This window comes from Amaranthus tricolor, chromosome 3 (assembly GCF_026212465.1).
Source record: "Amaranthus tricolor cultivar Red isolate AtriRed21 chromosome 3, ASM2621246v1, whole genome shotgun sequence".
Taxonomy (NCBI): domain Eukaryota; kingdom Viridiplantae; phylum Streptophyta; class Magnoliopsida; order Caryophyllales; family Amaranthaceae; genus Amaranthus; species Amaranthus tricolor.
Window position 1 is genome coordinate 34,215,636 of NC_080049.1, and position 71,335 is coordinate 34,286,970.

General features: G+C 33.7%; 3 protein-coding genes across 3 annotated transcripts; 1 reads left to right on the forward strand and 2 right to left on the reverse strand.

The window, feature by feature from the left end:
- Window positions 1–10,485: 10,485 nt before the first annotated feature.
- LOC130808819 (uncharacterized) lies at window positions 10,486–14,381 on the reverse strand. Its single transcript, XM_057674332.1, has 3 exons — window positions 13,841–14,381; window positions 11,728–12,131; window positions 10,486–11,406 (listed from the first exon to the last, which is right to left on the reverse strand). The coding sequence occupies exons 1-3, from the start codon at window positions 14,128–14,130 to the stop codon at window positions 10,688–10,690; spliced, it is 1,413 nt and encodes a 470-aa protein (XP_057530315.1). The 5' UTR covers window positions 14,131–14,381; the 3' UTR covers window positions 10,486–10,687.
- Window positions 14,382–21,242: 6,861 nt separating this feature from the next.
- On the reverse strand, window positions 21,243–22,235 carry LOC130808679 (protein MAINTENANCE OF MERISTEMS-like). The gene is made up of 3 exons (XM_057674134.1): window positions 22,020–22,235; window positions 21,523–21,942; window positions 21,243–21,444 (listed from the first exon to the last, which is right to left on the reverse strand). The coding sequence occupies exons 1-3, from the start codon at window positions 22,233–22,235 to the stop codon at window positions 21,283–21,285; spliced, it is 798 nt and encodes a 265-aa protein (XP_057530117.1). The 3' UTR covers window positions 21,243–21,282.
- Window positions 22,236–45,278: 23,043 nt separating this feature from the next.
- LOC130808798 (protein ACCELERATED CELL DEATH 6-like) lies at window positions 45,279–47,564 on the forward strand. Its single transcript, XM_057674303.1, has 3 exons — window positions 45,279–45,974; window positions 46,094–46,632; window positions 46,754–47,564. Exons 1-3 carry the CDS (start codon window positions 45,377–45,379, stop codon window positions 47,405–47,407), a joined length of 1,791 nt encoding a protein of 596 aa, XP_057530286.1. The 5' UTR covers window positions 45,279–45,376; the 3' UTR covers window positions 47,408–47,564.
- The last annotated feature ends 23,771 nt before the right edge of the window (window positions 47,565–71,335 follow it).

Below are 71,335 nucleotides of genomic sequence, written 5' to 3' on the forward strand. Positions count from 1 at the left end.
AATAATCGTCATGAGAATTAATTTTGATTTTACTTTTTTAAAAAATATGTATGTCATTCTCAACCTTAAAAATGTTTTTTTCTTCATAATTTTTCATTATTATCTAATATCACATTTTCAAGTGGTAATTAAAGTGAATGGATTTATTAAGGAAAAAAAATTAGAGTAGGACAAACATGATCATATAACTTGTCAAGTAATTTCCAGCTAAATTACTTTTTTTTGGATTACTAGATAGCCCGAGAGTATGGGGTTATATGAGATTCGATCCCATAAACTTGCCTGAAAAAAGGAGTTAGGATCCTCTCCATTACTTAAACGGTCCGTTTGGTACATGGTATTAGAGGGCGGTAATGGTAATAAAATTAAGTAATAAAAAATTTAGTTGTTTGGATGCCTTCAAATCTTCAATGGTAATGGATGGTAATAAAATAAGGTAATGAAATTACCAAAAATGGCCATTTTTATTACCATCAAACAACCTGGTATTAGGCTGTAATGGTAATGAAGTATTACTGTGGTAATAAAATAAAGTAATGTTGTTTCGAGCTGAAGAAAAAAAATAATGAAGAAAAAAAAGGTAATGTATGTAATTATCCAAAAAAATATTATTATTAAAAAAAGAATCATTAGATAGAATAATTTAGATACAATAATGCTTTTAGATACAAATATACAATAATGAAACTAAGAGTCATTACCATTTTTTATTATAACAACCAAATGCAATCAATGGAATATTATCTTCCATTACCATTCTTTAGTCATGCACACCAAACAAAAGCTTCATTACCAATTCTCATATCCATTACAACATTTCATTCCCATTACTTCATTACCATCAACCAAACGGGCTAAAAATGTAATGAAGAGTCCATTACTCAATCTAATGGTTAGAATTGCTTGATGGAGAAAAATAGGGAGAGTTTTGAAATTTTATATTTTATTCCAAAATAAGTGTCAAAATTTTAGCATGGACAATAAAAAAAAAGGTAATGTAAAGGATCCTAATATGAAAAAATAATACTAATTCCAATTAAAATAAGACTTAAATCTCTAGCTAATTTACATTATAATATCATATCAAGTATCAACAATTCAGGACTCTGATTATAAGTTTAAATTCACTCTAACCGTCTCTTAATTTAATAGTCGGTATAGTAAAGCATACAATGCCTCTACTATTATTCATATATTCAACTTAAACATACTTAATACTTTTGAGTCATTACATATAATTAATTATAGGATTAAGATATATTAAATTAAAAAAATATTTATTGGTCTAGTATTTTAATGTTTTTTTCTTTTATTCTTATGATAAAAATCTTTTATTTATATATATATATATATATATATATATATATATATATATATATATATATTTATAATGAGATTCATTTACAAATATATATATATAACTGTGATAATTTAGGACAGTAAGAGTGATACATAGATAACTCAATAATTAGTTGTCTTCAGTAGCAAGTTTAATTCAATTACGTCACAGCAAATCAAGGGTAGGGTTAGGGACCAATTAATCTGTGGGCTTAAACTTCGGCTTCCATGGTTTTCATTGGTAAATAATTGATTAATTTATTTTACTAAACTAAATTAGTTGAACATGTTTTTTTATTAATTAAGATCTTTACTCTTATTTATACTCTAATCCCTTTATTTTCCTTTCATTTTCTCTTGTGTTTTAGGCTCAATACATTTCATAAAATATTATTAACAAAATTATATAAAAAATTATAATATATTGTAATGAATTTAACAATATTTTATATGGATCACATAGATACATTTAATTGTAAATATTCAGTAAATATCTCGTGCAAAATTCTCTTATGGTATGTTTGGCAACTTAGAATTTATTTTTAAATATTGAATTGGGCCAAATATTATATTTGGTAAATTTTGAATTTGGAAATGTGAAGTGGGTCAATTCCATGAAATTGCAATAACAATGTAAAATGTGGTCAAGTATTAAAATTTGCAAATTCTAAGTATATAAGTGTCATTTAAAATTTTTTAATTTGAATATCAAAATTAAATTTCTCTATTTTCAAATGAATTCTATATTACCTAACATTTGAGAAAATTTTCTAAATGAAACATTAAAAGGAATCCGAAGGAGTAACTAAAAAATAGCAGTTGCGCCCTGCTAATATAGTGATGGAGACAAGTCGACAACTAAGTTGTATGTATGAAAACAAGAGTGAGAAAAAATTAATAAAATAAGGAAAAATATGATAAGAATTAATAAAAAGTGGTGGAAATACCATTTTTAAATAGAAACATTAAAATTTAGAGGATGACTAAACAAAAAATGTAGCAATTTAAAGACAGGGAAGTGTATCAGTAATTTACTTATTATTAAAATAGTTTTTAAAACCAGTTATATTTTAACTATTTTCTTTAAGTTTAAACTAGTTACTTAATTCCTTTATCCCACTAAATTTACTCTATTAGCATTTGTTGTGAAAGCAAGAAAATAGATAAATTGTAGTTTATGAAATAACTGAAGAAATATGTGGATGAGAGATATGTTAAGTTAAATATTATTATGCGTGTATAAAAATTAAAAAAGAGAGTGAAACATGATAAAAATAAAAATTAGGCAAAATTAATTTGATTACTAAAATAAAAGTTGAGAAAATTTCATTGGACAGAAGGAGTAAATATATCTAATATTGTAATTGTGTTTATACTTTCATAAATTACATATATTTTTGGATTACACAGTAGACCGTGAGAAAAAGGGCAGGATAATTATCGATTCCAAAATTTTTCTTAGAAAATAAGTAACAAAATTGTTTATATATATATATATATATATATATATATATATATATATATATATATAGATGTAGGATCAGATTTTAAAATTAGAAGGGTTTTTGTTTGATTTTGTTTTGTTACTATATATACAAAAAATAATATTATGTTATAAATTAAGAACATTTTAAAAATTATTTCATATTTACTTTTCTGTGTAACATAGTTACTTTTACAATTATGTGTTTTGGCTCAATCGTGATCATAGATTTTTTTATTTTAGTGAAATCAAGGATGTAGAATCCTTCTTACCATTCTCATTTTCAAACCATTCTCATTGGATCCCTCCTATATATTATGAGGTTTTAACCATAAGTTGATGGTATCAATCATATTCATAATGACATCGATCATGAGTTCAAATCTAATAAGATTACACATGAATATATTTTTTTTAATATATACTTTAAAAATTAAATTTAAATTTCTCTCTTAAAATGAAATAAACTTAAATTGAAAAAAAAAAAGGAATTGAGGAGGGAGTATATATGTATGGATTAAACAAGATTAAAGGAAGCATGTAAATTAAATAGTAGTCGCAGCCTCGCAGGTAGTGAGTCCGGTGTCAATGTCTAGAAAGTTCAAGTTGATGACTTTATTTAATTTTATTAAAGCAAGTAATCTGTTGCATGCCTTAATCCCAAAGGAAAAGGCTACCCATAAAGTCTATATGTATATTGATGTAATCCACAATTAATTTTGTCATTTCATTTTCCAGAAAATGTATGATTGCATTTGCATCGCATATATATTCGCATGCATGCATGGATTACGTTAATTAACTTCTGTCTCATATTTTTAATTTTTTATTTTATGTAAATTTTAATAATAATTATATTAAAATAACTCATTTAGAAGTTTAAATTAATGGTTAAGATTTCAAGATATATTATATATTTTGGATGCAACAAAGGTCTTTCTTATATCCGATGCTGAATATTCCATTTCAAATGAGGGCTAGTTGAGATTCTAATAAGTGTATTTAACTAACTCATTCAAAAGTTTATATTGATGGTTGAGATTCTAAGATATATTATATACTTTGGACGTATCAAAAATCTTTCTCATAACTAGCGCTGAATATTCCACTTTAAATGAAGGCTAGTTGAGATTCAAACATGTGATTTTTTGTTACGTTGGCTTCTAAAATTATGTTAAAAACCACTCAAATGAAAAGTTTAAATTAATTATTAAGGACCATAATATATATATATATATATATATATATATATATATATATATATATATATATATATATATATATATATATATATATATATATATATATATATATAATCGAGAACTGGTAGGAGTTTGACCACTTGACGTAGGATTTTGTTGGCCAAGATCTTTCGTCTTGCAAATGATATCATCATCTTCATCAAATCCTATATGTACGTGTAAAATAAGAGATAAATTCACCAATTAAAAAAAATACAAAAAATATAAAACTCCATTTGTAAAATTCATCATCTTATCCCAATAAAAATGTTACTATTATGGCCCGTGGGCTTTGGGTTTGTGGGTGAATGCTTTGACGTCATTGGCATATGACTATTTTATATAATACTTAAGCAATTTCACATGATTAATTAATTGATTAAATTAGTGGTTAAAAAATGTACGGCGGCTTTCGAAAATCCAAAAATAATAGATGGCTTAATCCACAAAACAAAGCTAATAAATCTGAATTAAGGTGATATGCAATGCACATATATTCCCTAGTGGATCAGACAAGATCATCCATTCTTCCAACGTTGAACAACTAAATATTTATCGTTTGATACTTAACCATTAGACTTTTTATGCATATAAGATTTTGTTTTAAAATTATCCCATTAAAATTCATTTAATTAATTTGCATGTTGATATTTTTAATATTTTTGTGCTATATATTTTAATCTTTAATTTCGAAGGTGGTTAAACTACCAATTTGACCCTATTAATCCATGATTAAAGAATAGATTAAGAAACCCAACAAAAATTCCCAGTTTAGTATTGGACGATCATACACTTAATTGAGCCTTTGCTACTTATAGACTGGAGTGGAGGTATAAGAAAACAATGGACGATCAATCGTCAACCAATCAACTATGGTAAAGCATGTTTACTAAGAAACTGTGTAATAGATGACGCCATCCACAGTAATCACACGCATGCATATATCACTATTGCTCGTTTGGTTGTAGGTACTAAATGATACTGTTAATGAAATAAAATAATACTCTCTATTTTCATATATTCCCCCTATTTACCTTTTGTGTAGATTCCAATGCAAACTTAAAAATCAAATAATTTTAGTTGTGAGTTTTTAAAAATTCTAAAATGTTGATATTGAGAAAGTATATGTCGAGACGATTCTATCAAAATCCAATATGAATATATCTTTTCACATAAATCGATGAGAATTCATAGTCAAAGTTTAACGATAAAATCCATAAATTCGATTTGAGAGGAACATATAAAAACAGTGGAAGCATAATTAATAGTGTAAATTTTTAAAAAATTTACCATATCATTCACGTTTAATGAAAAGTTGACTTAAAATTTTTTTTTTCATAATTTTTCATTAACAACTAATACTATATCTCCGAAACGGACAAATAACCCCTTAATAGATAGATGACTGTAGGGTTACCCTTGGCCGCAGCACACAACTTAAACGTGTCTGATAATTAATTAGGCCTCATATAGTATTTGTGCGGATAGCTGTTAACCGTAGTCTATGAAAAATAGTTTTAGACCCAATTCATCTACCAATCTAAATACTCTTTTTAAAATTCAAATTAATTCTTATTCAACTTAGATTAATCTGACCTAAAGAGGACTATATGAACTAAGAATGGATTTATTACCTTTCCCTCAACTTAAAATAAATAATTATCACACATTCAGACCTCATTTTTCAAATTTGGAGGTCAATTAGTTTTAGTTTATATAAGAAATGTATCCTTGAAGGAAAAACCAACAATAAAAAAATTAATTTCTGCAAATCCACAATAACATTATTTTTGTCCCAATAAATTTATCATACTTCGTTTGTAGTCTGTTTTATTAAATTTGTACAATTTCTGTTTTTAATCATGGCACTCTTTATTTAATTCTCATTCACACATTTAAATTATGTTTCATTTCTCCACATATTTTTCTCATTTTTTCATAAAATATCACTTTATTTATTTTCGTAATTTTTTCACAAGATAATTTTTAGGTGACAATAGGGTGTTAAAATTATTAAAAGAGAAAGAGTCATTTGCTCAAAGGATATGACTTGGTCACATTTGGGGGTGTTAGAATTAATTAGAAGAGTCAAGTCCCAACATAAAGAAAGAGTCCTAGATATATACTCCTATTTTAGATACGTAATATTATAATATTACTACATTATAAATTTATGCTATAAGAAAAAATTCAAGCATTAAGCTTGTGTCAATTTTATTAATTTACTGTTATTGTTTAAGCTAAATTATTTTAGACTTCGTTTTACATCTTTATGTGTTATTTTATTAAAAATTCAAGCTTTAAGCTTGTGACATTATAATTCTAAAATGAGACAGTCACGATCAATTTGTACACTTACAAGCTTACAGCTTTAATGTAAGATCACTAATAATCTTTAATTAACATATTAAAACCTTAAAGTGATGATAACTTATGATTTTAAAATAACTATTTTATAATTTTAAAGCGATCAATTATAAAATTAAAGTTCATACAAATTAGAGAATTCTATGATTGTATAAGCTCGACTCATAGTGAGACGGTGTCATATAAAACTTAATAATTTATAATATATTTTTGTGATAATCTTCTTCATATTTTTTGTTGGATATATTTCTTGATTTAATAGTAATTAATAATATAGTGACTTTTTTCTTAGGTATGCAATTTGGGATTGAAGTAAGCATTGTTATAAAGAGAGCAACAAATTAAAAGTACATAGGTGTTATAATAATATGGTATCACATGACTTTTATGGAATGGCATGTGAATTTAGAAATTGATCCTACAAAATATTAGACAAACACGCACAAAGCCTATAAAATTGTCAAAGCTAATAAAGTAGGACCAACAACAGTTTCAGTTATGTACCACAAATTCTCCTTAATTATTAGACTACATATATAAATTTCCTTGTGGCCTCCTCGTGATAGGTGAATGTGATAGGCAGTTGAGCATGAATAAACATTGTCAATTTCCTCTCCATTTCCACAAACTAAAATAAGGTGTATATTGAATTTGTAGGCATTCTTAGTGTACTTTTTTCTTAGTGCTGAAACTGGTGATATTTAGAGTTTAAAGGGTTTTATTTAAAAATTAACAATTTTTTTTATTAGTATTAATTATTTAAACTTTTTAAGAGAATTTAGTATGGAAATTAGGACCACTTAATATTTTGGATAATTATTTAACTTTTTAAGAGAGATTGACAGGTAAAATAAATTTAAATTATTTATGTTTCCAGAGAAAATTCAATATTAAATTTTATTATAAAAATACTAGATTTTTTTATTATATATAGACTATATATATCATTTTCTTTTTTTTTCCTTTAATATTTTTAGAAAGTTGGCAGATTCATAAAAGAATTGTTGTGAATTGTCATGTATGTTAATTAGTATAAGAAAATCAAACATGCCATAAATATGTTAAGCTAAATGTTACTCCTATTATCTTCGTATAAAAATACTTGTACCATTATAAATCATACTCCCTTTGTTTATTTTTGTTTGTCCACTTTATAAGAGAGAAATGTAAATTTGATTTTTGCAGTATATATTCAAGACAAAATATATTCGTATGAGATCTTGTTAAATTCATCTTGATGTAAAAGTTTTAATATATAATTTTTACAATTTTTTATTATGCAACCTATGAGATGTCGAGGCTCAGAATTTGCTTTAAAATACGTAAAAAAGTAAAATAGACAAACAAAAAGTAAGATAAAGAATACTACTCATTTTATTTTATATTATTTGTTACATTTAACTTCAGCTGATTATTATTGAATAAGAAAAAACATAGCAAATAAAATTTTATTAAAAATTTGTCTAGATGTTTTAATTCATACGATGTATTTTCAGGATTTATATTGGTATGGTCCGATGTAAAGACTCATTCGTTTTTGGGCCGAGCTACAACAAAAAATGAAATTCATGTAAAATCTAGCAACCCACAATTTATGAAAGTTGGGCATTCGGGTAGAAAATGTGTTGGCCTTGTGGAATGTTCATTACATGCTTGATTTGACATTGTTCTTTTGGACTAAATTTATTTTCATTCAAAAATATCATTTCAATTAAAAAAATATATATTTGTGTACAATTGAATCAAAATTCAATGAATAGAGATGAATTAAATTGAATAGGAAAATAGAAAAATGTGTAAAATAAACAGAATAAAACTAAAAAAAAAAGTTATAAAGAACATGTTTTGCACTAATCTCAAATTAAGGTTTTATCTTCTATTTCGGCATTTATCCAATATTAAGCTTGATTCTCTGCATTTTTAAATGAGGAAAACTAATCTCTCACTTTGTTTTTTTTATTCTTTTAGCTGTTTAAGTTAGCTTCGGCCGAAATCCGAACCTCTAAAAATAAAATTAAATGCTTCAAATTCTAAAACGAAATCCTTAAATTTGTTTAATTGTTTAGTTTAATATTAAATTAGCCACCAACAAAAGTGTATTCATCACTTTATTTTCTTCCAATCTTACGTGTTGAAACAAAATTCAATCCAATACGGAATACAAAAACTAGAAATCTTAATTTTAGAAGTTTCGAAAACATAGGTACAAATTTACTTTACGAAAAAAACTAAAAATGAGCAAAAAATGTAAGGAAAAAAAAATAACTAAAAAGAAAAGATAAGTAAATTAAAAAAAAAAAGGGCTTTCCGCTTTAGTATTTGTAATTGATTAACATTGTATGTTTTAGGGCTTGAGAAAAATCATTTGAGAAATGTAGGTTCGGAAACGTTAACATAAAATTTCGAAATAAGAAGATTCCGAATTCCAAATTTAATGGGAAGTTTCCTATTTAAGGTAACTATGTTTTTTTTTTCTATTCTGGAAGCTCATGCTAAGGGTAGAATCCACATGTTTAAACAAATTAGGTTTAAGATAATACTCATATAGTATGTATGACCCAACTCGAGGATTGTTCTGTGTGTTAACTATACAATATATGTTGATAAAACAAACACACTAGGGTCTAAAGTTTCAATCTTTATCCCTAAAATACACCCAAGACCAATGGCAAGGGTGTTCAATGCAAGTAAACAACACTTCAATAATAAGCAATGAGAAACAATAAGAAAGAAAGCAAAATCAAAGACACAAGATTTACGAGGTTCATCCTAATGTGGGCTACGTCCTCGGTGGTGTTTAGTTTGCTTGATTATGTGAAGAAACAATGGAGTTCTCAAGAACTCTTACAAAGAAGTATTAAACTTGAAGATAAAGAAGATGGGTTTGTGTTTGGCTAGGGTTTTAATCAACATTGAAGTGAGTGTATGAGACCCCTATTTATAGTAGTAGCCGTATACCAATGATTGCGCAAAGACCCACATTAAAACATTCCCGTAAAACTTATCGCGCAAGAAAACAGAGTACATTCTGAATCCTCGCTCAACCGGTTGAGCGAAATGGCTTTGGTCGAGTGGTTTGTATTCCAATCGAGCAGCAGATCGGAATGCTCACTGATCTGGTCGAGCCAACTGGCTCGGTCGAGCATGCCAGTGTGGGTCGAGCGGCTCATTAGAAAGTCTATAATGACTCCCACATTATCATACACACACATACACACATCACCAATCTCATCATACACCATTGGTGCACTCAAAATCACACCAAAACTCTAACATATATAAATATATATATATATATATATATATATATATATATATATATATATATATATATATATATATATATATATATATATATATATATATATATATATCAAAAAAATACAACGTAAAATTAAGTCAAACATTAAAACTGTAAGATCCTTCTTGAGATAATCAGCAGGCAGGAGCTGGAATTTTAAGTTCACGAGGTGAAAGATAAATTATGGACTCTAACGAATAACGATATATTTTTCCCTTCAACAATACTTGCTATTGATAATGTCAATGCTCAGCATAAAATGTCACTTTTATATACAACTAAAACATAACAAAAGAAGTATCTAAACGAATATTAGAAAAAAATTTCAATAATGTGGAAAAATAAAATAATATACGTACGCATCAATGTATGACATAAAATCAAATAAGAATTTCCTAAGTGCAAATTTCAATGCAAAACCACAATATTGTATTATCTTTGTCATCAAACTATTATAGTCCCTCCTATTCATTATAAGTGTCCTATTTACTTTATGCACTCTACTCAATGTAATTATTTAATTTTTAATATTTTTAATTGTAAATAATTAAAAATCATGAAAAGTTAATATGAATAATCATTACATTGAGACGAATTAAACAAGATCCCACTTGACTATGTTTTAACTTATAAATTAATAACACATTACATATTAAGAGTATGAGATGAATAGTATACAAAAAGTAAATAGGACACATATATTGAATAGGATGGAATATTATATTTTAAAAAAGTCTACAGTCGCGAAATATATGTCAGATTGATATGGTCGCTTTTTATAGGACTTTTGACTAACCACTTTAAAATGCTAAAATAAGCATCAACAGAGAAAACAAAAACACAACATCATATATCGAATATTTTATTGAACATGTAAAAAATTGTCACCAAATAGAAGAGTTTAAATAAGTATCTCTAATACATACGTAATAAATAATTTTAGAACTTTATTATAATTCAAACTTGGAATTTGAACGATCTTTCAAGCCCTTCCTTCATTCTTTTAAAAAAGGTTTGAGCTTCCGGATGACTTCTATGGTATTCCATCTTTTGTTTCATTAAATCTAAGAAAGTGTTGCCATCTACATTTTTGAGGTGGAATATATTGTTAAATTCAGGTAATGTTTTGAGATAAGACAAGTATTCTGGTCTTGTATACCTCACAACAAGGTGTAGAATGGTTTCACCTCTTTCATTAACTTGATATAATGTTTCAGGAACACATGATATAAACTCCTTGAGAAAATCAACACTCTCATCGGCATGTATGCCAAAAGTCCAATGTATGGGAAAATCTCGATCCGAGTCACATTTGGTGGCATACTCTGGGAAGTTGGTAAGCATGAATCGAACTATGCTAAGACGACCCATGTATGTTGCATATGAAAGAGGCCTCCATCCTCCAAACATGTATTCGTTGGTATACTCTTGGTTCATTGCTTCAGGATAGTGTGATAGTATCTCTTTAACAATGCATATATTGTCTACCATAATTGCCGCGTGTATTGGAAATACACCCTCGTCAGTACATGTGGTTACTAAATTTGGAAATTTATTGAGAAAATATTGAACCGCTTCAACATAACCTTTATTCACTGCGTAAATCAATGGCGTACACCAAACAGAAACTGACTCCGCCAAAGCAGGCATATTGTCCAGTACTATTTGCAACATTCCTAAACATTGAATAAAAATGTGCCATTATACATTTGAGAGCTTCATTAGATATATAAAATAAAGAACTAACGAGTAAGGCTCAAAAGTTAAGAAAAAATGGAAGTCAACGATTAGCCAGTAAAAAACATGAGTGGCAGTTTAGTACCCTATTACTTTTAAGGGCCCAAATTGTTATATACTTATATACTCTATCTGTTTGTTTTTAAATGTCTCATTTGTATTTGGGTTACTAAATTATTTGTAGCTAGACTAGAGACAGAATGAAGGATAATTGATCATTATTTAAAAGAAGTAATTAATAATAGACTTAAATTAATTACCTAAGTTTTTTGTATCCATAGCATCATGAAGGATTGTGGAATGTTGAAGGAAATTTCTTATCTCAGGGGAAATAGAAGTCCAAGGTGCTTGCTTCAACATATCCTCCACAAGGTTGGAGTAGCCTGCTCTTACGGCTAGCATTATGGGCATCATCTCATTCTTGTTCACTGCGTATACAAATTTTGGTTCAGGAAATTCCTTTACCAAATCAGAAGCCAATTCCTCATGTTTAAATTTGAGGGCCAAGTGCAAAGCTGTATCTTCATCATCATTTAAAATTATGTACGGGCATTTTTTTGATTCAAACACTAATGGCTTTTCTCTGATGAAGTCGATCAGCTTCTTAACAAAACACCTGTTGCCACGCATTGCCGTGACATGCAGAACTGTATTTCCATCCACACTGTTCGATGTAATAATGATGTTAGACATTTTGCAAATTAAACAGATTTACCGAGCTAACAAATTATATAACATACTTACTCCCTTCCACTATACTTACTATATTTGACTTTATATAAGTAATTTCATGTGTTATTTTAATCATTTATGTATTGAGCTATACACATCTAAAATTTTAAAATAATTAATAATTTGCAATTAGACGATTTAAACAAGATCCCACTTGACTATATTTTTTCTTTCACATTAGCTGGAATAAATAAAATAAGTTTGAACGATTAATAGTGTCAAAAACCGTTATGGAGTAAGTATTTCAGAATAGAAAAAGTATAATTTATATAGTTGTTCCAATTTACAAATCATGGTTATAATTTGCCTAGGATGCAAATTTATATTTTACTTATAACTCACATTGTTCTTTAAAGAAATTCTCATTTGTCATTTTAAAATGTTCAATTTATTGTTCTCATAGAGAATCGTTCTATTTTATATCACAAACTTTATACAAAAATCACATTTTTCATTCTCATTTTAATATTTTCATATATATCTTCCACAAACTGCATTTTAACATTTTAAAATTTCTTATGGTCATCACATGTTTCCCACTATACTTATAAAAACATTTTTTTATTAGTTACGGTTTTCATATTTTTTTCCACAAACTTTTCTTTTATTTTTTTTTTCTCATATTATGGTTCTCACTTTTCCTCTAATAAATTTAGTATTCAATAAAATAATATATCTATTATCTAAAAAACTCTATTTTTCTTAATTCTCTTAAACATATCTTTTGAGAACTTTTCTTCCAATAAATTCACTATTCGTTGCTCCTGTCAGTCACGACTCAGGACCAAACCAAACCACGACGGACGGCGTACCATGGACAACCCACATCGCGCCACCACCTACCCCAGTCGACATCTCACGCCAGTCGCCACCGGACGACTCACAATAGCCTGTGAACCAATTGTCAGACGAGTAGACGACCCACAATACAATACCACTGCTGCTGCCACCAGCCAACACCTGCTGCCGTTAAGACCACCGACGGCCACTGTGACCAACCTAACCCACCTTCAATTCACTTTCAGATATCATTTTGAATTTTTCTAAAAATTCTGTACTTCTATCAATGCCGTGGGGACTTTGAACTTTGGATCCGTCCCAAGCTGAACCGAATCGGATCAATCCGGATGAACACCCAAGTTCTACCCTATCATTAATAAAAATTAAGAAAAATATCATGTGGTGTGTACCCGAATTTTTTTTTTATTCGCGTGGTGGCTCTAAACTTTTAACTTTTTCACTTATCAAAATATTAATATTTTATTTTGACCTATGTAATTATTATCTATTATAATAAACTTTTTTTTCATAAGATGTCATGATCTGCACTTTTTTTGAAAATTTTGTCAAAATGAATACTTAAATTAATAAAAAAATTTAACATTTTATTTATCACATTCAAAAGTCGAGAGCGCAGGATCATCATACAAATTAAGAAAAATTATTTAATACATGAAAAATAAAAAACTTAGTGTTACCTATGTCAAATCTCAAAAAAATTGATTTTGTTTTGACACCGCAAATTCCCAACGAACTTGACATTATAATTTACGCTTTTAGTTAAGCTTAAGGAAATATAATAATTACCTCAAAAAAGTGTACATAAATAATGAATAAAAATAAGTTTAATTGAGAAATAACCTGTAAAACATCAAATTTGGGTTTGATTGAAGGAGTTGTAATGCAAGAACATGGTCTCCATTCCGTGCGGCTTCATGGAGTTGACATCCTTTCATTTTCTCATCATCTGTATATTTTTCTCTCACTTCATCAACTGACAAACCCATCCTTGCAATTCTCATTTCTGCATCTAAAAGTCCTGCCAAATATCGAGATCTACACATATAATACCTTTTCAAAAACTTAGATGCAAATGAAATGTAATTCTCAATAATTTCATCGTATTTTTGGATTTGGATTTCAGTCGCCATACTTGCTTCAAATATAATTAGTTGCAGTTTCTTTACTTTATAATCTTAGTTAACAGTAAATAGTACTTAGGAAAATATAAAAGAGCAAGACAAAGAGCAGCAAAGTTTAATGAAATTTAAAATGATACAAGAAAAAGAAACGGCAAGTTTGTGAGAGAATTATGACTGGAATTGGGAAAGAAAAGCATAAGTATGGAAGAAGAGGGAGAATTTTACAGAAAGTGAGAAAAAGAGGGGAGGATTTAGAAATTCTTAATAGCGTGATTTGTAATAAATAACTATAAAACACAAAAAAATTAATAATAAAATAAAGGGAAATTTGCAAAGAAACACCTTTTAAAACCACTTTTTTGTAAAGAAACACATTTTATAATTTTTTTTGTAAAAAAAACTTTTAAGAGACTTTTTTTAAAAAAAAACACCTTAAATCAGTTTCCGGTGACTTTTGTCAACTTTCCGGCGTTGACTATGCCAGTCAACGCCGGAAAGTTGACCAAAGTCACCGGAAACTGATTTAAGGTGTTTTTTTTAAAAAAAAGTCTCTTAAAAGGTGTTTTTTTACAAAAAAAAATTATAAAAGGTTTTTCTTTACAAAAAAGGGTTTTAAAAGGTGTTTCTTTGCAAATTTCCCTAATTATTATTATTATTAATTTTTTTTAAAATTTTTTATTTTTATTTTTTTTTATATAATAATAAAAATAAATTTTTTTTTAAAAAAATAATATTAATAATAAAAATAAAAATAAAAATAAAAACAAAAATTTTAAAAAAAGTTAAAAAAATTTTAAAAAATTAATAATAATAATAAAAGTGTTAATGAGTGTGATTAGAGTGTTTTATAGAAGTTCTAAGTGCAAGGGCATCTTCGTAAATTTATTAAACTAGGGGTGACGATAGATGAAATGAAAAGAGTGGCAAAGTTTAAGAATTGTGAAAAAATATTTGGGATAAACAGGATAATGAAATGTGTAAGCAGGAGAGAAAATACTACCAACTTCATTATTTAAATTCAAAGGTTGTATTAACAAAGAGATCGTGCAAATGCCAAGCAATTATTATTGTAAATAAGTAAATAATTCATAAGATCATACCATTAATTATAAGGATTTGATGTAGCATCTTTACAAAGATTTGTCATATGGAATAATCAATCATACTAAACTAAAAGAATTGGAAAATTTCATGTGGCATCCTCAGTTCCTCACAAAGATTTGACTAACTATTAACTAAAAAAACTGAAAAATTTCATGTGGCGTTCTTAGAAAGATTTGCCATGTGTAATAATCCAATTAATTAATTTCTATATTTATTGAACTAAATAAGGTAAAATTTATTTTATTTTATTAAACTAAAACAAATCCACCTATCATACAAAAGCTTAGAAAATTTCAAAAGTCATAATTAATGAGAGTTTGCCAAATGAATACATTTATTTGCTACAGAAACATAACATTTTATTTGATCTTGACCAATATCTTTACCATTAAATTATCTTTGACAAGAATTTATTTATAGTTAAATTGAGTAAATTAGAAAATATATATATTGCATCATATATTAATGGCGATTTCTAAAATTCCAAAGTTAATTTATACACATAACTATCAAAATTGAGTGTTTTTATTGAATAATATCTCTGACTTTATTTTTTTAATATCATATGTTTATGTATGTTGATGCTAAAAGTCTTGCATTACACGAGTTTCTACACTAGTCTACTTATAAAATGACTTATAATTACCCAAAGCTTATTTCTCTATTTAAAAAAAAAAAAACTCAAAAAAAAAATCAAAATTGATTCATTTAAGGTTATAGACTTACAAGTAGAATTTGATTATTTTAATGTCAGAATTGATCAATTTCAATTCAAATTTTTTTTTTTTTTATATTAATTGATCACTAAATGAATCACTTTAATGTTAGAATTGATATATTTAAGTTCATAATTGAATTTATTTTTAAAATTTTTGAGTTGGGGCTAGGCCATTACTAATAAAGCGGTCTCTTGTTTGCGATTAGAGGTGTTCAACGGGTCGGACCAGGGTAAAATTAAATGGGTTCGGGGGGTCTTATCTAATTTAAATGGTCTGAGGTAGGTAACCTGTTTAAACCCGACCCATGCATTTTGACCTGTTTTTTAAAAGTTCACATAATAGTTTTTTATTCTACATAATAGTTCACATAATTCTTGTCTGTGGAAGAAGTTGAGGATATCAAGGAAATGTTTAAAAAGATAGACACAGATGATGATGGGATCGTCACTGTTGAGGAACTAAGAGCTGGACTTCTTAAGCATGGTTCCCAGCTTGGAGAATTTGATGTATAGATGCTTAATTTTTGTAATTAGTATAGATTTTAATTACTATATAACTTTAATGTATATTATATATATATATGTACGTACATATTATTAATATTGGATTATTATTACAAAGAGATTTTTGGTGATTATTTTTGATTATCATTTGATTTATTATCATTGTTATTACAATGTACATTATTATTGGATTATTATGAGTATTAAAAGAAACAAGAAAAAAAAATAGAGTTATTTGCTGCGGTCAGGGGCAAAACGGCAGCAAATAATGCCCCACTTATTTGCTGCGGTTTTGCCCCTGACCACAGCAAATAACTAACCCTCCTTATTTGCTGCGGTTTTTGCCCATGACCGCAGCAAATAATGCCCTTATTTGCTGCGGTTTTGAACTGCAGCATTTAAAAAAGGACATTTGTTGCTATCACTATTGCTGGGGGCCAAAACCGCAGCAAATAGTGGCAAAATAACCGCAGCAAAAGACGTTTTTTTCACTAGTGCATTTTGACCTGTTTTTTAAAAGTTCACATAATAGTTTTTTATTCTACTTTATGACCTGTTGGGTCGACTTACTTATTTATATAATAATATCATTTAAAAAATATAAAAAAATGAAATGTTTATGATGTTAAGAACGATACAAACAACAATGAACAAAACAATGTTTGATAATGTAAACTAAGCAAAAAGAGACACAAAGATTTAAGGAGGTTCACCCAATGATGGCTACGTCCTCCGAGGTGTGTAGTTTCCGTTTATATTATATCAAAAGAGTATAAATAACACTTACAAATAAAGTATTACAATTGTGTAAGAGATAAAAGCAAAAGGCTATGTGTTTGGCTTAGGGGTTGTGTTTGATGTTTTATTTGAGTGAGTATGAGAAAGGTCGAAAATATCATTCCATGCACATCAGAAAAACCGCTCGACTGGAACAGAGAGCTCGCTCGGTCGAGCGAGCAGCAGATACCTTCTGGATACATTCTGTCTGACCGCTCGACCAACCAATAAGGCTCGCTCGGTCGAGCGGGTAGGTTGAGCGACCATTCTGCTTCCTCTGCCAGAATTCTGATCGAGCAATCATAAACCAAGTCCTTTATACTTCTTCATTAACCTTCATTAACACCAATAATTCCATGAATACTCTTCCACATAATTACACCCTTTTGGATTCCACAACTCAAGAGTCACACACATGAATACACACTTCAATTGTGCACTGAAGTCACACATGATACCATTCATAACAAATTAAAAAGATGTAAAATTTTTTTCACGACCAATTCCTATAATTATCCGACCCAATCCGGCCTCGATCCTTGACACCAAGGCCCGTCAATGACCCAATTATTAACCCGATGCGCTAAAGACCCATTAATACCCAACCCTTAACCCTTGACTCGTTGAATCGACCCATCCCGTTAAACACCTCTGTTTGCGATATAGGAACTTCATAATTTAAATTTAAAGGTTGTATTTCAATACGTGTGAAAAGTTATTAAGAAAGAGATCGTTCACCTGCCAAGCATTTATTATTTATTGTTATTATAAATCAATAATTGGCTGCCAGCCACAGCATTGACTTATAAAGGTTTAAAATTACAGAACTTGTATTGATTGAAATAAAATAAAAGCAAAAAAAAAAGCGTCCTTCAAATTCATCAACCCCTATGTATGAATATGATCCAGGCGAAAATTATTCCATCCCAATTGATGGAAAGCTGTACAAACTGTTGGTGAATGGAAGTATAGATGTAGCTTTAAAGTATAATAATGTCAGCAAGTACAAGTGTAACACACTAAAAAACTCGGTGCTTCATATTGCAGCAGGTGCGGGGCAAGACGAGCTAATTAAACATATTCTTCCGAGCGAATAAATGTAAATGTAAATCACGCTTAATTAAACATATTCGAGCTAATTAAACTTAATTAATAAATGTAAATCACGCTTAATAACATTATTAAGAATTTAATGCGGAAGATTTGTCTATATATATCGAATTCTGAGATGCGTATGAAGTACGGATTCAAATACGGTACTATCTCTCTAAAAACTGGTACTATCTCTCTAAAAACTGTTAAAGAAGTTGTAACCCGTAATGGGTTAAATATGGCTAACGAAAGCGACTATGAGTCGGATGCGGTACGTAAAGTTTTCGATTGGAATCGTTGGAAATTTTAAAAAAATAAATAAATAAGTCGCACAAAAGTAGGCGATTGAACCATGGTTCAAGTGCACAAAACTGGGCGATTGGACCATGGTTCATTCGCACAAAGCTGGGCGACTGAACTTAGGTCCAGTCGCCCAATTTTATGCGACTGAACCATGGTTCAGTCGCCCCATTTTGTGCGATTGTAATTTTTTTTATTTTTTTTTTAAATTTTAATTTACGTATTCATGTTTTTTTAATTATTATTATTATTATTATTATTATTATTATTATTATTGTTGTTGTTGTTTTAGTTTTTGTTATTTTTTTTATTATTGTTATTACTATTATTATTATTATTATTATTATTATTATTATTATTATTATTATTATTATTATTATTATTGTTGTTGTTGTCATTATTATTATTTTTATTGTTGATAATTTTTTTTAAAATTTTTTTCATTTTTTTATTTACGTAATGTTTTTATTATTATTAAAATTGTTATTGTTATTGTTCTTGTCATTATTAATTTGACTTTTCGTTATTTATTTATTTATTTATTATTATTATTATTATTATTATTGTTGTTGTTGTTGTTGTTGTTGTTGTTGTTGTTGTTGTTATTATTATTATTATTGTAGTCATTAATGTACTTAATTTATATTATTTATATTTCAAATTTGCAGGAGTTTGAAAACTTTGGAGATAACGTAGACTACTCCGGTAGCTTTGTTACGAATAGGGAATTTATCTCGTAGATGAGTTACATAGTTGGGCCGATGCGATAGCAATAACAATCGGTTTTCAATTTACACGTGCTTCTTATAAAAAGAAAGAAGAACGTTCTAGAGTTAGTGTCTATTTAAGATGTCACTGCTATGATAATATTAGGGGTGATGTACATAATCTAGATAATACTGCCTGACCTGGTTCTAAAAGTAGAAGTTGCGGGTGTAAATTTATGATTGTAGGAAGTAGTCGTAAACCACCAGAAAGACCATGGACGGTAAGGGTGTGTCCTGGTGAAAAAGGAAAACATAACCACCCGTTCTTAGTCTACAGAGATGGTCATGTAAGGGCGAACAGGATCAATGTAGATATTCGGGAGCACATACGACGGCTTAGTGCAACCGGAATGCAACCGGCCTTTATTATGAATTCTATTAGAGATAATTTTCCTATTTTTTATGCTAGTATGAATCAGATATATCATATTAGGCAATCAATAAGGAGGGAAGAGATGGAGGGTATGACTCCCCTTTAACACTGTCTTCATATGGCCACAGAATTTAATTACGTGGTCTGGACAGACTTGGATATTGAAAGGCAATTGAGCAGAACTTTAATTGCAAATCCTACCTTTATCGAAATGATACCTACGTGGCCGTACGTTGTGCTGATAGATACAACGTACAAAACGAACAAACAAAAGTGGCCACTATGTGAAGTGATCGGAATGACGCCAACCAATCACAACTTCTTGGTTGCGTTTTGTTTGATGCGAGATGAGGCGGTTGTGTCGTATTCGTGGGTGTTGCAGGGATTGAGAGATATTTTCGGCACTGCTCAGACTCCTAGCATTATTATAAAGGCGAATATGATCAATGTAGATATTCGGGAGCACATAGGACAACTTAGTGCAACCGGAATGCAACCGGCCTTTATTATAAATTCTATTAGAGATAATTTTCCTGGTTTTATGCTAGTATGAATCAGATATATAATATTAGGCAATCAATAAGGAGAGAAGAGATGGAGGGTAGGACTCCCCTTCAACACTGTCTTCATATGGCCACAGAACTTAATTATGTGGTTTGGACAGACTTGGATAACGAAGGGCAATTGAGCAGACTATTAATTGCAAATCCTACCTCTATCCAAATGATACGTACGTGGCCGTATGTTGTGCTGATAGATACAATGTACAAAACGAACAAACAAAAGTGGCCACTATGTGAAGTGATCGGAATGACGCCAACCAATCACAACTTCTTGGTTGCGTTTTGTTTGATGCGAGATGAGGCGGTTGTGTCGTATTCGTGGGTGCTGCAGGGATTGACTATTGAGAGATATTTTCGGCACTGCTCAGACTCCTAGTGTCATTGTAACCGATCGAGACGAAGGTTTATCTGCAGCTATTCGTGACGTCTTCCCAGGTAAAAAGGCTTTGTTGATTCATTATTGTGGTTATATCTAATGATTATGTCTTAATTACGTTCAATGTTTTGTTTAATGTAGATGTGAGGCATTTGTTATGCATCTGGCATATTGGCAACGACGTTAAGAACATGGTGGACAAGTTGTGCGGCGGTAAGAAAAATCAATAAGGACAGGTATTCAGGAAAAGTAGATGAAAATCATTTTTGTTCAACTTTTAATGAACGACGATTCATCCCCAATCCCACCCATCCATGAACGTTGGAAACAAGCAGCTGACAATTTCACAAAACATCTTGACACAAATTTCAATGCGAGGATTATGCTCTGGAATAATCTACGCGGGCCACGACCACGACCAACTAATAACACCGCTGACGATGCTGTAAATTTAGATACTCCATAGAATTTATACACGACATTCATTAAAAGTTGTATATAATCCATAGTTATACTACTGTGTATACCAACGACATTCATTGACGAAAATAAATGCAATCATTAATGTAAAATAGTTTCAGTACAGACTATGCAGGGTCATGCCCTTTAAAAATTTGCCATTCTTCAAATAAATCTCTACAATCATTAAGGTATATTTCTAACGCATGTCGTTGACGAGGGTTCAAATCCGCCAGCTGAGCAGGTAGTCTTGCCACTGGAGCGAATCGACTGGTCCATTCATTCAGGAACTGAAAACACAAAAGGATCACAGGAGTTATAAATTCATAAAACAAAAACTGAAAAAAAAATTTGATAATAAAACTCACGTATTCAGATCTGCTCTGAGAAGGACCAGGACAGGAAGTCGGCCCTTCGTCTGGGGCTATGTACGGGTGCGAGCACACTCTGAACCATTCAACGTAATTAGGTTCAGCCTCTGAAGGAACAGAAGCCCGACGAAGTCCCTGCTCAACAAGGTGGGCACTATAGGGGAACCTACTCCATGCCTCCAAATATACAGCAGAAGAAGGAAAGGTCACGGAGTAGGTACCGTGTGCCGGTCGGTGAGCCTTGGTTGGTCTAATAGGAGCGGGAGGAATAGCCTGCACGAACCCAATCTGTCGCAATTTCCGCTCCGACAAATACACCTCCACAACATCAAAGCACGTGATACCCCCGATGACGGTGGTGCGTGGGTGATCATTCAGCAACGCACCAGCAGCAGAATTGTAGGGAGTCCATTCCACCTGCATACAAGCCAAGTTAACAAAAAAAATACTATAAATTAAAAAACACATGCATGACAAAATGTAATGTACAATACCCGAGTCTCCGTCAATGAGTCAAGAACCTTGCGGCAGTCCCTCAACCTGTCCACCTCACGACATGGTTTCTTCGGTGTCCACATCTCCGCCCTAGTCATGTTTGGCACATCTTCTCGGCGAGGATGAGGGTGGAAAGCGGGAAAGTACTCATAGATCCATGTCTGGAGCAATGTGAGGCATCCCGCAATGGTCTTGCAACCAGCCCTAGATGCCATTCGGAGCTGCCTGTACAAGAACGCCAAGGTCACCACACCCTAGGCCACGTCCTGCTGATCGTCATTCACGGCAAGTACTGGGTGAGGTCGCATGCCAATTCTGGTCTTATCCGCCAGCAAGGTAGAGCCGATGATAGCCATGTAGTACGCTGTCGTCTGGGTATCCATGGCCTGCGACCTATGACACAGTCGCATCAGTTCAGCAACGCTTATGCAGCCGCTGGTGAATGCACCTTTACGCCGAAGCTCAGACATAGGCTCCCCGAACAGATTGGTGATACCAACCTGCCACTCCGCCTCCGAAGGCTCAGCCGGCAGAGAACCTTCAATAGAAATGCCCAATATGCGTTGCACGTCGTGCAACATAATCGTCATCTCTCCCCAGGGCATGTGGAAGGTGTTCGTATCCGGCTGCCACCTCTCCACGAACGCCGATATCAAAGCACAGTCGATGTGCTGGTGCATAATGTCCGGTAGTCGGCCGAGAGAAGTGGCAGGTAAAAACATCGTTCAACGCATCGGACATATCCCTCAGTCCGATGATGGACTCCACCGGTCTCTTCCTAATACGGCAATCTAGAATCGGAGGCGTACGCTCGGAGCCGTCATAAATAAGTTTAGCTATGTGCCCGCCATAGCTAGGGATTAGTCGCGTATCTGTCGGTCCCCCGGGCTGGGGTGATGTCACTAACCAGTCCGTGTTAGTGGACTGTGAGGGCCTGCTCTTTGTGGCGGCTCATTATCGACAAAACTACGTCCTGCGCGCTCTGATGCGGCAGAAGAACTCGGGCCGCCATGGGCGAATTTACGGTTGGGGCCCCGAACAACAGTCCAGTCCATTGGGCGAGACTCAGGACCTTGGAACTTAACATCATCAGCATCATTATCATCATCACTATAAACCCCCCAACTACTCTGGAGGCTGTCAGCCTGGTCATCAAAATGAGTACGCACTTGGTTCAGCGTACTCGACCTTTGGGCCTCACTGTGTCTGGCAGCCTCTTCATGCCTAGCCCTCCTAGCAGAACCCGTTACCCCCCTCTCATGCGGGTCCCCTCTGAGTAAGGTAGGTCTAGAACTATTTCCTCTCAATAATTGTCTAAAAAAACCCTTTCCTTTTCCTTGAATACCAGCCATTTTCTACAATTTTTTACAGTTTCATTAAATATTAAAAATAATAATATTTCTAAACAAAATAATAATCAAAAATTTAAAATGGAAAAAAAAACAAAAAAAAAAAACCAAATAATAAATTAATAATTCAAACATAAATAATAATTTAACAACAAAAAATTTAACAATCAAATTTTTTTTTTTAAAAAAATAATAATAATTACCTATTTTTTATTTTTTTTAAATTTCAATAAATTAAATTATTATTAACTATCACAATAACAATAATAACATACTTCAAAATTTATAATAATTATTCCTAAACATACGGGAAAAAAAAATTATAATGAGTCGCCCAGATCTGGGCGACTGAACCGGGGTCCAGCCGCCCAAATCTGGACGATTCATATTTTTTTAAAAAATTTTTCAATATCATAAATTATTAATAACTATTATATTAAAAACAATATATAAAACTTACTAAAAAAATAAATAAATAGACATTACAACATACAAATTTACATTAATAATTTATAAAACAAAACATAAACATATATTTAATAATAAAAAAATAACAATCACAATAATAATAATAAAATTAATAATAATAACATTAACAACAATTATGACAATAAACAAACTTCAAAATGTAAAATAATTATTCCAAAACATACGGAAAAAATTTAAAAAAATAAAATAAAATTATGAATCGCCTAGATCTGGGCGATTCATAGTTTTTTTTTAAAAAAAAAATTTTGCAACTAATTAAATTAAAAATAACTCACCTCGATTAACAATTTGCGGATTGAACTTAATTTTTGCTCCGAAAATTAACTTTTGTAAGTTGGTTTTTAGTTGTGGTGAGAATAATTTTAGTGGGAGTATAGTATATATAGAAAATTTTATGTTCAATGGCAAAATCGTAATATTTTCAAAATTCAAGGACAAATTGGTAATTGACTCAAAGGTGACGATAAAATGAAAGGATTGGCGATATATAAGAATTGGGTAGATAAATTGAAGTCGTGTGAACTTTGCATGTGAGAACGCAAATTATTTTATTTGCTGTTGACTTATAAAAAAATGCAGCCGTGAGACAAGGGATTGCACACAGCTCTAGCATTCCGATTTCTTAGAGATACAATGATACAAAATTTATTCAATTAATAAATAGAACACATGCTTATTAATTGAGTTGTTGGTGTTACCATGTGAATACGTAAATTTTTAATTCATTCTTAAATATTTTCATTGCAAATCAATTTAGTTTTACATAAATAAATGGTTGGATGGTCAAAATATTTAAAAGATATATATAAATATATTATTGGTCATAAAAGTTATGCTCTATAATTAGACATTTATTTTGCTATATTTTAATATACTTTAAAACTTTTTATTTTTTTTAATTCTACATAAATTAGCATTTAAGAAGTGATGAGAAAATTTTTTTATTTTCTCATTGATAAAATAAATATTCTATGTCAAAAATTTTCACATACAAAATTGATTTAAATAAGAGGAAAAGTATAGAGATAGATTTGTGAGGATATTTGTTCCTCTAATACCAACACCTCCAATAAACCTACCCATATCTAACATTTCACATACAAAATTAATATTTTGGACAAGAACCAAACAGATCCACTAGTGGAAAAAACCTCGTTTGCTGCGGTTTTTTTGCCATTATTTGCTGCGGTTTTGGCCCCCAGCAATAGTGATAGCAGCAAATGTCCTACTTTAAATGCTGCGGTTCAAAACCGCAGCAAATAAGGGCATTATTTGCTGCGGTCATGGGCTAAAACCGCAGCAAATAATGGGTGTTATTTGCTGCGGTCAGGGGGAAAAACCGCAACAATAAGTGTGGCATTATTTGCTGCGGTCAGGCTTAAAACCGCAGCAATAAGTATCTTTTTTTTTTTCTTTTTCCGTTTAATCCTTATAATAATGCAATAATATTACAATGTAATAACAGTGATTAATCCAATGATAATCACAAATAATCAACATTAATCTCTTTGTAATAATACACTCTCGCTCGTATATATATATAATATAATATGTACGTACATATATATATATATACATTAAATAAACTATAAAAAATAATCAATATATACTAATTACAATTTATCAAGGACAAATATTAGCAAGATACACGGCAATCTTGTCTTTTAATTCGCGCATCTCTTCACTTCTCAAAGCGCGTGTTTCCCTCGGAATGTCGTTTAAAACCTATATTATAATATTAAAATAAAAGCTATTAATATAGAAACATTTAGATTTTACCAATAATATATTTAATTAAGAACGTAACAAATACTTACGGCATCTATATTTTCGACTCCAAATTCCTTCACGGAATTTATAATATCGTCCATAAACTTCAGCGCGTAGTAGCCGCAGTCAACAGAAGAAGGAGGTTGTTGAAAGCACTAAGAGAAAATAGAAGTTAGTGTCAAAAACGGTTAAAAACGCATAAAATCGCAACTTAACACATAAATTCTAGAATATGACTATGATTTTCAATTCTAACAACTTCTACACAATAATATATACCAAATAGTGTTGTGTGCCAAGTTTCGTGCAAAACAAACAAAGTTTGAGCTACTTTACGCGCGGAATTGACAAAAACGCTTAAAAACGCATAAAATCGCAACTTAACTTTTAATTTCTAGCATATGACTATTATTATCAATTCTAACCATTTCAACACAATAATATATGCCAAATAGTGTTGTGTGCCAAGTTTCGTGCATAACAAACCATGTTTGACCTACTTTACGCGCGAAATTGATAAAAACGCTTAAAAACCCATAAAATCGCAACTTAACTTCTAATTTCTAGCATATGACTATTATTATCAAGTCTAACCATTTCAACACAATAATATATGCCAAATAGTGTTGTGTGCCAAGTTTCGTGCATAACAAACCATGTTTGACCTACTTTACGCGCGAAATTGACAAATAAAAACGCGAAATTGACAGCATCAAACTAGTGACCAGACCACCTTGCACGACACGTGGAGACCAAACCTATGCATCCAGGACCTAGGCTAAAGTGGAAATGGAATCTTGGTACTTGGATCTAGCTATCAAGGTCCTAAAACCATTCTAACAATCCCCGTGGACTCCTAGAAGCTGAGCCGAAGGAGGGCTGGTCGACAGTTTGCTAGATCAGAATTTTGTTTAAGTGTTTGTGGTTGTTTCGTGTTCTTTTCATGATCATTTGACCAAACCTATACAAAACCCATAAAATCGAATTTGTGTACCTTTCTTGCTATCCATTTTGGAAATGTGGCTCTGGATGTAGATCCCATTTGTCCACGCACTCTTTTCATTGCGCTGAAACGCATGGGAAAAGTAATACCATTTATATATATATATAACACTTAATTAAATCAAATTGGTAAAATAATTAATATTACGTACGCATTCAACAATGCTTTGAATCTTGTGTTGCGAGGTAGGCTGTTAGGTTTTTGTAATGAGTCGAAGACGTGCACGGTGTTCGTTAAAGGACATATGATCAAAAGTATCCAATGCAAACTACAAACACAAATTTAAAATCAACAAATTAGAGATTAGGTGACTTTAAAAATCAAAAGATAAGTTCAATTTCAAAAATAAAACTTACTCTTCCCAATATGGAGCCAAAATGAATGTGTGTTTACATGCAAGGGAATTAGTCAAAGCAGTCTCAATGTATGCTCTGACGACATCTGGATCATTTCTACATTTACTACCCGAAATCGTCTCCGGACAAAACCATCCAATTTTTATTGGAGGTTCGCAAGAATTTACCTCCTCGTAAACCGCACTAAACTCACAAATAAGAGAATTTTGTTAGTAATTCGGTCATTAAAACAATTAAATAACAATGCCTAACTTGTAAGATAATGAACATCACCTCATGTAGACATGGAAAAGAGCTACGTTCAGCATCTCTCCTCTCAAAAATTGCCCGATGTCACTAGGACCAATAATTACATACGGGTCTTCTGAAAAGCAGTATTGCTCCTTCAGCAGGGGCAACATGATTGGGTCCTCCTCACTTATGCGAGATGCACAATAATGCAGCCATTTGCAATCTTGAGAGAGATCTTTTAGCTCCTCATCAGTCAAAATTGGAGTGCTTGGCATCGACTTTGACCCAGTCGACACCTTTGCTGAGGAACCGACCTCTCTACAAGATCCCTTTGGTCTCGTTTGCTATTTCAATTTATAAATAAAAATTAAATTAGTGTGAGCATGCAATTAAAAAATAAAAATAAATAAGGTACAAATGATTTTTACCGTGTTAGTGAATCAGACCCAAGCATATGGCCATGTGACGAAACTACCTAGGGCGTCTGATAGTTTCTCAAGGCTCCATGCTGGCATTGGAATTGGGAGTGAGAAATCTTCAAACCCCTTTACAATAGTCTCCACGGCCACACTGATGTGGCCACTTGTAACAGGCACTGAATGCACTGTTTGGCCCTCTTTATTTGGCTGTGCCATACCATATGCAACCTCAGTTAAGTCGCCATCACTAGCAACACCTAACTGAGGCAGCAAAAGAGAACAAGGAGTCGCCTCCTGAAAATTGTGTCGTTTAGTATAATAAGCATCAAAATAAAATTTTAATTACGCGTTGCAATTTAAATTAATAAGTGCTTATATATTTAAAAACTATGTACCTGTAGCACTGGCACCGGAGTTGGCTCCGGATTTTGAGCAACGGGGGTATTAGTAAAGAGCTGGGGTGCTACGGGGGTAATGGGCTCGGGTGTTGGCTCGACCAAAGCGTCAGAATCCCCATGTTGACTTCCCTGATCCTCGACAATCAGGTTTGCCAAGTCCACAATGGGTGCACCCATCTTTTGCAACACGGTGGCCAACTTCGCGAGAACGTCCTTCGTAATCTCCGCTCGAAGGGTTGCTGCTTCTTCCTGCAGTGCCGTTCGGGATTGAGTAGCAACACACTCTTTGCCGAATGCCTTCTGTAACCCCACGCGGACGCCTCCTTTTCCGACTACCCGCCCACTGTGGTCTTTCCCTAAGACCATATGCAATGCGTCAACATTGCCTTTTGGGGTGAACTCCCCCGTAGCTTCTTTTTCCTTCCAGCCCATCTGTTCAAATAAAAAGTGACATATATAGTAATTAGTATAAGTACATCAAAGCCAAAGAATACAAAACAAATGAAGAATATACTTAATAATTTCAAAACTCACCACAACATCAGCAACCTTCTTCGTTCCCGGATCATTAATGGTAAATTTACCACTTGCATCTCGGGAATGAAGCCCGCAATACCAATCACGCACCCGATCTCCAGCAAGAGTATGTACGGATGCGGAGGTAGTCGTAGATGAGGGTGTGGATGAACTTTGATTGGGGTATATACCCGCATCCACCCACTCTTTTCGGACCTCATCGTACGTTTTCTGGCCTAAGCGATGGTAAAACTTCCTTTTGCTTGCAGAATCTGAAGCTTTACCACGCTTTTCCTAATTAATCAATAGAAATCGAATGTCATGTATTAGTTTAATGACTGAATCAAAAGAAGTAAATTCAAATTGGTAAACTATAATATAATATGAAATACTTACAACTTCTATGGGAGTTGTTCTTTTGGCAACAAAGGCCTCCCAATCCCTCTTCGATATGTGACCCCATATTTCGTAGGGCATCTTCGAAGGTGCTTGCTCTCCACCTTCGTTTCCCGTTTTGACCTTTTTGGTCGTATGGGCACGGGTCTTCGTAATCCAGCCAGTTACTAGCTTGGATTTGAAATCTCTGAATCTTTCAGCAACAGCTGAAAGAAACACATTCTTCTTGTCTTCATCGCTCTCGATGTGGAAAAGATTCTACAAAAAAAATTTATATTTGTTACTGTCAATTAAATTAATTTTAAAATGAAACTAAATGAGTAAAAATAGTAAAGTTGCTTACCACAGTATCATTCCATAGAGAGTTTTTCAAACCCTCTGGAACCTCGTTCCATGCGTGCAATATGGAAATCTTGCGGATACATAGGCCCACTTGTTTTCCATATTGCCTACGCCATTTTCCGCAGGGTTGACCCAATGCATTGTATTCCAAATGCATTGGTTCCGTGACTTTGAGGTTTTTCGTAGGACCTCGCCCTTTTCTTTTCTTACTGGTAGTGGGAGCATCCATTGGTGGGGCGTCTTCAGTCTCAAAATCATTGTCTAGAGGTGGAGCGTCTTCAGCCATACGCTCGAATCTCACAATTTGGTCCTCTTCACTGTCGTAACTACGATGCTCATTATCCGAGGTCTCAATCTCGGGGACAATTTCGTCTCTGAATAAATGCATTATATATCAGTACCTGAAAGAGTATGAATAGAAATATATTAGAACATAAGCTAAGTAATATTAAGAATATGACTATGATTTACAATTCTAATACGTACGTTCAACACAATAATATATAACAAATAAGTGTTCTGTGCAAAGTTTCATGCAAAACAAACCAAGTGCCAAAAAAACTTTTAAAAGCTTTAAATTCATACCTTGTGAATCACTTAATTCAAATGTATTCCTTCCGTGTGATCTACACGCATATAACCAACATCTACATCATCTACATCATCTTGATCCACTGATATTGGATTGATAAAGAGAGGGGAGTCTTCAAAAGCTTCATATTCTTCCTCATCCTCAACATCACCTATACCAAGAATGCTTCTTTTTCCCGGTACAACAATAGACCATTTTTTATCAGACGGGTCTACAATGTAGAATACTTGCTTGGCTTGTGTGGCTAGTATGAATGGCTCCTCACTATCACGCAAACGAGCTAAGTCTACAAGAGTGAATCCACAAGGGTCGTCATTTTTTATGCATCGTCGATTATTATCTACCCACTTACATTTGAAAAGACCAATATTGAAAGTAGAGTAGTCAAGCTCCCATATTTCATGTACCCGCCCGTAGTATACCAATTTAGCATCAACCGGCGCTTGATCCTTCGCACTCGCGTAAAATGTAGATGACGCCAAAATAGAAACCCCACTATTCTGTAGATACGATGACTTCTTGTCTTGACCCTCAATCCAAAATGTGAAGCCATTGACATCGTAACCCTCATATTTGTTGACATCATCACGAGGACCAAAAGCTAACCACTTAACAATTTCGGATACACCCTTGAGTTCTTCGCATATTACTCGATTATGAAACCAATTAATAAACGTCTTGTTATGCAACTGCATCAATGCCCTATCCCCTTTAGAAGGATGTTTTGCGCGCAATATATCAAAATGCTCACTCAAAAAAGGATGAACTTCCGGAATATGATGCAACACATACAAGTGTGCTTGTAGAAGGCTTTGTCGAGGAGGTGTGACCGATTTGGAGCCAATTGTTCCTTTTCCCTCAAGCCTTACTTCATGTCTAGAGGTGGGAAGTCCAATAGGCTTTGCCATGGCCAAATACTCGGCTGTAAAGTTACTAATCTCATCGCTCACAGTGCCTTGAATCATACTCCCCTCGGGTTGTGCTGGATTCCTCACCTTGTTTTGTAAAACACCCATGTGTCTTTCAAAAGGATAACACCACCTTAAAAAAACTGGACCCAAAAGTTTGATCTCACGAACGAGATGGACAATAAGATTAACCATTATGTCAAAGAAAGAAGGTGGAAAATACATCTCAAACTTGCATAAAGTTACAATCACGTCGAGTTGAAGTGCATCAAGTTTAAAGGGATCAAGAACTTTACTACAAATTGTGTTGAAGAACGAACATAGCTCGGTAATAGCATATCTCACATGTTTTGGCAGTATTCCACGGATTGCAATTGGTAAGAACACTTGCATCATTACATGGCAATCGTGAGATTTCATGCTTCCCAACTTCAGCTCACCATTTAGGCTAACAAATCTCTTCATGTTGGATGAGTACCCAGACGGAACCTTAATGCCATACAAACACTCACAAAATGTCCGCTTCTCTGCTTTGGACAATGTGTAGCAAGCTGGAGGCAAATAAACTTTGTCATTAAGCATCTTCTTCTTATTGTCACCAACTTCATCATCAGCTCTATTTCTTTTCTTACTCACCTTAACATGTGCCCACAACTCCGGACGAAGACCCTTACATTCAAACCAATCTCGCACGGCCCTAACATCTTTTGTCTTACCCGGAATGTTCATGAGAGTCCCGAGTATGGCATCGCATACATTTTTCTCTATATGCATAACGTCAAGACAATGCCTAACCTGTAGATCTCTCCAATATGGAAGCTTCCAAAAGATTGATTCTTTTTTCCATAATCGGCCTTCACCTCCTTGCACTTGCCCCGTTTTACCAAATACAGTCTCAAATCCCTTAACCTGTTCATAAACCTCATAACCGGTCAACGGTCGACGAGCTACACGGTCCTCAACCTCCCCATTGAACAACTTCTTCTTCTTACGATATTGGTGGTCTCGTGGGAGGAACTTTCGATGGTGCATGAATACGTGTTTGCACTTAGGAATCCACGTGGATTCCATGTCATCGATACATATCGGGCATGCTTTCTTCCCTTTGTTCTTATACCCCGATAAGTTGCCATATGCCGGAAAATCATTAACGGTGCATAAAAGCATTGCACGCAAGGTGAACTCCTCATTAGCATATGCATCAAACACTGAAACGCCTTCATCCCACATCTTTCTCAAATCCTCAACGAGAGGTGCAAGATACACATCTATGTCATTGCCAGGTTGTTTAGGACCCGAGATAAGAAGCGAAAGCATTATGTACTTACGCTTCATACACAACCAAGGTGGCAAATTATAGATCACTAAAAGTACCGGCCAAGTACTATGTTGAGAACTAAGATTGCCGAACGGGTTCATTCCATCCGTACACAGTCCGAGCCTTAAATTACGAACCTCATCCCCAAAAGTCTTATGCAACCTATCAATACTCTTCCACTCCGGAGAATCAGATGGATGTGTGAGCAAGTGACTTTTCTTCACCCTATCTGCATGCCACCTCAAATTTAACGCATCTTTCTTTATAGAAAACAAGCGCTTGAATCTAGGTATTATTGGAAGATACCACAATACCTTAGCCGGGGGCCCTTTAGCATCCCAAGCCCCTTTACGCTTGTAGCGCGATAACCCACACCTAGGACACTCTTCTAAGTTCTCGTTTTCATTCCGATACAACACACAATCATTCGGACACGCATGAATCTTCTGGTACTCTAAGCCGAAAGGACACATGAGCTTTTTGGCATAATATGTCGACTTTGGAAGTTCATTTCCCTCAGGAAGCAACTCACCTAACGCTTCTAATAACATTGTGAAACTAGCGTCACTCCAATTGAACTTTGACTTAATGTTGAAAATTGTCAACACTGCTGTTAGTTTGGTGAACTTTGTACATCCAGGGTACAAAGGCTTTTGAGAAGCCTCTGTCAACAAGTCAAAAACACGAGGACGTTTTCCTAACTCATCCTCGACTCCCTCCATCATCTCATCAACACGATCCACATCCTCATCGACATTCTCTTCATCTGTCTCATACCCATCAACATGATCTACTACATCCTCATTGACATCGGCCACATTATTGACGTCCTCAACAACACTTTTCTCTTTGTAAACTCCCTCCTCACCATGCCAAACCCAAACATGATATTGAGGCCTAAACCCACGTCGAAGTATGTGCTCCCTAAGGATATCAACACTATCTACCTTTGATACATTGCCACAACTGACACATGGGCAATAAAAACCAACTCCCCCCGTCCTAACTTGATGTTCAACTACAATACTACAAAATTCTAATACGCCATCAATAAATTCCGACGATTCAATGCTTCCATACATCCAAGAACGATCGTTTGTCATCCTAATTAGTGTGATTAATTGATTCAAAACAAAATTAATACACAAATTTTAAACATATATACTTATTTCTAATTCTAATAAGTATAACAATTAACAACAAACCATATTTTTAACAAATATCACAAATATTTAACAAACTTGAATAATGTAAAACATATATATGTAAAACAGAGACCAAAACTTGTGTAAAACATATATATATATATATATATATATATATATATATATATATATATATATATATATATATATATATATATATATATATGTATATATATATATATATGTATATATATATATATATGTATATATATATATATATATGTATATATATATATATATGTATATATATATATATATATATATATGTATATATATATATATATATATATATATATATATATATATATATATATATATATATATATATATATTATATATATATATATATATATATATGTATATGTATATATATATATATATATATATATATATATATATATATATGTATATATATATATATATATATATATATATATATATATATATATATGTATATATATATATATGTATATATATATATATATATATATATATATATATATATATATATGTATATATATATATATATGTATATATATATATATATATGTATATATATATATGTATATATATATATATATATATATATATATATATATATATGTATATATATATATATATATATGTATATATATATATATATATGTATATATATATATATATATATGTATATATATATATATATGTATATATATATATATATATATGTATATATATATATATATGTATATGTATATATATATATATGTATATATATATATATATATATATATATATATATATATATATATATATATATATATATATATATATATACATACACACACATATATATTCAAATAATGTAAAACATATATATGAAAAACTTGAATAATGCAAATTAGTAAAATAAATATAATAAATACAACGAAAACAGAGACCAAAATTAATAATTAATATTCTTAAACTAAAGAGTTTTTTTTTTCTTGCATTATTCTTCATGACTGATCTAACCTACGTACACAAATCCTATTCGAAGTCTTTCATCTTCTTCATGACGAAACTGCCCTTTTTTATTTGATATTGCTTTATTGATATATTGTTTGATTGAGTTTACAACAACAAGAACAACAAGATTATATTCGATTTTTTACAATAAGAATAAGAACCAAGAACAACAACGTAACAAGATTTTAAGTTGAAGATGAACAGAAACATGGTTTATGTACAGCAACATCAACAACAAAAACAACTTCATCTTCTTAAATGACCACAAGATTTTTTACAAGAACAGCAACAACAAGAAGATGAACAGAAACATATATTCGATGAACAGCAACAAGAACAGCAACAAAATTCGTTTATGAAAATTCGAAGTTTGATGATGAAATAAAAATAAAAATAAAAACAGCAACAAGAACAGCAAAAGTTCAAAATAAAATTAAAAATAAAAACAGCAACAAGAAGCAACAAGGATTTACCTTCAAAACACAAGTTTGATGATGTACAGTAGATGAAAAGAAGCAAAACGAACAGCAACAAGTTTGTGAAGATGAACAACAACAAGTTTGTGAAGATGAAGAAGATGAACAACAACACGAACACGTACAAATGAAGATGAATAACAGCAAATGAATAAAAGAGCGTTTGTGAAAATGAAGATGAACACAAGAAACGAACACAATATGAAGCGTTTTTGAAGCGTTTGTGAAGATGTTGAAGAGGAACGAATTGCAAATGAAGATGAAGCGTTTTTTCAATGAAGAACAACTGTATAACGTTCACGTATTTGAGAAGATATGAGAAATAAAAAGAAATGGCGGGTTTTATTTGTGCAAAGGTCATTTGCTGCGGTTCATTAGAAAACCGGAGCAATTAATCCAATTTTGCTAGGGTATTTGCTGCGGTTGTGCATAAACCGCAGCAATAAATGCATGATGCTAGGGTATTTGCTGCGGTCCTTAGGAAAACCGCAGCAATTAGAGTATTTTTTTTTTTTCCAATACGTTTTTCTATTTTTTGCTGCTAATACACAAAAACCGCAGCAAATATTGAGCAGCAAATACATTTTTTTCCACTAGTGATCCTTCCAGGTAAATAAATAGGTGGGAGACAAAATATCTTGATTTCAGACTTCAAATCTATCATTTGAATTCGGGATAGGGTAGACTAACGGGCAAAAAAAATTTGTGGATAAGGTATTATTAAATTTCGCCATTTTTTTTTGTTATTGTCATCTCTATTTTAATGAAGTGATAAAAATGTTTCTGGATTTAAAATTTGTATAACGCACTTTAATTTCACTCAATAACACTTTATCACTCTAAAAGCACTAATCAAAACGTAAAATTTGTGGAGCTAAAACGTAGCAAACAAAATCCCGAACAACAATTCGATGTAATTTCATTTTATCGCCACCCCTTATAGAATGAATTTCATTGTTGCCCCTGCATAATTTACGAACTAAAAAACTCTAACATCTTTCTAAAAACTTTGTAAAAAACTCTCTAAATTAACAGAAGCTAAAACTTGAAATCGATTCACAATGACGAACCATAATGAACATCAATACGATTCGGTAAGTAGTTCAATCGATTCAAATTTTTGAAAAAAAATTGATGAACAGCAGTCGCGTGCGACCGGACCGTGGTTGGATCGCACGAAACGCGCGACTGAACCACGGTTAGATTGCGTGCGACTGCTTGCTGTAATTATTTTTTTTTCCTTTTTGTGTTTGAATTATTTTTTATTTTATTATTATTTAATATTTGTTGTAGTCAACTATTTTATTTTACAATATATATTATTATTTTTAAATTTTTATTTAAATTATTGTAGTAACTTATAATTTATGTTGTAGTAACTTAATTAATTTATGATTTAAGGTTTAGTAACTTATAATGTATGTTGTAGTAATTTATTTAATTTATAATGTATGTTGTAGTAATTTATTTAAATTATTTTATATTTTATTATTATTTAAATTAAAGTAAATTATTGTTTATTTAATATTGAATTTTTTTATTATTAATGTTATTTGTACAATATTTGATTAACCTAATCTACGTTTTATTTTATGTTTTATATAATATTTATTAATGATTAAAAAATTATTTTACATTTGCAGGACTTTGAAAATTTAGGGGACAATGTAGATTACTCTACGGATAGGAAATTTGATTTTGTAGATAAATTACATGCTTGAGCCGATGAGATAGCAATAAGAATAGGTTTTCAATTTACACATGCTTCATATAATCAAAAAGAAGGGCGTTCTAGAGTTAGTTTGTATTTAAGATGTCTCCGATATGGTAATATTAAGGGTGATTTGCATAACTTAGATAATGCTATCCGATCTGGTTCTAAAAGAAGAACATGTAGATGTAAATTTGTGATTGTATGTAGTAGTCGTAAACCAGGGGAAAAACCTTGGACGGTGAGGTTGTGTCCTGGTGATAAAGGAAGACATAAGAACCCGTTCTTAGTGTACAAAGATGGTCATGTAAGGGCAAATAAGTTGACTGTAGATATTCGGCAACACATACAAGATTTCAGTGCAACCGGCATGCAACCTGCGTTTATCATGACCTCAATTAAACAAAATTTTTCTGGTTTTTTTGCTAGTATGAATGAAATTTATAATGTTAGACAATGAATTAGGAGTGAAGAGATGGAGGGTAGGACTCCCCTTCAACATTATCTTTATATGGCCACAGATCATAATTACGTGTTTTAGACAGACTTGGATAGTGAAGAGGAATTGAGTAGATTATTAATTGTAAATCCTACATCCATCCAAATGATACTTACCTGGCCCTTTGTTGTGTTGATAGATACGAGGTACAAAACAAACAACAAAAGTGGCTGCTTTTTGAAATAATTGGAATGACGCCAACCAATCACAACTTCTTGGTTGCGTTTTGTTTGATGCGAGATGAGGCGACTGTGTCATATTCGTGGGTGTTGGAGAGATTGAGAGATATTTTTTGCAGAGCTCAGACTTCCCAACGTAATCGTAACCGATCGAGACGAGGGTTTATCTTCAGCTATTCATGACGTCTTCCTAGGTAAAAAGGTTATATTGATTAGTTGTTGTCGTTCTATTTATTAAATATATGTTACTTATATTCAATCTTCATTTAAATGTCGATGTACGACATTTATTATGGATATGACATATTGTCAATGACGTAGAGAACATGGTGGACAAATTGTGTGGCGGGAGAAGAATCAACAAGGTCAGATATTTAGGCAAACTAGGTGGAACCCTTTGGTTAACAGTTCTACGCTCGCTGAATTTAAAAACATATGGGAATCGATTGTGGCTACTTTGTCGACTAGGAAAAGAAGGGTCGTTTGATATCTGGCTGGAACGTGGATACACACAAAGAGAAATTTGTGCGTGCATCGACGAATGACTGTTTACACATGGGTAACCAGACTACTAACAGAGTTGAAAGCCAACACTCGTCTTTTAAGTACTATCTTGGTAGCGGTAATAGCTCATTTGATACCCTGTTTAAAAGGGCACACACACAAATAACAAAACAGCAATCGAGGATCCGACAAGCGCTACAGGAGTCCATGAATTCTATTTCAAGGTCTTTGCGATACAATTTCTTGAGACCGTTATATCGTCATGTATCCATTTTTGCCTTGGAACACTTGCTGCTTGAGCACAACCGTATGTTAGAGTTGGGTGATTAGGTATTTAACAAGTGTGGTTGTGCACTTCAAAGCACCCATGGATTGACTTGTGCTTGTTTCTTTTATTTGTCGATCAGGTCACAAGGTTCGTTTTATTTTGATGACATACATCCATTCTAGAAAACATTAACGTACATAGAGGCAGAAGCTGACACCAACGAAGGAGTACGACACGCAAACGCCGATGATAAAGCGTACTTTCAATCATTGGTTGATGAACTGCTAAAAGTCGAACCTGCAGTTGTATGACACATGTGTCAGGTACTTGAGGATGAATTACATCCTGATGGCACCGATATACCTGAGCCGCATGCAAGTCCACTAAGAAAGGGAAGACCAACGACAAGCAAAACCCTTAAGCGAAACAAAAGCGCCTTTGAATACAACAGATCGTCCTCTAGGGGTCGTGGATCGAGATCTTCATCACGCGGGAGATCTAGTGGTAGATCCAGTGGTCGATCAAAGCAATCGTCAGTTGGAATTAATTTCAGTTTCAACTTATCTGGTAGCTGACTTTCCTTTCTCTTGTTCACATTAGTTTATTATAATTGAATGTTACTAACCTTTTTTTAATTACAGATGGTTCAACAGGTCGTGATTTTTCACTCTTTCCATGGCCTAATCACATCCCGCATATTCTTCCTCCTTACTTGTTTGATTTGATAGATGTTATAGGTGATGGTAACTGTGGTTTTAGAGCTATTGCCGTCACAGAGTTGGGAGGCGAGGAGGCATGGCCTCTTATACGACGTGTAATGTGTATGGAAATGCAAACGAACAAAGATCAATATCTACGTGTGTATCAATCTGCCGAGATGTTAAATAATGTTATATTCAAATCGGTTCACATGGCAAGGGACCTGCACCGTTTATTCACTGGTTGGAGGAACCGATGGGATTGTACTCTGCAGCAATGTTTCTTAACATTGCCATTGCGTATTATGGTTCTGCTGACGGTAATCCACACTACAATTGTTTGGTTCTTCAGTTGAGGGGAATGACGGGCGTGCATGATGTACATAAAGTTATACACATTTGTTTGGTGAATAGAAATCATTATGTTCAACTATTAATGAACGATGATTCATCTCCACTTCCCCCAATCCAGCGATCATGGAGAGAAGCAGCTGACAATTCGAGTAGACATTTAGAATCACATTTTCGAACCAGAATTTCTCTCTGGAATAGACTATACGGTATACAACCACCACAAGGTAATAATACTGTAAAAGATGCAATCAATTTAGATAGTCCATAGTACAATACTATATATTCATTTACGATTTGTATTTGTTTATAAATAAATGTGTTAATGAAAAATGTCCATAAAAAATGTATGTATGAATAATGCAATCAATACTTGTATGTAGATACCATTCAACAAGTATAGATAAATGTAGTAATGAAAAATGTAACGAGCATTGTTGTAAATTAACAGAGACAATTCTAGTAGTTAAATAAATACAACACAAAACAAAAAAAAAGTTTATAATTACATCGAGCCCTCTAAAAGCTTGCCATTCAACAAATAATTCGCGAACTTCTTCCACATAAACATCAGCAATATGTCTTTCCCAGGGGGTCATATCGACGATGGTAGACATCCTTAGCAGGGGCGCGATTCGACTCGAAAATTCATTTACAAACTGTAAACATAAAATAACGGTTTTAACACCACAACAGATACCATTTAAGTAATGGAAACAGATAAAAGGAAACACATAAATATAAAAACTAACGTATTCAACTCTGCTATCAACTGCATCGAAACCAGCACTAGGTTCTTCGCCGGGGAGAAGAAATGGGTGGGAAGACACTCTGAACCAGCCAACGTAGCTTGGAACAACCTCTGATGGAACAGATGCCCGACAAAGTGTCTAATCACCAACGCGGGCACAATAAGGTAACCTACTCCACACCTCCGTGTAGATAGACGGAGAAGCAAAGGTGACGGAAAAGGTACCCTGTGTTGGACGCAGAGCCTGGGTAGGCCTCAAAGGAACAAGGGGAATAGCCTGTACAAACCCCAGATGTTTGACTGTCCTCTCAGGCAAATACACCTCGACGATATCAAAACATGTGATACCCCCGATAAAGGCGGTGCGTGGGTGCTCATTTAACAATGCCCTAGAAGAAGTTATGTATGGAGTCCATTCCACCTGATTACATGCAAAGTTAGCATAAACAAAATACTCTAAAATTAAAGTAAAATGTATAACAAAGGGTGACGTGATGTACAACACCTGTGTCTCTGTCATGGAGTCCAATATACTCCTACAGTCTCTTAGCCTGCTGAGCTCCCAAACTGGCTTCTGCGTAGACCGCGTCTCCGCCCTGGTCTTGTTAGGCACATCAGCTTGACGAGGATGGGGGCGAAAGGCCGGGAAGTACTCGTAGATCCATGTCTGCAGCAATGTTACAACCAGCAATGGTCTTGCAACCAGCCCTAGACGCCATTCCCAGTTGTCGATACAAGTACGCCAGCATCACTGCATCCCAAGCGATCTCATCCTGATCGGCATTGACAGTTAGTATAGGGTGAGGTCGCATCCCAGTTCTGGTCTTATCTACTAGCAGTGTTGAGCCGACAATAACCATGTAATAGGCTGTACGCTGCGTCTCCAAAGCCTGGGACCGACGGCACATCTGCATAACTTCACCAACGCTGATGCTACCGCTAGAGAAGTACCCCTTCCTTCGTAGCTCCGACATAGGCTCCCCAAAGAGACTGGCCAACGTGAGCTTTCAATCACCGTGAGCAGGTTCAGCCGGGAGTGAACCTTCAATACCAATGCCTAATATGCGTTGCACGTTGTGCAACACAATCGTCATCTCCCCCAGGGCATGTGGAAGGTGTTGGTATCCGACTGCCACCTCTCCACGATGGCCGATATTAAAGCAATATCAATGTGCTGGTGCATAATGTATGGTAGCCGACCGAGGGGAGTGGCAGGTAAAAGTTCGTACAGCTCATCAGACATATCCTGCAGTCTGATGATCTCCTCCAGCGACTTTTTTCTACCACGGAACTCCAAAACTAGGCGTACACTCAGAGCCCTCAATAATCACTTTAGCTATGTGCCCTCCATAGCTGGGTATCAGGAGGGCATCAGTGGGGCCCCCGGGCTAGGGTAATGTGATCAGCAAGTCCGTTCCAGCGGACTGTGGGCGCCTGCTCCCCCGTGGAGCCGCATTGTCAACGTGGTTGTCTTTTACATGATCAGAAGCACCTGCAGTACTAGAGTCTGCACGTGTAAATTTACCGCCATGCCTGCGCACGACAGTCCAATCGACGGGCTGACCAACAGGGCCTTCGTACTCAGTATCACTATCACTAAAACCCCCCAAACTACTCTGCTTGCTAGTCTGATCATCAAAGCGAGTACGCACTTGGTGCAGCGTACTCGAACGTTGGGCCTCACTGTGTCTGGCCGCCTGTTCCTGCCTAGCCTACCTAGCAAAACCCGTAACTCCCCTTTTATGAGAGTCCCCTCTGAGTAAGGTACGCCTAGAACTATTCTCGCTCAACAAGTGTCTAAAAAAACCCTTTCCTCTTCCTTGGTTACCAACCATTTACTATAATTTTGATAATTTAATTAACTATTAATAATAAATTAAAATAATAAAATATTACGTTAAGTTAACTACATGAATAAAAGACAATAATTAATTAACATGTTAATTTACGATTGACAAACGATTAATTTAATAAACATTTAACAATATAAACTAATAGACATTTAAAAATAATAACTATTAAATTAATAAGTTAAATTACTAAACATTAATTGATATATTATATTATCTAATAATTTTTAATTTAATTTAATTATTATTATCATTATAATTTATTTTCAAAAAAAATAATAATAATAATAATAATAATAATAATTTATTAACAAACATAATTTATTAACATAAACATTAATTGTTATTAATAACAAAAATATTAAATTAATCATTATTAACAAACATAATTTAATAACATAAATGTTAATTATTATTAATTAATAACATAAAACGCAAATATTAAAAATTAAATAAAAAAAGGGGGAGAAGTCGCACGTTTTGTGCGACTCTTCCCTGTTCATATTTTTTTTTGTCTTTTTTTTGAAGATATTCGATTAAAATTTACCATGAATTGCTATTGGCGTTTTGAATTTCTTAGCTTAACTCCTTGATTTAGTGTTTTTAGAGTGATAAAAGTGTTAATGAGTGTGATTAGAGTGTTTTATAGAAGTTCTAAGTGCAAGGGCATCTTCATAAATTTATTAAACTAGGGGTGACGATAGATGAAATGAAAAGAGTGGCGAAGTTTAAGAATTGTGAAAAAATATTTGGGATAAACAGGATAATGAAATGTGTAAGCAGGAGAGAAAATACTACCAACTTCATTATTTAAATTCAAAGGTTGTATTAACAAAGAGATCGTGCAAATGCCAAGCAATTATTATTGTAAATAAGTAAATAATTCATAAGATCATACTATTAATTATAAGGATTTGATGTAGCATCTTTACAAAGATTTGTCATATGGAATAATCAATCATACTAAACTAAAAGAATTGGAAAATTTCATGTGGCATCCTCAGTTCCTCACAAAGATTTGACTAACTATTAACTAAAAAAACTGAAAAATTTCATGTGGCGTTCTTAGAAAGATTTGCCATGTGTAATAATCCAATTAATTAATTTCTATATTTATTGAACTAAATAAGGTAAAATTTATTTTATTTTATTAAACTAAAACAAATCCACCTATCATACAAAAGCTTAGAAAATTTCAAAAGTCATAATTAATGAGAGTTTGCCAAATGAATACATTTATTTGCTAAAGAAACATAACATTTTATTTGATCTTGACCAATATCTTTACCATTAAATTATCTTTGACAAGAATTTATTTATAGTTAAATTGAGTAAATTAGAAAATATATATATTGCATCACATATTAATGGCGATTTCTAAAATTCCAAAGTTAATTTATACACATAACTATCAAAATTGAGTGTTTTTATTGAATAATATCTCTGACTTTATTTTTTTAATATCATATGTTTATGTATGTTGATGCTAAAAGTCTTGCATTACACGAGTTTCTACACTAGTCTACTTATAAAATGACTTATAATTACCCAAAGCTTATTTCTCTATTTAAAAAAAAAAAACTCAAAAAAAAAATCAAAATTGATTCATTTAAGGTTATAGACTTACAAGTAGAATTTGATTATTTTAATGTCAGAATTGATCAATTTCAATTCAAAATTAATTTTTTTTTATATTAATTGATCACTAAATGAATCACTTTAATGTTAGAATTGATATATTTAAGTTCATAATTGAATTTATTTTTAAAATTTTTGAGTTGGGGCTAGGCCATTACTAATAAAGCGGTCTCTTGTTTGCGATTAGAGGTGTTCAACGGGTCGGACCAGGGTAAAATTAAATGGGTTCGGGGGGTCTTATCTAATTTAAATGGTCTGAGGTAGGTAACCTGTTTAAACCCGACCCATGCATTTTGACCTGTTTTTTAAAAGTTCACATAATAGTTTTTTATTCTACATAATAGTTCACATAATTCTTGTCTGTGGAAGAAGTTGAGGATATCAAGGAAATGTTTAAAAAGATAGACACAGATGATGATGGGATCGTCACTGTTGAGGAACTAAGAGCTGGACTTCTTAAGCATGGTTCCCAGCTTGGAGAATTTGATGTATAGATGCTTAATTTTTGTAATTAGTATAGATTTTAATTACTATATAACTTTAATGTATATTATATATATATATGTACGTACATATTATTAATATTGGATTATTATTACAAAGAGATTTTTGGTGATTATTTTTGATTATCATTTGATTTATTATCATTGTTATTACAATGTACATTATTATTGGATTATTATGAGTATTAAAAGAAACAAGAAAAAAAAATAGAGTTATTTGCTGCGGTCAGGGGCAAAACGGCAGCAAATAATGCCCCACTTATTTGCTGCGGTTTTGCCCCTGACCACAGCAAATAACTAACCCTCCTTATTTGCTGCGGTTTTTGCCCATGACCGCAGCAAATAATGCCCTTATTTGCTGCGGTTTTGAACTGCAGCATTTAAAAAAGGACATTTGTTGCTATCACTATTGCTGGGGGCCAAAACCGCAGCAAATAGTGGCAAAATAACCGCAGCAAAAGACGTTTTTTTCACTAGTGCATTTTGACCTGTTTTTTAAAAGTTCACATAATAGTTTTTTATTCTACTTTATGACCTGTTGGGTCGACTTACTTATTTATATAATAATATCATTTAAAAAATATAAAAAAATGAAATGTTTATGATGTTAAGAACGATACAAACAACAATGAACAAAACAATGTTTGATAATGTAAACTAAGCAAAAAGAGACACAAAGATTTAAGGAGGTTCACCCAATGATGGCTACGTCCTCCGAGGTGTGTAGTTTCCGTTTATATTATATCAAAAGAGTATAAATAACACTTACAAATAAAGTATTACAATTGTGTAAGAGATAAAAGCAAAAGGCTATGTGTTTGGCTTAGGGGTTGTGTTTGATGTTTTATTTGAGTGAGTATGAGAAAGGTCGAAAATATCATTCCATGCACATCAGAAAAACCGCTCGACTGGAACAGAGAGCTCGCTCGGTCGAGCGAGCAGCAGATACCTTCTGGATACATTCTGTCTGACCGCTCGACCAACCAATAAGGCTCGCTCGGTCGAGCGGGTAGGTTGAGCGACCATTCTGCTTCCTCTGCCAGAATTCTGATCGAGCAATCATAAACCAAGTCCTTTATACTTCTTCATTAACCTTCATTAACACCAATAATTCCATGAATACTCTTCCACATAATTACACCCTTTTGGATTCCACAACTCAAGAGTCACACACATGAATACACACTTCAATTGTGCACTGAAGTCACACATGATACCATTCATAACAAATTAAAAAGATGTAAAATTTTTTTCACGACCAATTCCTATAATTATCCGACCCAATCCGGCCTCGATCCTTGACACCAAGGCCCGTCAATGACCCAATTATTAACCCGATGCGCTAAAGACCCATTAATACCCAACCCTTAACCCTTGACTCGTTGAATCGACCCATCCCGTTAAACACCTCTGTTTGCGATATAGGAACTTCATAATTTAAATTTAAAGGTTGTATTTCAATACGTGTGAAAAGTTATTAAGAAAGAGATCGTTCACCTGCCAAGCATTTATTATTTATTGTTATTATAAATCAATAATTGGCTGCCAGCCACAGCATTGACTTATAAAGGTTTAAAATTACAGAACTTGTATTGATTGAAATAAAATAAAAGCAAAAAAAAAAGCGTCCTTCAAATTCATCAACCCCTATGTATGAATATGATCCAGGCGAAAATTATTCCATCCCAATTGATGGAAAGCTGTACAAACTGTTGGTGAATGGAAGTATAGATGTAGCTTTAAAGTATAATAATGTCAGCAAGTACAAGTGTAACACACTAAAAAACTCGGTGCTTCATATTGCAGCAGGTGCGGGGCAAGACGAGCTAATTAAACATATTCTTCCCAGCTGTGAAGAGGTGATCAGTTGGAAGAACAATGAGGACGATCTTGCTCTCCATTCTGCTGCGAAAGCCGGCCATTGTAAAGTACTTAAAGCTTTTACAGCACACAATGGTTTTAGCAAGGCACTGTTGGGGTCAAAAAATAAAGATGGAAACACAGTGCTGCATATTGCGTTACAAAAGAACAGAGAAAATATGGCACAATTTTTGTTTGAAGAGTATCCGGAAGCGTGTTATCAGTTGAATTATAAGATGGTTTCTCCCTTGTATTTGGCTATCAAGTTTGGTTATGAAACACTAGTCAAGAATATGCTTTCTTACACCAAGGACAAGCGGGATGCAATGGCTGCTCTTTCCAATGGAAAATCTCTTGTTCATGCTGCCATTGATACTGGTAATACAGGTAATTCTTATCACCCTTAGCTTTGATCGTATAATAGTTTTGTTCTTGATCTAATTAACTAAAGAATTTCGATTAGCATCATTCAATTGATCCTTAGGTTTGAAACAATGTGGGCGCAGTTATCCTACATGAGCTACTGAGCAATCACAAAGATTTGATCAAGTACTCGTTGGACGAAGAAGGTCGAACACCACTGCCTTATGCAGCCTTGACAGGTAACCTTGAAGTGGTTGAGTACTTGATGCAGGACAAGGAATTCGAGGATTGTGCATACGAAATTGATAAGGAAGGCTCCTTACCAATTCACAAAGCAGCAAGTGGAGGAAATATAGAGGTCATCAATATACTAGGCAAAGCGAAGCAATTGCTAAATAATAAAGATCAAAATGTCCTTCATTTAGCGGCTGCAAGTGGCAGATCTCAAGCAGTCTCTCATGTCTTGAAAAATTGGAATGACTTAGACTTGGAAATTTTCATCAATCAAAAAGATGTAGATGGAAACACTCCTTTGCATTTGGCAAGTCAACACTTCCATCCAAGGGTAGTGTACCTTTTAACGAGGGACAAGAGATGCAAGTGCAAATTGAAGAACAAAGACGGGTTAACAGCTCTTGATTTGGCTGAGATTCATTGTGGATCATTGCCTACTTTTGAAGCGGTATGTACTATGTCAAATGGTATTCTACCAAGATTTTTCTTGATTTTTGCCTTTTGACTTCCATCTCTTAGTTGATTAAACAAATCGTTATTGCTTATTGTCTCACACCTCTCTTTTACAGCGTCTAACTTGGATGACGCTGAGGTATGTCAATGCACCACGAAGCACACAATCAACAAGGATTAAGTTTGTGAAAAGGGAAGGAATGGAAGTGTTGAAAATTAATAAAGAGAACGACAAATATGAGTTGGAAACCTACAAGGGTAGAGTCGACACTCTTTTACTAGTAGCCACACTGGTGGCAACTGTGACATTTGCAGCAGGGTTCACTCTTCCAGGAGGATACGAGCAATCTGATCCAAACAAAGGTATGGTTGTGCTAACCCAAAATTGGGCGTTCAAGGTGTTTGTATTCACCAATACATTTGCAATGTACAGCTCAATTTTGGTTGTTGTGAGCCTTATTTGGGCTCAATTGGGTGACCTTAAGTTGGTTTTGATCTCCATGAGATTCGCAATGCCATTGCTTATAATTTCACTAGCTATGATGTCCTTAGCCTTCATGATGGGCCTATTTGCAGTGTTGAAGACCATAACTTGGCTTTCGTATGTGGTTTTTGGAATGGGATCGCTCTTTGTTCTAATTGTGCTTGGTCTTTCTATTCCACTTTACAATCCTTCCTATATCAAAAATCCGGTAAAACGGTTTTTCTTCTCTAAGATTTTGTTGTTGTTGTTGTTAGTGTGTGAAAAGAAAACCGTTGAGCATACCTAAGACATTGTGTACTTGTTTTTGACTTTTCTGGCTCATGAAAATCTCTTGGATGTTCTAATGTTGGGGGAAATGATCTTTATTTTTGAATTATCTAAATGTGTCATGTGTGTAATATTTATATTCCGTAAGAACAACAATGATTCTATTTTCATTTTGCAATAATTTTCACCATCATTATCATCAATCCAGTAGAATTCTCATTCATAGAAGTTAGGGTCCAAGAAGGGTAATGATGAACAAACTATATCATCCCCTTTAAAGAGAGGGTAACGATGAATGCGGCAAGTGGAACCAAGCACGCATCAGCAAATAACAACACAGGCTAAACTGTGATTGAATCATTAAAATTTATAAACAGGTTGAATTAACAAAGGGCTTTACTATTTGTCGCTACTGGGGATGGCAATAGGTTGAATCTGAAACAGATCAAAATGGACTCGAATCTAAATGCGTTTACATGAATAAGACCCATATTTGATCTGCCGGTCTCAATTTAATGATCCGAATTTGAATCCCCTATATACCGCGGATCTAATATCAGAGCCGAGTTCAAAACATGTCCAACTTATAAAAATAATATCATCCAAAATAACGTCATACAAGAATCATAAATGAAAAGCCTTAATAAAAATAACAACTGACTTTACCAAATAATAGCAAGACAATAAAATTCAATCGACCTCACAAATGGAGGAAACACAAATTGATTAAAGCAGATATTTTCCTCTCATGTAACACAACACACATGAGAAAACAACAACCAACATAGCAGTAGCAAGACAACATTACCCACAATTAAAATTCCTATTTAAAATCTTTTATTTAAATCCAACTTTCATAAACTAAATTCTTGAAGATATTCTTTACCTGACTATTGTGCTTAAATTCCCATTTCTACGATTATGATGAATTCACAAAGAAAGAAAAACTAAGTACTCCTACCAGTTGCCAAATATCGACTATCGAATCATAAGAAAGAGGTGAGAATCAATACTTCAGTTGCCTTGCCATCTTGCCAGCTGACGATAGCCGACTTCCAGGGTGTGCCGTGTAGGAAAATTTAGATGGTAAAATAGCGAATTGATTTATTTGGAGAGGAAAAAGAAAAAGGAGTTTTATTTTTATATATTTTATTTCTATAGTAGTTAAATTTATTTTGTTTGCTATTGACTTATAAAAAATGCAGCCGTGTGACAAGGATAGGAAATTAAGTAGAGTACAAAGTTTATTCATTTGAGAATCGAGATACTAGGAAAACGACAATCGCATATATATTGATTTCCTAGTAACATGGGATACTCAAATTCGTATTCCCTTCATCTCATTGAATTTGCATCATTTTTCATTTTAGTGCGTCCCATTTATTTTGCATCATTTTTATTTTTTGACAATGATCAATCAGTTTCTTTTAATCTCGTCTACAAATTTCAACTCTGATTTAATTTCATCCATACAATTAATTTTCTTTTTTTTCATTTATTAACACTTTTTTAAAAATACACCAAATACTCTAAGGACGGAGTAGTACAAAGTTTATTCATTCAAGAGATATAAATGTTAGCATGTGAATATGTTATGTGGTTGAAACAAAAGTTTGTTCATTCAAGAGATATAAATGTTAGCATGTGAATATGTTATGTGGGTGAATTCATTGTGGATCATCTCATCATTTGATGACATTTGAAGCGGTATCTCTCCCTTGAAATCGAACAAGCGAGCGATTCGATCGTTTGATAATTCGATCTGAGATTTTTTTTAGTCGGTCAGTAGTCAGCTCATACATAACTCTACTATTTAAAGGTCATATAATCAAATTGGAGTTAATAACTAATGGTGATTTAAGTTAAGACGGGTTATACAAAAAAGATTGGCAAAATTTATTATTTTGTGACCGGTTCGAACGGTCATCTTATTTTTAAAAAATTTTTCCGCCACGTGTCAGCATTGAATTTGCTGAAAGATATAACAACATGCAATAATTTTGACATGCTGTCCTTGCCTTCCACATGCCAGCCTGCGAGATTAGGTAAGAAAACAATTTATTAATTTGAAAGATTATTTTCTTAATTAAATAAATTTTAAATAAAATATACCAACAATCATGTTAGTTTTGTGTGTGAAGTGTTAGATATATTGTTTTAATAATGCGATTTGAAGTCTGAAGCCAAGATATTTTGTCACCTTCTTAATTACGTACTCACATAGTCACATGTTATTCAACTATCATTTGGCTCTGGCGTCAAAATATTAGTTTTGTAAGTGAAATGTTGGATATAGGTCCATACTCCATAGGTCTAGGGAGGTGTTGGTATAATATGGCTTTTTTAGTCATTTTTTATTTTTTTTATTTATTTATAGCTTCTTGTTCGTCAAATATAATATTTTAAAGTGTTTTGGTTTAGTTGGAAGGACTCATTTTTTTGGCAACAACTCCTAATTTTATTTAATTAATTTATTTTTCTATCAAGTTTTGTCATTGTCATCCATTTTATTAGTCAATATAGTGTTTGGAGTAATAAAGAATTTTATCAATCATTGGCGAGCGACTAGTTTGACAAGCTGATTATATTTGGTGTGACTAGCTGATGTTGAATCCGTTATTAGAGCAGCTACTATCGATCAACTAATTTACCAATGTAATACCGCTGGACTGACGATTACTACCCATGGGGAATTGTAGGCTGACCTAATAAACTAAGGTAAATATTTTTTATCACACTTTGGCCTCACTTATGCACAATTTAGAAAATTTCCCAAAAGATTACCAGCGTAGTAGGCCCATAATCCATAAGTCTCAGGATTTAAATCTGACTCTAATATCACTTGTAACACCCCATCCCCATTGGACCAATAATAACTAAACATGAAGGCTTGTAGATTGACTCTTCAACCTAACACATGTCTTTTCAGCTCCAGTTTGGTTTTACTCGTACAAAGTTGAGAAAACTTCCCATGAGATCAAGCAAATGTGCTCCCATAAAAAAATGTATCTTGTTAACATGAGTTGTTTATCAATTCTTTTCAAGCTTAACTTAGAGCATCGCAACCAAACACTAATCATATAATATCATCATATCATACAATCAAATAAAAAGATTGTACTTTATATCACTGCAAGATATAGTTTTCAATATAATTCCTACTAAAGTTAACATCAATCTATTCCTTAATATATGAGTAGTATATCACAATAAGATATAGTCATTTAAATATTTTTAGAATTTAATATTTTTTAGTAAAGAAAGCCACATAAAATTTCAAATTAAAATTTCATAGAATATATATTTGCTTTTTTATTTTGAAGTATTTGCTAATTAATAAAGTTTCTTCATCAAAATTTTATTTGTAAAAATATTTCATCAAGAAATAAAAAATACATGATAATCAAAAATTATTTTGACAATGATAAAAAATCATTATGATAATATTGTTGAAAGATTATCCAAATTTGTCTTAAAAAAATATAAGAACTATAATTTAATACTTATATTAACAACCTAATAATTTTTAATTAAAAGCACAATATATTTTAAATCCTCTATCTATATTATAAAAAATATTATAATTTTATAAAAAATATTATAATTTTATATTGATAACATTAATTAAATTTCAATATACTATGTTGTGCCAAGCACCAAATCTCATGATGGTCAAGGCAAGGCTCGAGGTGATGATGATTACATGAGCAAGGAAGCAGCAGCCAGAAGCTCACTGTTGAGGTGTTTGAAGAGAGATGGTATAAGTTGAGAAGTGTTTAGATGGTTTGTTGAAGCCATTAGGATTTGTTGAAACCTTGGGAGAGAGAAAATCAGTGGGTAATCAAGAGATGGAGAGACTGTTAATGGAGTTCTCAAGAGAGAAGGAGAGCTTATTAACAATGGTGGTAGAGCAAAGACTAGTGATAGAGTCTTTGTTATTAAGAGTTTAAAAGCTAGAGAGAGCTACTAGGTGTAGTAGCATTGTTGAGGAAGTACTATCCATGGGAGTTGGTATGAAGGTTGATGATACTCCATCTATGGGAGATGGAAAGGTCATTGAGAGAAATCCATCAAAAGAGAGGAAAATCGGAATCAAGAAGGCAAGGGTTGAGTATGGGGATAGAGTGTGCTTCCATTGTCACAAGAGAGGCCATATTCAATACACTTGCAATAAGTTGAAGAAGGACCTTAGAAGCTTGAAGCTTTTGAGGGAGATGAAGAAGCCAAAATAGAGGTTGGTGATGGAGAGAAGCTCAAAGGGAAGAAGAGTGAAGCTTCATTTGAGAAGGTGAGAAAGACAATAACTTTGAAAAAAGGGGTTGTAGAGAAGAGTGAGCTCCCAAACATTGATGAGGGTCTAGTGAAGACGACCAAGGGTGATGTTGACAATGGTCACATGCTATTGGCCAAGTGTGATAATTGTAGTGATTGGGTGTTTGACTCCGTACGCCTATATCATATTGTTGAGACAAGAGCTTGTTTACAAGGGTGATGGCTTGTGAGCATGAGAGAGTGACCTTGCCTAGTGGTGAGGAAGTTGTGGTTGAGGCCATTGGTGAGGTGCATTTGAGAATGCATAATGGCATTGTGAGGAAGCTAAGGGGTGTGAGATTCATTCCTAAGATGATGAGGAATCTAATCTCATTAAGGAGATTAGAGAAGATTGGGTACACCATGAAGACACAAAGTGATGGAGTCTTGAAGGTGACAAAGGAGTGCTTAGTGTACTTAAAGGGAGTGATGGGAAACAATGGCCATGTGTTGCTAAGGAGTGGAGGTTTGCATCATGTTGAGAGGGATGCAAGGCCTAAGTCACGGAGGGTGACATTTGATGATGGTGGCCACAATGATAGGTGGTGCACAAAGAAGGTTGATGATGGGTTTGGTCTTGAGGGGGAGCCAAGACTCAAATCATATGTCGAGGTTGTGATTAGGACACCAAGGAAGGTGTCATTTGATGATGATGAGAGATTTGGGCTTGAGGGGGAGATTGTTGTGCCAAGCACCAAATCTCACGATGGTCAAGGCAAGGCTCGAGGTGATGGTGATTACTTGACCAAGGAAGCAACAGTCAGAAGCTCACTGTTGAGGCACTCGAATGGTCGAGCGAGCTTGGGTAGGTCGAGTGAAGGGTCGAACCAAGTTGCTGCAGCTCATCAGAAGGCTCTGGAGTAGCGCTTGACTGGTCGAACGGGTCTGCTCGATCAAGCAGGCTCCAGTACACGAGTTTTGCAACTTTGTGTTTTAGTTGCGGGATTTGTTTGGGCTTTAAGCCATTGGTCCTAGGACTTCTAATATGTGTTAGTTATATAAGAGAGTCTTAGAACATTACTAGAAGCAAGAGAGTAAGGCTAATACACATTAGAAAGGCTATGGTTTGAGAACCAAGAGAGTTTCTTCTTCTATGTATTAGATTGTGGGTGATCTCTATTGTTGAATGGAATCACTATCTTGAGAGCTTGTTCTCAAGTGTGTTTGGTTAGTCATTAATGTATTATTGAATAGATTAATGAAAGTAATCATCATTTGAGGGGGAGGTATCATTAGATATCTCATAAACACATTGTCGTTGTTGTTTGTTGTGTCTCTTGTTTATACTCTGTTTTTCTACTCATAATTCTACCATTGTCGGGTCCGAGTCATTCTCTTTCATACTATTATACTAACAACTTCATGCATTACACGTACTTTTATACTAGTATTAATTAATTTGACCACCCAACTACCTATTTACATTAAAATAAGTTGATTGGTAGGGAAATGAACAGATGATAATTGTTTAAAGTTTACATTAACAACTCTATTAATTAATAAGCATGTTTTGTATTTTTTAATTGTTTAAAGTTTACACAAGATTTTTATTGGGTTGACCCAATATACACGTTTTGTCTTAAAGTGATCACTTATAATTTTAAAATAATTATTTTTTTAGTCTTAGAGTGATTACTTATAATCTTAAAACGATCACTTACGATCTTAAAGTAATCAATAAAAGTAATGGGTTAATTATTTGGGTCCGTCTCATAGTGAGAAGGTCTCATATATACAAGACGAGTTGTATATATATTTACTGATTAATCTTACTTGATTGATTTATTAATTAAATGAAGTTTAACAAAAAGTTATTTATCATCTGATTTCTTTATCTCTCTATAGGGTTTTTATGCTGGAAATTTTAGGTTTTTCGTTGTAGTTTCTTCTCTGATAATTTTTTTCAAAAAATTTCTCGTTTTAGTGTTGAAACTAAATATGAGGTAATTGATATAGTTGCCGAGACTAGTTAATTGGGAAACCTTTTCTTGAACATAAACTTGCCCTTTCTAGTACTACAATTGTTTTATTATTTATAATGTCAACACAATCTATCTTTGGAAGAATCCTACTATAAATCAATGGAAACAAGTAATAATTAAATATTCAGTTTGTTCGAGATCAGAAGAGTTTTGATTATATATATGCCATATACTTCACATACTTGTTAACTATCACTTAATTATTTTATAAATGCGTCGTGGGGGTTTTGTATATACTCCTTTGTCCAAATACATATACTTCATTTGACTAATTTGTGACAGTTTTTTTTTTTTAATCGAATGTGCCCTTTAAATTTAGACATAAAGAAGTACTTTATAATTATAAAAAAACAATAAAAAAATATCTTTATTGTAATTACTAAACTAGCCTTATGTTTATGTATAACTACCTATATAGTATGTACCACGAGTTTTATGGCATTTAATAATTGTTGGAAGTGCTTTAGTTGTCAAATGGATGGAACAAACCTTTTAGGATAAAAGGAATAATATAGGGTCTATAGGTTGAGATGTTTAAAACGGATGCGATAATTTGATATTTATTCGATTGTTTTATCGAATTTAACTTTCAATTGAATTTAAATTATATAAAAATCATTGTAAATAAAAAATTTAATTTTTATTGAACTCGAAATACGTGATCTGAAATCAACTTGATGGATGACTCGCACGAACACATGGTGAATAAGCTAATCATAGATTGAGCCCCTTTCACATAGTAATGATCTCAAAATTTCCTTGTGATTTGTCAATCTCCTTCCTATAAAATAAGCAATGTATAGGGATGCAAACGGAGCGGGACGGAGCGGGTATTGGAATTATCATCTCCATCCCCATCTGTTAATGCAATCCCCATCCCCATCTCCATCCCCGCGGCGGGTATAATTTTTTTCCCGTCCCCGCCCCGATGGGTTTGTATCTAAAACCATCCCCGCCCCACCACCCATCTGGGTATCCATCCCCGTGTAATACCCATTTTTCCCGCCCCACCACCCGTCAAATCCCCACTTAATACTCATCTGTGCCACATATTTATATTCAATCCTTGTCTCAAACAAACACATAACCAAAGTTTCAAACAAATATACATGTCTAAAACAAAAGTATTTCAACATCAACTCAAAATCATCCAAAGTAAATCAATCCAGTATTTGAAAATAATTTTTTTTTTAAAAAAATATAAACCGGATACCGGGTACCCGATTTCCCAAAATTTGTACATATTTTGAGGCGGGGCGGGGCAGGGATGGGGCGGGTATCACCTAAAACCCATCCCCATCCCCATCCCCGTGGTGGGTATGAATTTTATACCCGTACCCGCCCCATGACCCATCAAATCGGGACTCATCCCCTCCCCGATGGGCGGGGACCCGCCTGCATCCCTAAATGTATTATTTTCTCAATAACCCATGCACTCACTAGTTCTCCCCAGATATTTTTCTCACTTAGTGTAAAAGTCTCCCTCTTCTTTCATTCTTATGCTTTTAATTTCTTTCACAATTCCACTTCCGTAATAATTCTCTCACCAACTTGCCGTTTATTTTAGATCCTTGCTCTTTTTCTTTTATCATTTTAAGTTCCATCAATTTTTTTACTTCTCTCTGTGTTGCTCTTTTATATTTGAAGCAAGTATGGCGACCGAAATACAAAAATACGATGAAATTATTGAGAATTACATTTCATTTGCATCTAAGTTTTTGAAAAGGTCTTATATGTGTAGATATCGAGATTTAGCAGGACTTTCAGATGCAGAAATGAGAATTGCAAGGATGGGTTTGTCAGTTGATGAAGTGGGAGAAAAATATACGACAGATGATGAGAAAATGAAAGGATGTCAACTCCATGAAGCCGCACGGAATGGAGACCATGTTCTTGCAGTACAACTCCTTCAATCAAACCCAAATTTGATGTTTTACAGGTTATTTCTCAATTAAACTTAATTTTATTCATTATTTATATATTTTTTTTTTTGAGATAATTTATATATTTCCTTAAGCTAGTTGAGAATATTTTATTCGGAACAAAATTGATTTTTATTAATGATAGAGTGGACAATTGGATCGGAGTCTGTTTTTCCGATATTTCAATTAGATAATCGAAATATCTGGTTATTATCACCATATTGATCGGATTATCCATTTTTGCATATATTCGATGCAAAGATTGATTTTGTATTTAAGACCATATTTTATCTGATTATCCCTTTTTTTTTTACGGATATTTGGTGCAAAATTGATATTATATCCAGTCCGATTTATCCCGGCTATTCAATATTAAATTATTGGCTTTAAAGGGATCGGATCATATATCCAATTTTTGTCATTAGATTTCGGTCAATTGCATTGGATATTTTAAACAACCGATCCTCATTTGTCACTAAAAAAATTGTGATCAATAATACCTCAAATAAAAATATTTCTATAACTGGAGACAAATCACAGTAGTGTCAGTGTCTAACATCATTATGACATCCAACAGTTTCATTTCAGATGTCATGCTCATGTATTTGTTATTTACCTGTTTGTCAATATACTAATTTAATAGTCAATAGCGATAAGTGTGTATAACTAACAATTATAAAAATTACTTATATATTATTAAATTATATATTAAGACGAATCAAATAAGATTTTATTTGACTATATTTTAATAAATACATGGATTAAAAATAAAATATAAATTAAAAGTGGTTGAAAAATAGTAATCCAAAAGCAAATAAAACATTTGAAAAGGTTTTGGAAATAATAGTAAAATATAAATGATTAAAATACCCTATGTAAATTATAACCATGAATTATCAATTGGCACAAATATAAAATATATAAATTATATGTTATGTAGCTTGTTAGGTTGGTAAATTCGATTAGTTTACAAAAATTTATAATCAATGGAATCACCGTAATTTATAAATCACCATAAAAGATAAAAAGAATAATAATAATAATAATAATAATAATAATAATAAACTAACAAAACAAAAAAAATAAAATAAAACAACAAAACTCTTACCCTATCAAATCCTACTTAACACTTAACACATAAGGGTTATTTATTAACCTCACAAATAACCGTTATTTACTAAAACCTTCTCTTTATTTGCGGCATGCATGTCTATTAGGGATGGGCATGGGTCGCGTCCAGCAAGACCCAGATCCAGACCTAATTTTTTTATTGGACCTTGCCCCGGACCCGGATCCGTAGGGTCTAAAAATTTTGGACTCGAACCCAGACCCTTAGGGTATGGTGTGTTTAGGGTTTGGATTTGGGTCCTGAATAATTTTTTTTTTCCTAAAATTTTTTAAAAGTATATTATGAAGTGCAATTTTCGACCATTCGCATAAAATTATTTAAACATTTTCGACTAACGAGGATCTTCTAATACTTTATTCTAATTGAGCGAAATATATGAAGTTTTTCAACATTCAAATTCTTATATTGAAATATTTATCAAGTCTTTAATTCTTAAAGTATAGATACAACGACCACGTTTTAAATTACATGAACCGACAATGTTCAAAATCACGCAATGTTAAAAAATATAACAAAATTTCAAATCAAACAATTAAATACACATGATAGCTAATATATAGTTTTTTTAAAAAAGATGTAAATGGGTCCATGGGTCGAATTTGGGTCTCAAACATGTAGATTCGGACCCTAAGGTCATGGACCCAGATCCATAGGGTCTAAAAATAGGTAGACCTAGACCCTTAAAATTAGGTTCGGGTCGGGTCTAGATCCTTAGGATCCAAGACCCGTGTCCATCCCTAATGTCTAACATCATTATTAATGATATCATGGATCAGTGTGGATGGAAACTGTTAGATAATTTAGAGTATAAAAGGTGTCAAAGTATTAAGTATACGATGTATACTAATGTATAAAAGTTTAAGTATAATTATAAGTTTTAATTATACTAAGGTTTAATCCCATGAAAATTATTAGCAAGTACTATGAAAATAGTAGGGCCAAGAAGATTTTAAAATAATTAATTTTATAAGGTCAGGAGACTAAAAACCCGTGTCCAAATAGAAATAAGAAAATAGTGCTAGATATTGGAAAGAAAATGAAGTGGGCCGAAAATTGGAGCCCAAAAGCTTCAATAGAAGCCAATAGAAAAATTTGAAATCTTTAAGTCAAAAAATCAAAAAAATAACCAAATAATTCAACTTTCAAACTTATTCCAAAAGTAACGTGAAATTCCCAAACCTGTGGTTTGGGGCTGTTCGCAGTTAGTAACTTATTCTAAAAGTTAAACGTTAACGTTCACGACCCTCATCTACCCTATCCAACTGAGTTGGTCTCTTACGCCTCCTAAGATAGTAAGAGGCGTTCGGGTGTCGCTCTGGCAGTGGTGGGGACTGGTACTGTGATGGCTGTGATGGCCCAACCTGCGAGGTCCCCGCAACGTCAACGGGGTATGAATGGTCTATCTCCTCCAAATGATAGTCATAAGCAGGAGATGAGACGTGCGTATGGGCGGTAGTCGGTGAGAACTATGCAGCGACTTCCGGTATGAAGTGCTGGAACTGCGAGCCGACGAGCATGCCATGCGCAATCTCCCTTACCGGCTCCTCGTGGCTGTACCGCATCACTGTTGCCGCACCTTGTGCCTGCAATTTATATTTAGGTATGTAACATTATATTATGTAATCGGCAACTTAATCATTTAAATGCAAATGAAGACTTACAAATTGGGTCATCGTAAGCGCAACAGGTGCGTAATGTGCTGCTACGATGATGGCACGTGGTGCCATCCATCTGCGCGTGATGGAGAGGAACCACGACATGTAGTCTGGTGTAGTAGGTGCGCCATGAACATCGATCGGCACACCTTGTGCCAGCAGTTCCAATCTACCATCCCAACGAGCGATGTGACGCCAGTTGATGTCTATCCAGTTTGCCATACCCGGATTTTTGCGTGAATCTAGTGCAACTAGGGTTCTGTGTCACAAGGCGGTGGAATGCCCTGTAACAACCCATATTGGTGCAGTACGCGTTCTGGTAGATGTACTTCGAAGCATATGAGTGGCACAGAAGCCCTCCATGCACCTGAATGAATCCTCGAGTGCTCGGGTACAGCTGCGTAGGCTTCCACAGGGTATGGGTCCCACAAAAACTAAAATACATGTTATGAGAATGTAAGTGATATGTTAATTTAATTGTACTAATGTTAATGAGTACTGAAATATTTACCTGGTTGGGTCGTAGAAGGTCTAACTGATCTCGGTAGAATCCAAGACCGGTGCCGGTGTGCATGCGCGTCCGGCGTGCAAAATTTCACCTTTAACCATACGCAGCATCTGGTGTGGGTTGTGGTGAAGGAGCAGTATCACCACGACCAACGGTTCTGTAAGGTTGGCCGATAAGAATATGCTCCCACGCCCACAGTTGAACATTGGAAATGTAAGTAGTATGTAATTCAACTACAGCGGATTAGAATTAAATGTTATTTTTATTACCTATAATATGACTACTGGTCTCGCAATCTCCTTGACGTTCTTGTGGGCAGCACCACATAGTGTCCTATACAGGTATCCAAGGACTGCGGTGCTCCAACTATACTCGGCGATGCGCTCCCATAGGTCGTCAAATAAAATTAAGTAAAGGAGCTGTATTTAGTTGTTTGTTTTATCGGCAAACAACACAGCTCCTATCAAGTATAAGACGTACGCCTTGGCGTACCTCGAAATTGTGCCTTCATCAGCATCTTCAGGGAGATGCGAGAAGGTCTGAACTAACCACGTGCAGCGCAAACCGCTCCCCCTGATGACTTCCGATGGAGGGCGCTCTCTCAATATGTGATGCACCATGTTAAGCCAGCCTGATAACTGGCGTCCGGCTGTACACACGGCATGTCCCTCGATGGGAAGTCGCATTAGTAAGGCTACATCAAGCAGTGTGATGGTAGCCTCACCTAGAGGGAGATGAAATGTATGTGTCTCCTGACGCCAACTCTCGACTAGTGCTGTGATAATGGCACGGTCAACTCTGTCGTATGCAACGAGGTGAAAGTCGTATAACCTCGTTAGCTCCAAGTACGGGATGATCCTATCATCGATCACCCAAGGAACGGAATCTGGATGGTGCCTAGCGTTTCTGCATCGGACACCTATGAATATTGACATATAAATAAGTTACTTGTATGTTAGCATTAGTAAAATGTAAATCACAACTATCGTACACCTAACCTGGGCATCCCAAAGAGGAGTAATCCTATGCTCATGCTGCATAGTCAAAACACTAGGGTCAAGGGGTCCTGGAGCTGCTAGATCCATCTCCTCTACTGCTGTGTTCGCAGTAGCTTTAGTTAATATTACTATTATGTAATTATGTATCATATAGTTGTGTTGTCAGTTTAACATTATTATATGTGTTATAGATTATCATGCTAGTATAATATATATAATATATTACCTTGAGTTACAGGTTCTAGTGTTGTGACCTTTGCTCCCACAACGACGACAATTAGTTCGTTTCTTTCTACCTTCATCTATTTCGTTGGTAATTCTCCTAGACTTAGGCCTCCCTTTACCCTGAATTTGATCGGGATCATGTCTAAGTTCAAAGCCCGTGTATTGCGGCCATGACCTCTTATCGATCATTGGCATAAAGTAATGTTCGTATGTACTTGCATTACTTTGAGATGTATAGCATGGATCCACGAACCTCTCATATGAAAGGTGTCGTTTGATGCAAACAGCAAGTACATGTGAACAAGGTAGGTGGTATATCTCAAGTTTGTTACATGTGCACTTCATTTGATTCAAGTCTACTTGTTGAATCTTACCCCCCTTTGACGATCCTCTAATTCCCTTCCCAGTCTTAACTTCGAATACACCTATTCTATAATCAAATGCGATTATGTCATGGAAATTTGCCTTCTCAGTGTTTCTATTGATAATCTTGGTGGCATGCGATGTGTAAATGTGTTCTCCAAGTAACCATGCGCTTGCACGTTCATGTCTTTGAACAAAGTAGTCGTTTACCCGATAGAAGGTGAATTCAACAAGTGTTGTCAAAGGTAGAAACATACACCCCTCATCACATAGTTGAAAACTTCAGCTAAGTTCATGTTAGTAATGTCATACCTATGACCTCCATCATGACACAACGACCACTTAGACATATCACCCACATCATCAATCCAGAAAATTGCCTCTCGTTTTGCTGTCACAATTGCCTTTAAACCATTCATTACCTTCACTTCTTGTCTTTGCTCAACTGTTTTACCAAACAACTTCTTCAGCTGAACATTACCCATAGCACGATTGAAGTTGCTAAGCAAATGGCGTAAGCAAAACCTATGATAAGCATTAGGTGGTTTCCACTTCGTCTCTTCCATGGTTGCTAAAATACTCGTGTATCTATCAAAAATAACGCATAAACTCATCATCTGTGCGACATGCTTACGAATACAAGCCATGAACTACGACCATGCACTTATATTCTCCTTCTCTACCAAGGCAAAGGCTAATGGAAAGATTCCCTTATCACCATCTTGGGCAATGGTAGTCAATAAGGTATGACGATATTTACCATACAAGTGTATGCCGTCAATGGCGATAAGAGGTTTACAATAATTGAAGCCTTCAATGCAAGGATTAAAGGCCCAAAAAGTACGTTGGAAGGTCCTAATATTAGGTCTCACAAGAACCATGCTTACCCTTATAAGTAACAATACGCCATGAAGATAAATAAGAATCAAACGTAGCCCTAAGTCTCCACGAACAACCCCGCTTACACTTCAAGGTAAGGACAGTTTGGTTCGAGGTCTCCGTTCTGTACTCCACATTTCTGCAAATATGATACACTCTGATAGCTTCCAACAAAGCTTCCTTGCTATCAAACATCATACCCTTCTCAAACTCTCCGTCGTCGGTGTATGTGGTATCACAAGCCCAAGTTCTCCATGAGTTGTCCTCCTAATACTCGTCTAAAGGTGGACATAGGGCATAAGGTGTAGGAGGAATGATTATAAGAATGTTGCCTAGGGTCATGTCATTTGCTAGCGCATCCTCATCGACATCCACATCGTCCTCAGAAGGATCGTCAATGAGCTCATTACTCTCATTTCTATCATCCCAAGGTCCCATCTCAACAATTTCTCCTAAGTTAACCATTGAATCAATTGGAACTTGATTCATAGCGGGTTGAGAAAAAGTACAAGATGCGGAACAAACGACGGGATTTACAGTTTCCTGAGTTAAAACAGGCATAGGGGTAGGAGTAGGATTAGAAACAACTACATATTCTAATGGTACTTCTTCTACATACAACTCCAAAAAAGGAATTTGTGTGGACTTTGAATGCTTCCACATAGCATCTATAGCCTCATCATCCTCAACAGGAAAGGCAAGCAATTCTCCTCTCATGTCATATTTAAAACTTATATTTACGGTAATTCTCGTAAGGTCCAATCCAATCTTAGAACATATAAAACGTTTAAAATGGTTCAAATCCATGTTCGAATTGTATGCAAACAACTTACGTCTTCCCCCAACATAATGAACTTTGCCACGACTTTCTCGAATACAACCATTCCTAAAACATACTATAGTCACGCGAAATGATACCATTTTCTAACTAATACAAAGAAAATCAACATCATCATCAACTTCATGCCCATACACGTACATTATATTCATTTGATTATAATCTTTTTTGGTCTAAAAATTATTAAAATCCATAATATAACTAAGTTCATATATATATACTACACATAAAATCCAAATAATAAATCAATTCATAAGTTCATAAATAATATTTCTAATACCAACATCAACATCAACATTTCTAATAATATTATCAACATTAAATTCAACTAATTCAACAACATTACTTCAAAAAACAACATAAAGCTATAAAAACAATTAAAAATTACCTTCAAAAAACAACATAAACAGTTAGTAACTGCGAACAGCTATTTTCTCCTATTTGGCTGTTCGCAGTTCCAAACCTCATGTTTTGAATTTTCACGCTTACTTTTGGAATATTTTTGAAACTTGGATTATTTGATTCATTTTTTTTGATTTTACCACTTATAGATTTCAAATTTTCAATTTTTGCTTGATTTAATTGAATGGCTTCTCTCTTGAGAGACTGTCTTTTCTAAAGACGATTCTCAAAAGCCCAGGCCGTTATGTTAATTTAAAAAAAAAAACTGACGCGCGCGTGTAAGTGTACTGTGAAAAGTCGCATAATATATATTTGGAGTTATGACAACATTTATTTGGCGTTATAACATAATATATTTGGTGTTATTGCAGCATATATTTGAGGATTATAACATAATTTGTTTGGGGTTATAACATAATATATTTGAAGTTATAACAATATATATATTTGAGGTTTTAACATAATATATATGAGATCATAACAACATATATTTGTGGTTATAACATATTATATTTGGGGTTATAACATAATATATAGTTGGGTATATAATGGTCTGTGTTTGAGGATATAGTATTTTTATAACACCAAATATACTATGTTATAACCTCAAATGTATGTTGTTATAACTCCATATATATTATATTATTACTTCAAATATACGTTGTTACAACTCTAATTATATTATGTTATAACCACAATTATATGTTGTTATAACCCCATATATATTATGTTATAACCTCAAATATATATATATATATATATATATATATATATATATATATATATATATATATATATATATATATATATATTGTTATTACTTCAAATATATTATGTTATAATCCAAAATAAATTATGTTATAAACTCTAAATATATGCTGGTATAACACTAAATATATTATGTTATAACCCCAAATAAATGTTGTTATACCCCAAATATATTATGTGACTTTTCACATTACAGTTACACGCGCGCGTCAGTTTTTTTTTAAATTAACATAATGGGTTGTGCTTTTGAGAACCGTCTTTACAAAAGACGGTCTCAAGTAAAAATTGTTGTTAATTGAAATGTTTATTTTTAAAATTATAACCTAAAATTAATTTCCTATTTTATTTTCTAAAAAATAGGAAATTGAGGAAATCATGGAATATAAATAGTTAATTCTATCATTATATATATATACCCAATTTCTCTTACGTGATATACACAAATAATTAATTAGTGGAAAAAAAATATGAAAATCGTAACTAATAAAAAAAATATTTTTATAAGTATAGTGGGAAACATGTGATGATATTAGAATTGATTTTCGGTTTAATTGTCTTGCCTTTCCATTGCTTCATAGTTTGATTAATATAGGTTACAAGAAAATATTCTAGATTACAATCAAGATATTATGATAACAATTAAGGCCTAAATATATGGTAAATCTCTTTGGAAAAGGAAACAAATTGATATTTGCCTAAAATCTCCAAAATTTCCTTAACACCCTCCCTCAAGGTGGAGCATCCGGAGAAAAGATGCGCAACTTGGATAATAAAACATCAAACTGTGACTTGCCAAGCGCTTTTGTGAAGACATCAGCGAGCTGTGTATGTGTGGGAACATAGGAAGGATCGATCAAACCTGTAGATACTGCATCACGAACAAAGTGACAATCGACTTCAATATGTTTCGTCCTTTCGTGAAAAACTGGATTTCGAGCAATATGTGAAGCAGACTGACTGTCACAGAACAATTTGATGGCTTTGGGGTGTTGGACGCCCAAACTAAGCAATATACCTTTCAACTATTTTAATTCACAAGTTATAGTAGCCATGGATCGATATTCGGCTTCCGCAGAACTACGAGAGACAGTATTTTGCTTCTTAGTCTTCCATGAAATAGGTGAATGACCAAGAAAAACCAACCAGCCTGTTAAAGATCGGCGAGTAAGAGGACAGGCTGCCCAATCAGAGTCACACCAGCCCTGCAAGTGAAGATCACTGTCCGATCTCAATAAAATTCCTTGGCCTGGAGTACCCTTCAAGTAGCGTACCACACGTAAGGCCGCCTCCCAATGTTCAGCGCGAGGTTGATGCATAAATTGAGACAAGATATGTACTGAGTAAGCGAGATCTGGTCTAGTAACTGCTAAATAGATCAATCTACCAACAAGCCGTCTATAGGATTCAGGATCAGACAGAAAATCACCTGTAGCTAAACCAAGTTTATGGTTTTGTACAATCGGGGTCCCGATAGGCTTAGAGCCTAACAATCCAGTTTCAGACAAAATATCGAGAGTATACTTTCTTTGACAAAGAAAGATACCCGTAGCGCTGCGAGCTACTTCAATACCCAAAAAATATTTCAGACTCCCAAGATCCTTCATATGAAAACAGTCTGACAGATAAGCTTTAAAGGTTTGCAGGGCTGTAGAATCATTCGCAGATAAAATCAGATCATCAACATAAACAAGAACATTTATTTGAATGGAACCACGGGAGTAAGTGAATAAGGAATAATCCGAGTAAGACTGAAGGAACCCGTAATCTTTCAATGCAGATACTAACTTTGCAAACCAACACCGAGGAGCCTGTTTTAACCCATATAAAGACTTCCGTAGACGACATACCTGGGTAGGGGATGATGAGGTAAAACCGGGTGGAAGCTTCATGTATACTTCTTCATCAAGATCGCCATGAAGGAAGGCATTATGAACATCCATCTGATGCAACTCCCAGTGTTTAGAAGCAGCAATAGCAAGAAAGGCCCGAACAGTTACCATTTTAGCAACTGGAGTAAAAGTTTCATTGTAGTCCATCCCTTCGGTTTGATGATTACCGAAAACAACAAGGCGAGATTTAAGACGTTCAATACTCCCATCGGATTTATATTTGATACGATACACCCATTGACTACCAAGAGCCTTCTTACCCGGAGGGAGATCCTCCATAGTCCATGTGCCATTCTTCTCTAAAGCCTGTATTTCATCCTGCATTGAGCGTCTCCATCCTTCATCTTTCATGGCCTCCTTAAACGATCGTGGTTCTTTGCCTGAAATTATAGCTGCAAGAAAATTCCGATAACGCAAAGAATAACTGTTACAATTTACGTAATGTGCTATAGGATAGGGAGTACCTGAAGGATGCCCATTGGACGGGACAGATGAAGGAGATGGACTTTTCTGTACAATAGTATGGGTCACATAATCCTTATGTCGAACATTAGGAAACTTGTGTCTGAGACCGCGGCCCAAGGTCATTTCGTGGGACTGAGCTATTTGTGAAGAGGTGGACTGATCTGTGGGCTGATCTGGGACAGCAGGCCCAATTTCATTTTGGTTGGGCTGATCTGATGCAGTGGGCTGATCTATGGGCAGAGGCTGCTGAGGAATTGGGCTGAGTTGTGTTTCGGGCTGAATTGTGGGCTGCATGGTAGTTAGGCTTAGGTTTGATTGTGGATTTGAATGTTGTTGAGGTTGGATTTGTGAGTTGGGCGTGAGAGGAGGGTCATTTGTGGAATTGGGCTGTGAAAGAGTTGGGCTAGAAGAGGGTATACAATCAGAAGTGCATTCAGCAAAATCAAAATCCACATAATTATGGAGTGGAACAATGTGTTCGGGAATGATATGTGTAGTGTCCGGATCAAGAAAAGGGAAGACGTCCTCAAAAAATTTCACATCTCGAGAGACAAAAAATTGCTTAGAATCCAGATCAAATAATTTCCACCCTTTTTGACCAAATGGATAACCCATGAAAACACACTTTCGACTACGACTAGCAAACTTATCCCCCTTTGTCTTTTGGTTGTGGGCAAAACAGAGACACCCAAAAGTACGAATTGTATCATAAGAAGGTAATTTATCAAAAAGGATTTCAAAGGGTGATTTATTTTGGAGTAAAGGTGTAGGTGTTCGATTAATGAGATGTGCAGCAGTTAAAACACTCTCCCCCCAAAAATAAATAGGTAAGTTTGCTTGAAACCGTAAAGCCCGTGCAACATTTAAAATATGTTTATGTTTTCGTTCAACCCGACCATTCTGTTGTGGTGTCCCAACACAAGAAGTTTGGAATAAAATCCCATTATCATTAAAGTAATCCAGCAAACAATTAAATTCAGTTCCATTGTCACTTTGAACCACTTTAATGTTTTGAGAAAATTGTCTATTTATCATGGCCACAAAGGACATAAACATACTAAATACTTCTGTTTTATCAATCATCAAATAAAGCCAAATGGCTCTGGAGAAGTCATCAACAATAGTCAAAAAATATCTTGCATCACAGGAAGATGGGTGTCGATATGGACCCCATAAATCACAATGAACTTTTTCAAATATTCTGGAGGCTTTATTGTCACTCAAAATGAATTTGTCCCTAGAGTGTTTTGCACGGAAACAAACATCACAAACTTTATTTAAACTACCCTTACTACTAGAAACAGTGGGAAGAAGCTTCACTACATTTTCAGAGGGGTGACCCATCCTTTTGTGCCATAAATCCAAAGTAGAGGATACCGCATTCACCAAGATTTGTTGAGCCTGATTAGTTCCCTCAAAGTAGAAAAGTCCATTCCTCCTAATGCTCGTCCCAATCGGCTCCCTCAATTGGTCCTGTATAACACAATTAGTAGGAGTAAATTGTACAGTACATTTTAAATCATCAATAATTTGCGAGACCGAAATTAAATTGCAACATAATTCCGGAACAAAAAGCACATGTTTAAGAATTAAATTTTCAGATAAACAGACGGATCCTTCCTTTGTTGCGACCACAGATTTTCCATTAGGAAGACCCACCGAGCAAGTGACATTATGAACATCAAACAACCACGAATCGGTACAAGTAACATGTCGGGAAGCTCCCGTATCAATAATCCATAAATTGCAACCAAACTCACCCGTTAATCTATCATCAGATATCTTATTATTACCAATGAAGGAAGCAAGTATCTTCCATTGTTCTGGTGAGAAAACATGCCCAACCTGTTCATTAGTTGAAGGAAGAGAAGAGGGAAGAGAAGAGGTGATATGGCTGCTGGTGCTGAGAGCGTGTACAGTACATTTTTTTTTTTTTTTTAAAATATGAATCGTAAAATCCTGAGCGACTGATACCATATTAGAATTGATTTTCGATTTAATTGTCTTGCCTTTCCATCGCTTCATAGTTTGATTAATATAGGTTACAAGAAAATATTCTAGATTACAATCAAGATATTATGATAACAATTAAGGCCTAAATATATGGTAAATCTCTTAGGAAAAGGAAACAAATTGATATTTCCCTAAAATCTCCAAAATTTCCTTAACAGATGACCATAGAAATATAAAAATGTTAAAATGAAGTTTGTGGAAGATATATGGAAATATTAAAGTGAGAATGAAAAATATTATTTTTGTGTAAAGTTTGTGATATAAAATAGAACGATTCTCTATGACAACAATAAATTGAACACTTTAAAATGACAAATGAGAATTTCTGTAAAGAACGAAAGGAGTATAAGTAAAATATAAATTTGCGTCCTATACGCAAATTATAACCATGATTTGTAAATTGGAACAACTATATAAATTTTACTTTTTCTGTTCTGAAATACTCGCTACATAACGGTTTTTGACACTATTAATCCTTCAAACTTATTTTATTTATTCCGGTTAATGTGAAAGAAAAAATATAGTCAAGTGGGACCTTGTTTAAATCGTCTAATCGCAAATTATTAATTATTTTAAAATTTTAGATGTGTATAGTTCAATATATAAATGATTAAAAACATGAAATTACTTATATAAAGTCAAATATAGTAAGTATATATAGTGGAACAGAGTAAGTATGTTATATAATTTGTTAGCTTGGTAAATCTGTTTAATTTGCAAAATGTCTAACATCATTATTACATCGAACAGTGTGGATGGAAATACAGTTCTGCATGTCACGGCAATGCGTGGCAACAGGTGTTTTGTTAAGAAGCTGATCGACTTCATCAGAGAAAAGCCATTAGTGTTTGAATCAAAAAAATGCCCGTACATAATTTTAAATGATGATGAAGATACAGCTTTGCACTTGGCCCTCAAATTTAAACATGAGGAATTGGCTTCTGATTTGGTAAAGGAATTTCCTGAACCAAAATTTGTATACGCAGTGAACAAGAATAAGATGATGCCCATAATGCTAGCCGTAAGAGCAGGCTACTCAACCCTTGTGGAGGAGATGTTGAAGCAAGCACCTTGGACTTCTATTTGCCCTGAGATAAGAAAATTCCTTCGACATTCCACAATCCTTCATGATGCTATGGATACAAAAAACTTAGGTAATTAATTTAGGTCGATTATTAATTACTTCTTTTAATTAATGATCAATTATCCTTCGTTCTGTCTCTATTCTAGCTACAGGTAATTGTTAAATAGTAACCCAAACACAAATGGGACATTTAAAAACAAATAGATGGAGCATATAACAATTTGGGCCCTTAAAAGTAATAGGGTACTAAACTGCTACTCATGCTTAAGTCAGTCTAGGGCTCAATGCAAGAGTTACTAAAATCAATTTATGAGGGTTTTATTGTGCATAATAAGAGATATTAAGAATTAATTTAGCACATAAAATAGAATAAAAATTTAAATGTAGCAATTGTTTAAAGTGAATAATTAGCAAAAAGCAGCTAAAATATAATTAGCCTCCCTTTTATAATTGAAATTATAATGGTGAAGTTATTTAAAAAATTTATTATGTTTTTATTTTTTAATTTTGTTTAGTTTGTTTTTTTTCTGGGTCTGGATTTTCACCTATTGATTTCTCAATAAGTTGTTTTTTACAGGCTAATTGTTGGCTTCCATTTTTTCTTACCATTTGAGCCTTACTCGTTAGTATTAGAATATTGGAATATCCTAGAATAATATCTCTTGATTTCTTTCATATTATGTATAATCTTTGTGATTATGTAGAATATTAGAAAAATATTTTGTTTCCTAAAGCATAGTTATAATCTTGTATATATTAACATCAATCTTAATGAGAAAGGAAACCCGAGTCATTCTTACATGGTATCAGAAGCTTCGGTTTTTGATCCCGACTCTTTCTTTTCTTTCCCTTGCCGCCGGCCAGCTCCTCTCACGGCTGCCAACATCATTCTTCCTCCTCCGTTTCTTTATTCTTTCTCTTCCATGGCCTCTCCTACCATAACCAAAGGTACTTTTTTTAAAAAATTCCGCTCCTTTTAACCACCGTGGCTCCTCCGACCACCGTGGGAGCCAACGTCATTCTCGTCGTGGTGGCCAAAACCACCGTGGCAACCATCATGGCTCCACCACTGCAAATGGCCCCTGGCAGCAACATTCTCACAGGCCCACTACTTTTCATCAATTTCGGCCCAACAGATGCCTGCCTGGCCCACCTCATTCCCCTTCTCCTTATTATTCTGGATGGGCTTCTTGGGCCAGCAACACTTAGGCCCAGCCTGCTGCCCCCTTTCCCACTATATCTTGGGCTCCTCCTCTTCTCCGTCTTCACACAATGGATATTCTGATGGTCTTCTTGGTCCACGTCCGGCACAAAGTTATTACACCGGGACTAATGCTTCTATGAATTATATTTCTACGGACATCGATCATGCTATGAACACTCTCTCTTTATCTACTCCGGATGAGCAATTTTATATGGATACCGGTGCCACATCTCACATGACTCGCTCTCAAGGTACTTTACTTCCTTATTTTCCTTTAAAGCATCAATTTATTAATGCTTTTGTTGTTGGTAATGATAATTTAATTCCAGTTCTTGGTCACGGGCGTATTTCTTTTCCTTCTTCCCAAAAATCCCTTACCCTTAAAAATGTCTTACATGCACCTAAACTTATTAAAAACCTTATTTCCGTTCGTAAATTCACTCAGGATAATATGGTTTCCATTGAATTTGATCCTTTTGGGTTTTCTGTGAAGGATTTGGTCACGGGGAACATCGTTCTGAGATCTAATAGCACGGGTGATCTTTATCCTTTTCCATCCGCACATGGAGCTACTCCTTCGTCTTCCACATCATCGGCTTTTTTCATTTTTTCTTCTAGTATTTGGCATTCCCATTTAGGACATCCGGGCAATGCGGTTCTAAATTCCTTGAATTGTTCTCGTTTAATTCATTGTATTAAAGATCCTCATTTTGTTTGTCATTCTTGTCCATTAGGGAAACACATTCAATTACCTTTTATTAATTCTATATCTATGAGTTCTAAACCCTTTGATATTATTCATAGTGATTTATGAACATCTTCTATTTTTAGTCCATCGGGTTACAAATATTATGTTCTTTTTCTTGATAATTATACTAATTTTTTGTGGACTTTCCCTTTATTTCGCAAATCTCAAGTTTATGATGTGTTTGTGAATTTTTCAATATTTTTGTTAACACCCAATTTGAGCTTAATTTAAAATCTTTCCAATGTGATAACGGGGTGAATTTGACAATAATATGTTTCATCAATTTTGTACTAGTCGGGGCATTTCACTTTGTTTTTCTTGTCCTTACACATCCTCTCAAAATGGTAAATCCTAACGCAAAATTCGCTCCATCAATAACATCATTCGCACTCTTTTGTGTCATGCTTCGCTTCCCCCGTCTTTTTGGCCTCACGCCTTAAACATGGCTACTTATCTCCTCAATATTCTTCCCTCTAAACTTCTTGGTAATCTCACTCCCACTCATTTTCTATATCGTAAGTCTCCTACATATACTCATCTACGGGTTTTTGGGTGTTTATGTTT

Coding starts and splice junctions, on each gene's coding strand:
- LOC130808798 (XM_057674303.1), top strand. CDS start 45,377: ATGTATGAATATGATCCAGGCGAAAATTATTCCATCCCAATTGATGGA. Junction 45,975..46,093: donor CATTGATACTGGTAATACAG/GTAATTCTTATC, acceptor ATGTGGGCGCAG/TTATCCTACATGAGCTACTG. Junction 46,633..46,753: donor CATTGCCTACTTTTGAAGCG/GTATGTACTATG, acceptor TCTCTTTTACAG/CGTCTAACTTGGATGACGCT.
- LOC130808819 (XM_057674332.1), bottom strand. CDS start 14,130: ATGGCGACTGAAATCCAAATCCAAAAATACGATGAAATTATTGAGAAT. Junction 12,132..13,840: donor CCAAATTTGATGTTTTACAG/GTTATTTCTCAA, acceptor TACATCGAACAG/TGTGGATGGAAATACAGTTC. Junction 11,407..11,727: donor TATGGATACAAAAAACTTAG/GTAATTAATTTA, acceptor TTCAATGTTTAG/GAATGTTGCAAATAGTACTG.
- LOC130808679 (XM_057674134.1), bottom strand. CDS start 22,235: ATGGCATCTAGGGCTGGTTGCAAGACCATTGCGGGATGCCTCACATTG. Junction 21,943..22,019: donor ACTCATTGACGGAGACTCGG/GTATTGTACATT, acceptor GCTTGTATGCAG/GTGGAATGGACTCCCTACAA. Junction 21,445..21,522: donor CTCAGAGCAGATCTGAATAC/GTGAGTTTTATT, acceptor TTGTGTTTTCAG/TTCCTGAATGAATGGACCAG.